Source organism: Sebastes umbrosus, chromosome 10 (assembly GCF_015220745.1).
Source record: "Sebastes umbrosus isolate fSebUmb1 chromosome 10, fSebUmb1.pri, whole genome shotgun sequence".
Classification (NCBI taxonomy): domain Eukaryota; kingdom Metazoa; phylum Chordata; class Actinopteri; order Perciformes; family Sebastidae; genus Sebastes; species Sebastes umbrosus.
Genome location: NC_051278.1, coordinates 1483071 through 1550675, shown reverse-complemented (window position 1 = coordinate 1550675; position 67605 = coordinate 1483071). Strand labels below are relative to the sequence as shown.

Below are 67605 nucleotides of genomic sequence, written 5' to 3'. Positions count from 1 at the left end.
TGTGTGCTGAGGCATGCCCAGAGAACATTTTCACCAAGAGAAATTAAAAATGTCAGTTGGGTGGGTTAAGCGTTAAGAAGAAGAAGGACTAAAAACAACTTGACAGATTTTTCAATTAGCCCAAATCAACTAATTAATTAATCTAAAAAAAATGTAAAACAATAAACACAACAAAACATGTTTATTAGTTGGAATTTAAATTGTTTTGAATGTCTTGAGTCAAATAGCCTGTAATTCATTAAACATCACCAAGCAGCTCAGGGATGCATTCATTTTAACTGATGGACTTTTATATAGTATAGCAGAATTCATGCCAGTGTCCGGCAATTAATCAACAACAACTACTGAATATGTACTGTACATCATCAAATAATAAATATTCACAGCAAATAACGGCCTGGCACAAATAAATAAATAAAAATTAATAAATAATATTCATGTATTTATTTACTAATTTATTTATTTATTCATTCGTTCATATATATATTTGTTCATTTATTTATCTATTTATCTATTTTTTTTTTACTGTAGCCTATTTTAAGCTGTGAATCCTATTTTCGCCACCAGATGTCGCACACATTGTATTATTTCACTTGTGCTTTCTTCAGTGCAGCTTCAATGTGAGCTGATCAGTAGAGCAGAGAAAAACATATGTTTTATTGGGTTGTCACTATAAACTGTGATGATATCACATCTTAAACTAAACAGTTAATGGTAATATTGTAATTATTATGCATGTGACCATGTATTTTTATTAATTTAATAAAATCACCTCCAAAATATCATCAATGTAATAATTTCCTTTCCAGCTAAACACCAACATGAACTATGAAACATGTTATTATTAGGGCTATATTTATTCTTTGAGACCACACACTGCACATATGTTAGGTAGCAGAACCACAGATTTACAGTTACAAAATAAGTAACTCATTTTATAGTTTCCCTTTTAGTAAAAGTGTATGTTACAAAATAAATCTGGGCTGCTGAATGTCACACAACCAAAACATATTATAGTTCCTCACATATGGTGTTCCCTTTGTTATCATCACATTGTAGGAGATGTAGTGAAGACGTGGAGTCTCTCTTTCTCTGATATTCAGCAGCATTTTCTCAGCCAGCTCCCATCTGAGCTGCTTCACATTAGGCTGCAGTGTTCAGAGGTTTGGCCTTCAGCTTTAATGCTCAGCTTCCTCAGGAGGCCCAAGAGTTATGAGCCTAATAAAACTCTCTCTCTCTTTTACCCCCCCCCCCCATCCCTCTTTCTCTTTCTCCTACACACACACACACACACACACACACACACACACGCTGTGTATACTACAACTGATGAGTAATCTTGATGCTGATGTTATTTCCGTTTCATTAACCAGTAATGAATTAAACACTCGATGAAAATGAAAAGAGGGGACTTTTTTATTTGATTTTATTTTTTACAACTCTCAAGGCTAATGCACAAAGTACACACACACACACACACACACACACACACACACACATACACATACACCAAGTGTGTTTTCGTGTAGTGGGACAAATGGATTCTGCAAAGTCACAGAGCACCAAACAATAATCACATCATCTTTTAAATGTTTTTTTTCTTAATGAAAGATGGAAATAGACGGCGTCTGTGTGGCATATATTAATCTTTAAGTGCATGTTTTGAATAACAGATCAGATAAGACTTTACTTTAAAGCATTTGTTAGTGAGCATTCATTAGATTTATTTGTTGATTAAATGAGACCCAGCCTGTTCTGAGCACAGATATGTGTCTATAATACATAAAGGTAATGCAGGTTTTATTCCGCAGTGTGGCAAAATAAAAGGTAAAATTTGACTTGATCCATTAAAGCTAAAATAAATAAACTAAAATAGCATAAGAAATGAAACACACTGAGCTAAATTGGCTATATAAGGCCTCTTATACTGTGGTGATCTATCTGCTTTTTGATCTTAATTAAAAATATCTGACATGCCATGACATTATTATAAGCTGTAGCTTGATAATAGTCTATATTAGTATTGATATTGCCTCCCATTAGTCGCATATGTCTATGATAATAACTGTAATGCAGGTTTTATTCAAAATAGCATATGAAATAAAACACACTGTGTTAAATTGGCTATATAGGCCTCTCTTGCTGTGGTGATCTATCCGCCTAATTAAACATATCTAACATGCTATTATATTATTAGAGCTGTAGTTTGATAATAGCCTATATTAGTATTGATATTGGACTCCCATTAGTCCACCTAAAAGTCTTTCTCCATTTGATCTCATAATTAAAAATATCTAACATGCCTTTGCATTATTAGAGCTGTAGCTGGATAATAGCCAAGTTTCAAGTTTCAAGTTTCAAGTTTCAAGTTTATTTGTCATCTGCATTTAAAAGTGCAGTGAAATGCAATGAAATGCATTTTACCCTGATGGCTCTCTCTCAGCCCTTAAAATCTATAAATAGTACCGTTGATAAATACTATAATAAATTAGACAATACCTGAGAATAAAATTATTAAAAAAAACTAAAACATCCATAAAACAATCCACAGCTCTGCATTCATTTAGTGCTACTGTTCAGTAGTCTATATTAGTATTTATATTGCCTCTCATTAGTCCACCTAACAGTCTCTCTCCAGTGAGGATGAAAGGATCCTGTTGCCACCATTTGCTGTCTGGACGTGTCCAGTGGACACATGGTTCAAAGACACTTCAGTCTGGAGGGTTTTACCGTTTATTGGACTTGGCGGTCAGAAACACGAGACACCTGCTTTAGAGGACAAATGTCCACTCTGGAGACGCACAGCCAGAGAGGTTGGACTAGATCTGCTGCTGCTGCTGCTCGGCCTCGACACGGTAAGACTCCTTTATTCTGCAGGATTATAATATATCTCACTATTAAAAACATGAGATTATTTTAATGTTTCTATCCTTATCTTCCTGTATGTTACTTGTTGACGTTGCATTTTAATGCACTAAATGTTTTAAAGCCTCGAAAAGTTTCACTAGTTTACTTTAAATGGACAAAAGCAAACAAAAATAAAAAACTGTAGACTACAAACTATTATTACTGCTGCAAGCCTGTTAGCTTCTGTTGACTTTTATTAAACCAGATAATGATCTTATTCTGCACTAGAGCTGTAACTCTTGTGTGTTATATTCTATTTTAGCTTCTTTCCTAGCTTTTATTTTTAGCTTGTTTTTATTTTCTAATCTTTAATGTTTTAACTGTTTTAATTATGTCTTAATGTTCTTTTGCACTTTGTCGCAATGTTCTTGAATGTTTATGTAAAGCACTTTGAATTGTTGCTGAAATGTGCTACACAAATAAAACTGCGATGCCTTGCACAGGAGCTATAAACAAGGTTACAGGAGGAACATATATATTTTTCGACTTATTTACATAATTTGAATTATTTTCACATTATAAGATACGATAAGATAAGATGAGATATTCCTTTATTAGTCACACAGTGGGTAACTTCGCAGTGTACAGCAGCAAAGAGGATATTTATATATGTGTTACTTGTTGACGCAAAACGTTGCATTTTAATGCACAAAATGTTTCAGAGCCTAGAAAAGTTTCACTAGTTTACTTTAAATGGACAAAAGCAAAACAAAAAAACTATTATTACTGCAAGCCTGTAATACAGGAGCGAGCTATAAACAAGGTTTGAGGAGGAAAATATAACACTACTAAATAGTTTACATGATTTTTAGTGCAGAAACAACAAGCATCAGCTAACACAGTAAAAAAGAGCCAAACAAAGTGAAACTAAATATGAACAATAAGGAAATGTAAAAATAGGAGCAGTATATACAGTATTAACAATAAAAAGACTATTAAAAAAAATGCACATTATTGTATTATTGTATATTGTATTCTGTATTTATTTACAGAATAGCGCGCAGTGGTAATGGATGAGGATTTAATAATCAATATGTTTTTTGTTTGTTCATCGATTTGGATCCATTATTAAGATTACTTTAGTTCACTATGGCGACCCACGTGATTTTACTGAAATAAATAATAACTATATGAGCTTCATGCATTAATCCCTCCTGGTATAACGTTGTGTAAGCAAACATAAAAGCACAAAGCTAACTGAAAATAATTGCTTTGCTTTTTTTTTTTATTTTGCTGTTGAGCATTAAGTCTTTTAATTAGACATAAATATTTATTATACACCTCTAAAGGTATTTATATTGCTTTAGCCTGTACACCTGAGGGGGTTTCTGCTGCAGCCTGTTCCAGCCTGTGATATGTGATGACCTAAATATAGCCATGATGTATATATTAGAGCAACATCTGGTTTCTTCATTACCTTTTAGTACTAAATGACTTAAATGTTAAACAGAAAGGTTTACATTGCTGTAAGTTATGTTAAGTCATATTATCTAAATTTATGGGATGTAACCAGAAACAAAACCATCAAGCTAAGAATCTGTTGGAGTTTAGTTCTATATGTGCATTAAAGCCCTCTTGGTCAGAGAAGCATGAGAGAAACAACCAGTGAGATGTCTCAAGTACAGCAGACACCTGCTGAGGCTCTAAACACAGAGTACTGTAGGTCATAATGAAAACTAAACGTCAGCAGAACAACACACTGTTTAGCAAATAAGAACTATTGGTATCTTTTACAGCATCATGGTCATGGTATAAAACATTAACGATGGCTCCGTTCTTATAGTCCTAGTAAACTGTGACAGTGTGAAAGTACAAGATCCGGCATGAACAATAGCACAATCATTGTATTATTATTAATTAATTATGAATTTATTACTTTTTACTGCTGTGAAATGTCAAAATGTCTTCTGTATTCAAAAATAAATAAAAAAGACAAACAAACAATCAATGAAAACGAGATGTTTCTGTTGTAATAAGAACAAAACATCTGCAAATAGAACAAGTGCAAATTCACTTTGGTAAGATTTCTTGAAATAAGATGTAATATTTAGGTCTTTCAAAATAAAAAGAGATCTTGAAATTAGCTGACATTCTGAACCATATTTCACTAGTATTAAGAAGTGTTGCTCGTTATAATAATAATAAGCCTGCAGTGCTCAAACTGAAGATATTCAAGATGAATTGTCTAAAAACAAGTCCCTATATCTCACTGAAATGTTAGTGATTGTGTCTTATATTAAGTGTTATGAGATATTTAATTAGACAAATATACTTGGTAAGACATGCAGTGGGGATAAGTAACTAACTACATTTACTAATGTAGTGTACTTTAGTAGAACTACTTAAATTTGTGATTTGTGATATTGGGCGATACAAATAAAATTGACTTGACTCTATCACATCTTAGAGGTAAATATTGTACTTTTTACTTCACTTCATTTATTCGATAACTTCAGCTACTTGCAGATTTTGATTATTAATACAAAATAAAATCAATAAATAAATTATGATGTATTTATTATTATTTATTATTAAACTACCCAGTATAGTATATAAAGTAATTCAAATGAGCTCCACCTTTACCAGCTGCAACATTAAAGTGATGAACACATTAATGCATCAACAGGAATATAATATATAATATATATTATTCTGCATGATGAGTACTTTTACTTCTGGTAGCTACTTTAAATATATTTTGATGCTAATACTTTTGCACTTTTACTCAAGTTAGATTATGAATAGAGAACAGTATTACTGGTACTTTGAAGTCAAAGGTCTGAGGACTTTTTCCCACCACTGTATATACAGCTGACAATTTGCATTATATTTCATGACAGTGGTGTGAACATGAAAAAGCCACTCCAGGCCATGATTAACATCCCCTACATGTACTCAAGGCCTCTTCTGTGGACAGTCACGCTAACAGAGAGGCAGTCAGCCAGTAAAAGCCAGCCCTCACGGCGTTCCCTCGTCCTCTGTCTATTGTCGTCTTCTCTCTCTCCAGAGCCTGATGAATGAAGTAATGAACCTGAACTGAGATACTGAGATGTCCACAGGCTACACAAGATGGAGAGGAGAGGAGAGAGGGAGAGCCCGGCAGCACAAAGCCTTTTGTTATGTTATCGTTAATACTTTGATTTTAGTTGGTAGGCCTGTTTTCAGGTTTTAAGGCCTTAAACTACCTCAGGTTGCTGTGGTAGTTTAAGGCCTCGGCTTCTTGGACCTATATGTTGTTGGTTGGTCTTTTCCCTCCTTCTCTTAAACAACCTCCAACTGCCTTTTCCTGGATGGTTAAATCTTATTTATCAACATATTAGAGCTGTCAAAGTTAAATTGATAATAGCGCATCAACGCAAATTTGTTTTAATGCCACTAATTTAACTAACGCATTAACGCAACTTGTGATTTTTAGGTCGTAGCGGCTCAGTTTTAAAGCTAGAGTGAAACTAGAAAACATAATGAATCCATCGGTACCAACCGTCATACTAGCTTGCCATCTTCAAAGGAGTCCCTTGACCTCTGACCTCCAGATGTGTGAATGTAAATGGGTTCTATGGGTACCCACGAGTCTCCCCTTTACAGACATGCCCATTTTATGATAATCACATGCAGTTTGGGGCAAGTCATAGTCAAGTCAGCACACTGACACACTGACAGCTGTTGTTGTCTGTTGGGCTGCAGTTTGCCATGTTATGATTGGAGCATATTGTTTTTTGCTAAATGCAGTACCTGTGAGGGTTTCTGGACAATATCTGTCATTGTTTTGTGTTGTTAATTGATTTACAATAATAAATATATACATAGATTTGCATAAAGCAGCATATTTGTTCACTCCCATGTTGATAAGAGGATTAAATACTTGAAAATCTCCCTTTAAGGTACATTTTGAACAGATAAATGTGCGATTAATCATGATTAACTATAGACAATCATGCAATTAAATATTTGAATCGATTGACAGCCCTTATACTGACGGTCTTTACTTGAGCCTGCGTGAGTGTACGTGTTAAGAAGCCTTTATCAGCGTCATTGAGACATTATTTTCTGTCACATGCATTTATATTCAGCAGCGCTGTGACATCATCAGCTTTGCCTATAGGGCTGGTCAAAGTGTGTGTGTCACAAGCCAACCTACATTACACGCTCTATATACTGTACAGTAGCCCGAGAACATCTAAAAACATGTAACTCTGGGCGTTAACTTTAAGTGTCAAAGACCTTTCTTCTGCAGAACAACACACTGATGTGTTTCACGGAGACGTCCTCATGATGAGTGAATGCATAAAATAGGAAATGTCCTTTACATAAATTTGTGGAGCAATAACTGGGAAAATCCCCTAAAACAACAACACAAGGGTTTCCTGTTCTTATATTTCACCATGTAACCTCACGACAACTGCTCAGCTAATACTTCTACTGCTCGTCTGCTACCAGTACTGGTTGTGTTACTGCTGGTACTTCTAAAACAACTAGTACTCTTTACTAGTCAGTAATTATGTATGGAAGGTGATGGGAAACTTGCTTCTACAATTAACTACTATACTGCACTGTTGCTATTAATAATATTGATAACTTTGCAAACTTAAAAATGAATCAGATGTGAGAATAAAGTCTGAAGTTGTAAAGTTTTGTCTTCCTAACAGTAATCAGTGAAGCGTTGCATATATTAAAAGGACGATTAACAATTAGTTGGTGATGATCATGATGCCAAAAAATCCACCATCAAAGTAAAAAATAATTAAATTTAAGAAAGAAAAGAGTTGAAGAGATAATTAGTTTGCAAAATATTGAGCTGATAATAGAATTTCATAACATATTAGTAGTTTTATACAAGTTGTTAGAGCAAATTTTAATATTTCTCACAATGTTTTGGCACAAATCTTTCAGATTAATTGAGCCTTATGAGTAAAATGATTATTTTCCCATCAAACACATTATTTGACACCTTGATGTTGCTGTTATAAAGTTTTATAATACCTGACTGTATTCTGTAAATAAAACTGAATATTGTTGCTGACCTAAATTATACTTATCAATCAATAAGCCACAATATACAAAGCTTCTATCATCTCAGCTGGATGTTTTCAGTCTGGACTCATTAGTAAAGGATGGGTGATCACAGATAATAAAAACCATTTAAAGGGCTTTAATGTGCATTTAACCTCAAACTACAAGCCTCAGTTACAGATGTCTAAAATTGGCTTTTGAAGTACAGCTTTTTTTCTGCAGGCCTTGTTTATTCCAAGAGATTTACTCTTGAACATCTGGGTGTGGTTTTAGAGTTGGAAATATCCAAGAGGTCTCATGACAATGTGTGCATGCAAAAGCAGAGCCAGTTTGGGCAGGCTCAAGGTCAAAGACTATCTTCACTTTGCAAAGGGCTTCATTTGGTGTAATGATGAAGAGATGGTGGAGATAAGGCTTTTTATTTATAGGCTATATTATGTTTCTTGTTTGAACTTTCAGGGTTCACGATGCAGAGCTTTATATTAACTTTATTATAATAACAACTGATTTGCTGTGTCCATGTTGGAACAGGGTAGACATCTCACCCTGTTTATAGGTTTTGTTGGATCATTGGTCAAAAACACAAGCTGTTAGAATTTAAAGTATTTTAATTGTCCATGTATTTACCGAGCTGTTCCTATCCGTCACAGTCGGACTTTGGCTCCATCACTTCACCGTTTCCTCCTCTTCCTCCTCCTCTTCCTCCGTGGACATGGACTCTCCACCCGGTCAACCATCCCATCACCTCTGGAGCTCTTTACGCACAGCCGTTCTCCGGAGACGCGCGGAGTTTCCCCGGTGGTTACGCAGCGTTCAGTCCGGACTCACAGCTCCTGATCCCGGCTGCTGCAGAGAGGAGGAGCAGAGTCCTGCCGGAGGGCTTCGACCAGCTCCTCCAGTCTGCAGCAGCAGCAGCAGAAGATGATGGAGATGGAGTGGATGCAAGAGTGCAGATTATTACAGCTGGCTGCAGCCGACAGCAGAGAGAGACGAACCGGAGCTGTGACACCGGGTCAGAGTCTCCTCAGGCTGGGAAAGAGGACGAGGAGGATGCGCCTTCATCCAGGAGCAGTGGAGGAGACTCCAGAAAGGCCCGTGGTGAGTGGAAGACATCCAGTAGACTACTACTGCCACAATATAGCGACCGTTTTATAAATAGAACTTTTTTTGAATCATATTTGCTCCAATCTCGCCTTCAGCTGTAAAGTACCAAAAGTACACATTATGCAGAATAATGTATATTATTGGATTATGCTTATTGATGCATTAATGTGTTCATCACTTTAATGTAGAAGTTCACTGAGAACATGTAGATAAACAGTGCAACTCCTAAATGAGAGCATGTGGAGACATCTGGAAACTCCATTATGCGTCCATGGGTCATGAGATATTTAGGCCTACATCTAATAACTTCATATCCTACGTGTTTCAGTAAATATATTATAGTATACAGAAATATGTATTATCATTTATAGATATTCAAGCAACTCGTAACTCGAAAATGTTGGCATGTGAAATGCTGCTAAAATAGGCCCAAACTGGGCAGCCATAAAAGTAATTTCATTATTTTAGACCTTTCTTCCAGCCAAACAAACGGACTATAATAGTTAACTATTTAATTGATGTATTTGTTTATTTGCTTTACAGGCTTCTACTCTGTGTTTATTCAGTCTAATATCATTTATTAGTTCGCATTTTCAAAATAAAGCTATTGTGATACAGAATCAGAATCAGCTTTATTTGCCAAGTATATGAATTTGACTTCTGTTTTACGCATCTCTCTAAACTAAGCTACTGACACAGAAAAAATAAAAAAAATAAACAACAAAGCTGGACAAATAAAGGTGAAGAATAGACAGAACTGTTATGTACTCAAGTGGTGACAAAATAGATGTATCTATATAAGCATTATATAAATATAATATATATAAAGAGCAGCAATGAACAACAATAAAATTAGAAATAAAATAAAAAATGTATAAGTCAAGTGTAAGTTGTGGACAATGCAAATAGTGCAAATAAATAAACATTGAATGGATATATATATGGGCTGTTATGTAAACATATCTATAATCATTAACAACAACAACACAAACATTACTAGTATCTATACTACTACAGCCAACCTTTCTTCTCTAAATGTCTAAAATCTAAAGAATGTATTTAATATAATCTCTCTCAAGTCAAATATACACAGCGTAGCTACATGATGATGGTTATACGATTTAAATGTACTTTTCATATGAACCATTTTTCTTAGATCTATTGTATATGCACTGACAAATATGGTTAGTTATCAGTTTACACAATAAAGTTAAAAAGATCCAATTGTCTCTCCATTTGTTGGCCATTGTAGCTGCACGTCTAACTGATAGTGTCTAGCTGTTGAAATAGTAAACAGTCACATGGTACTAACCAGATAAGATGTTGTTTGACTCACAGATTTGCAGATCTACAAATGCAAACTTAATAATTAGTCATGAGAGCATTAATTAATTACAGACTGGCTTCACTAAAACAGTCACACAGCATGGAGGTCATGTTAATGTCTGTGAGTCTCTGAGTTTGGACTCTTAGACCTTGACATTCACCATAAATTAAAAGTTTAGAATAATTTAAATTTAATTAAACTCAGACTGATTCACATGAGTTTTATTTCTGTGAGTCAGTTTAAAAGTTGTTGCTCATCTCTTTTGGGTGTTTGGAAGAGTTGGGTCCCCTCCGACCACATTAGACTCACTGGATCTATTCTAATTTTAAAGATGGATTGTAGTTCTGTTGTATTTCATTTATTTAAATTTACTGTTAGGTCATTTTTTTGTAATAACCCTTTTAATTCCCTCTCTCTGTCTCTCTAGCAGAGCCCAGTGTGAGGAGGACGAAGCGCTGTCCTTACTCCAAGCAGCAGATCAGAGAGCTGGAGAGAGAGTTTCTACTCAACATTTACATCAACAAAGACAGACGTATGAAGCTGTCCCGCCTTCTGCGCCTGACAGATCGGTGCGTGCATGTTGCAATATTTCTTTATTTCTTTAATTAAATTTCATCCTGGACCTCAGATCTAACATGTGTGTTAACATCTGTAAAATACCAGCTGCTGCCTGGGACACAATGAACACATCTAACCTTGCACCACCTCATTATCACTGAATAGATTTGGCTTTTGGACTGTTGCTCAGACATCTGAAGGGGTCAACTTGGGCTCTGGGACATTTTTGATGCTTGGTTTTTCACAATTTGTCTCTAGTCCTGGTAAGAAACCATAAGCCCAACCAGGTGCATGCTGCTCCTATACCTGCCTATCTACCTACCTAACTGTGGGTGCCTCACTGTTTTATCCAATTCATATACAAAAGAAAACAAAAAATACCAATTACGCAAAAAACTACAAATAAGAAATAGTTAAACTAAACAAATACCTGGCAGAAGAGAACACAAATCCAAATAAGGTAAACATCAAGAATAATAAATACAACAACAAATACATATCTCCTAGAATGAATATAACTGTGGAGTAACAAATCAGAAAATGTTGGTGATGACCATCATGCAACTACAGAATATTCTGTCTGATATGTTGCTTTTTATTTTAACATAAACTCATATCTATCTCGCTTTATCTCAGAACAGCATAAAGAAATGAAATGGTAAAAACATGTTATCCTTGGCTGATCCAGACAGGTGAAAATCTGGTTCCAGAACAGAAGAATGAAAGAGAAGAAACTGAAAAGCAAGACACTGCTGTTCCACCACAACCACCACCATCACCACGCAGGATATCACCTGTTCTGAAGTAAGAGACAGTCTTTCCTTTAACGTCACAGCACTGTATCGTTCAGACCGTGCATACGCAGGTTAACAGTAAAAACAATGTGTTGTCCTGCCATCGAAGGAGAACTGGAAGGCTCAGCTTTAGGCCTGATTCTCTGTTGAATATTCTGCCTGGCTCCTGATTATTTTATTGACTTTTCATGAAGAAAACCTTCCTGCTGCTCCTCATTTAAACCTGACGTCCCTCTGGAGTAAAGTGGCTTATTGTAAAGAAATGAACTTTCTGTCTGCCTTTATGTCCGATAAATACTGAGGACATAATACAGGGAAACATCTACTACAGATGCTCTTTATATGCTCGTCTGTGGAGCCTCGTGTTTTTGGACTTCACATCTCATTCATGTTTGTTGTGTGTGTTTTGGTGTTGACTTGCACTGTTGACACTCTAATGATATGTCTGTAAATTAGATATGTCCTATCTATCTGTATTGCTGTCCTGATTTTTGATAAATCCTCATGTAAATATGTTTATAATTAGGATGAATCAGAATTTTTTTTGCATTTCAGATTTCATTTAGGATGTGAAAAATGAAAGAATGCAGATATCACACTCATAAAATAAATCGTAGACATATCAGTACTCTCTCATGCCAAGTTTTATCAGAAAAATCTGCATTTCCTAATGTGAGACAGTCGTGGAGGTGGAGCTCATTTTAATTACTTTATATAATATACTGGGTAGTTTAATAATAAATACATCATCATTTATTTATTGATTTTATTTTGTATTAATAATCAAAATCTGCAAGTAGCTAAAGTTATCAAATAAATGTAGTGAAGTAAAAAGTACAATATTTCCCTCTAAGATGTGATAGAGTCAAGTCAATTTTATTTGTATCGCCCCAATATCACACGTTTGGGGCTTTACGATGTGTGCAGGAGTAGAAGTAGCATAATATGGACGTTTTACTAAAGTACACTACTTGAGTAAATGTACTTAGTTACTTATCCCCACTGCATGTATGTTAGTTTTGCATGACTGAAAAAAAAAATGCAAAATCTTACCAAGTATATTTGTTAATAATAAATAAATAAAGAATTATGAATATAATAGTTTTGAAGCATTCAGGCATATTAGAAATACATTAAATATCAATAGTTGTATTGCTTTTTATTTGTTTGAGGAGCTTAGGTGTCCCACTTTACGGCAACTCACCTTAAATGATGATATACTTAAACCTCATAAAGTCATATTTAACCATCTATTTAGCATATAAATACAATCATTTAAGGTAAGTGAAGACAATCTGAATTAAGTATTCTGATATCTGTGACATTTGTTATTAGTATTGTTAATATTGATTCTGTGATTTTAGGTAAAAGACTGTAAAGACTGACTGCATAATAATAATAATGTGACATTATTTAATGCCTATCTTCTACTTTTGTATCTATATGTGTCTTTGCATTTATTGCAACATTACTCAATTTGGATTTCAGTATATTAATGTATTATATTTCCATACACTTGAAGACAATGTATTAAAATGTTTGATAACTTATCTCTATAAGATGAAGTGTTTCTTGTTTCTGTTGAAAGAGCTTTAAAAGTGTGTAATCCTTAATTTGATGTAAAATGCTTGAGTTAAGTTTTATGATGCGATTTACGAGACTTCTTAATTGCATTTCTAATTCACAAAGGATTCAAACCTTCGAAAACAAAAACAAATTCATGTGACATTTAGAGATTAGATTTAGTCTGATTGTGAGATTACAAATGGGAATTTTTAGCCTCTGAGCTGCGGCACAAACCGGTTCAGATGCTTTTTCAAATTAGTTTTTATAAAATAAAATGTCAATAAAAAGACACAAACTATATTACTTATTTTAAATGTGTCGTTTGAGGCCATTCCCAGGATGTTGTGTTGAATGTTTTTACATGGTAATAAAATGAAAGCATCATCTGTGATCACAACAGAAAGTATACCCAGGAGCACAATTAAACAGGCTCATGTTTTTAGTAATCGTAAACACAACAACCACACTAAAGAGCAGATTGTTCTGCAGGTAATTGCTGCCCCAGGTTACACTGATATAAAATATAAGTGTCAAACTATAAAAAAAGAAAAATAAGTAAAAAGTAGTGAAATAGCTGCTTTGTGATGTGATTCTCGACCCAGACTTTGAACAACAGCAGAAACACACAGTGAGTCCAAGGCTGCACCTTGAACCGAAAAACAGCCAACCAGCATCCCCCTTCAGCTTAATGACTTTTATTAAGGCAATACAGACCGTCTGCTGTCTCTCTCTCTCTCTTTCTGTCTTTGTCTCACACATTCACTCGGTCTGAGTGTGTGTGATGTAAAAAGAAAGACAAGGAGATGAAAGGAGAGGTTGTGTTTCTGTTGAAGGAATTCAGCTAATGACCTACAATAAACTCCAACTCTACAGCCTTTTACTTTCACCGACACAGGCATGTTTTAAACTGATTAATGTATGTATATTGTGCTGTTTTTGTCTTAGTTATTTACCTTAAAGAAATGGATAATGTAACGATAACCTTAGGCAAGTAGAAAGTAATAGATCTTGTAGCAGAAGCAGGCATATGTGTAGTTATTGTTGTGCAATTAGTATTAATAGTAGACGTAGTTGAAGAGGCAGTATTAGGGGCAGTAGTAGTAATAGTATTTGTAGCAGTAGCAGTTATATTTTAGCAACATTATTGCTGGGAGAAAGTGGCAGCAGTAGTAGTTGTATATTGAGATTTATAATAATTAAATTAAATTAAATTAAATAGAAGAGCTAACAGCAGTCAATGTAGTAGTTGCAATAATAGCAGTATCTATAATATTAAATAGAAATACAATAAATACAATACATACAATAAACTCCAGCAATAGAGACTTTTATTTTCACCAACACAGGCATGTTTTAAACTGATTCATTTATATATGTTGTGCTGTTTTTATCTTATTTATATACCTTAAAGAAAGATTTTTTACAGCTTTAAAGAAATGGATAATGTAACAATAATCGTAGGCAAGTAGAAAGTAATATAACTTGTAGTAGAAACAGGCATATGTGTAGTTATTGTAGTGCAAATAGTATTAATAGTAGACGTAGTTGAAGAGGCAGTATCAGGAGCAGTAGTGGTAATAGTATTTGCAGCAGTAGCAGTTGTATTTTAGCAGCATAATTGCTGGGAGAAAGTGGCAGCAGTAGTAGTTGTATATTGAGATTTATAGCAGTAGTAATATTAGTACCAGCAGTAGAAATAGAAGAGCTAACAGCAGTTGTTGTAGTAGTTGCAACAATAGCAGTGTCTATAATATTAATAGAAATACAATAAATACAATACAATTAAAATTTAAATTATTTAAAATAATAATATTGTGCTGTTTTTATCTTTTTTATTCTTTTTTTTAACTGAAAGAAATGGATAATGTAATAACAACAATCGTAGGCAAGTAGAAAGTAATAGAACTTGTAGTAGAAACAGGCATATGTGTAGTTATTGTAGTGCTAATAGTATTAATAGTAGAAGTAGTTGAAGAGGCATTATCAGGAGCAATAGTTGCAGTAGCAGTTGTATTTTAGCAGCATTATTGTTGGAAGGAGAAATAGTGGCAGCAGTATAGTTGTATTGAGATTTGTAGCAGTAATTACAGCAGCAGTTGTTGTTGTAGAAGTTGCAATAATAGCAGGATCTATAATATTAATAGAAATAACAGTGAAAGAGCAACGCTTTACTTTAACCTCCCTCTATAGCATTTATATAAACATGTAATAAATGGTTTATAACACACAGCAGGCTGGCGTATAAACAGATAATGAACGACAAAACACAGCTGTAATGATATAAATATGTCTGCAAAGGAGAAATTATAATTGTTGACAAATATTCTACATTATAATAAGCACTTAAAATATCTATATGTCTGCTTACAAATGCATTATATGTTTCAATGTTTGTAAAGTGTTACCAGGTGGAACCTCTGCACCTTTATAGACTTGTTTTACTGTATTCTACAAACGTATAAATGTACAGCTTTATTCTGCACTTTAGTCTATTTTTTTTTTTAGACTCTCTTCCTCAGTTCTTGTCCTGCATTATATTCCATATTTGACATTTATTAATCCCCTGGTCTCTACTGTATATCTCCTATATTTCATTATCCAGCACTATATCACTTTTTGCACTATATTCACATTTTTAATGGTCTCGTATCTCAGTTATAACCCTGCACTATATTAATTTTTAACAGTTTTCTTCATCTCCTGTTATTTTTTTATATCTGGTATATTTGTCTTTTATATATACTGTGTGCCTTTTTACTAATATGTTTGCACTATGGAACTGTGATGCTGGAAACGTGAATTTCCCTCGGGATCAATTAAGGTACTATCTATCTTTCTATTTATCTATCTATTTAGAAGTAACATCAATAACAAAGCCATTGTAACAGTAATAGTAATAGACATAATGTAATAATAAAAGTAAAATAATATCAATAGTAAGAGTAAATGCAGTAGTGTTAATAATACTTCACTAACAGATTTCCATCTCTAATGGAAATGCATTGTGGGCGTGCATACATGCAAACAATGCATGCAAAATCTATATATCTATATATCAATATATGTATATAAGACAAGATATACTTAATTTCCCTGCAGGACAATGAACATGCCAACACAACAAACCAAAGTCACAATGCATAGAGCATAGATTATATATACTCTCATGCATGAACGTGCTTATAAAAAGGTAATAAAAGACAGTAGTTTTAAATACTAAAACCAGGTATAATCATACATATCTATACAGTATATACTGCTGTTATATACAGCAGGTTGAGCTTGACCTCCTCCTCCTGATGATGTTACTGCCATCTAGAGGATTTTACTGCTATAACATCCCTGTGGCCTCCATCCTCTGGGGTGTCCACATAAATTAAATCATAAGAGCTGATTCATGTGTTTCTTCATTTTATTACTGAGACCAGTTGACAGACTTTAATAATAATAATAATAAATAAATAAAAACAGAATGTATTAAAGTGCTCGCCCTGCTGAGATCTCTTATGATATGATATGAAGTTCAGGACTGTTTCCTGCAGAGAGCTGGTGCTCTGGTTTAACTCATCCAGCCAGCAGGTGGAGACAGAGGACACAGCAGACAGAGATCAAGGTCTATGTTACAGAAGAGGAGGCTGCAGTTCAACATCCTGCTGGTCATCCTCTGCTCCAGCCAATAGGCGTTCACTTTCACACTCAAACATGGAGACGAGGAATCTGGAGAAAGTCTTCAAACTAACTGGTATGGAGACAAATATGTGTTTTGAGTTGCATCTTCTGGAGAATAGGCCACAGATTGATCCTCCAATAATGTTAATTATTATTAAGAAAGGAAAAACAGCTCTGTTTTCACCTTTATGACGATGCATTTGTCAGATAATCCAATGAGGTATTACATGTTTTTTTATTATTATTATAATTTGAAGGCACTTAATCCTTCTGTTGTTTTTTATGAAAAATTCAAACTCACCAAAATTGGAGTGGACGACTGGTCTTAACAGGAAAACATCCAAAGACAAATAAATAAATAAAAGGCTAAATAATAGTCAATTAATTAACGAGTAGGCTATGTCAGTGAGTATGTAAATAAATAAATAATAGTCTATACAAAAATTAAATCCATGCAACTTTGAGCAAGCAGACAACATAATTGTAGGCTAAATTATAGTCAATTAATTAACGAGTAGGCTAAGTCAGTGAGTATGCAAATAAATAAATAAATAAATAAATAATAAAAATAATTATAGCTATAAAATAACTTTAATAAATAGCTTAAGAAAATCAGATAATAGGTAGCTGAACATAATTCCAAATAAAGCTCTCCTAGCGACATCCAACATGGACTTCGAGGGACAGTTTCTCCTCAATTTCCCAAGAAATACATTAAATAAAATAAATAAAAGGCTATAATAATCAATTAATCAATGAGAAGGCTATGTCAGTGAGTAACTATGTAAATAAATGAATAAATAAAAGCTTAAGAAAATCAGATAATAGGTAGCTGAAAGGGGACATAAATCTAATTAAAGCTCACTTTGCGCATCATCCAACATGAAGTTCGAGGAAGGAGAGTTTCTCCTCAGTTTTCCAAGAATATAACAGTATTTTCATTGTTAGATGAAGATGAAGGAAAATCACATGTCCAGACAGAAAAACACCAAAACACAACCTTCTCCTCTGAGAACCTCCATCAGTCTCTGAGGCGACAAAGACGTGTTTTTATCATTAATGTAAGCTTTCATTTTCTGCACTGTAAACAACTGCTGTTAATTTCCAGCTGGATTTCAACAGTATGAACCTGTTATTGCTAAAAAACAGTGCTTTACTGTTAATACAAAAGAAAACCTGTTAAATTACGCTCATAGGCTGTTTGTTTTTTAACTGAACTATAATGCATTCTTTAAAAAACATCACTTTACTGCTGATCAACTGTCTAAAGTCTCATCAGTAACAGTTTCATGCAGTATCTTTTTAATTCTGGGACCTGATCTGCTCATGTGAGGCTTGTACATTGAACATGATTGTAGAATCAGTGAATTATCTTTATTGTTCTTCATCACATGTTGTTCTGGTTTCATTCTGTGCTTGTAGCAGCTAGAGACACACAACAAGTCTATCATAGCCTTTTTCCTAACAACCTTTAATTGTATTTAGTGTGACTATTCCCATGTCTGTAACCTGCTAAGTCTATTCATCTATAGGCAAAAAATAATGTTTATTTAAAATGTATGCAAAAAAATAAATAGTGCATTAAAACAAATCAGTAAGATAATGTAAAAGAAAAGTGAAAAACAGTTATATAATGTATCTTTAAACAGTAAATTAACTGTAAAATACTGTGAAATTAAAAAAAAAAAAAGATTTTTCATTAACAGTACAAAGCTGTAAATTTCAGCATTATAGTATAATAATGTTAATTTTACAGTAACATAAAGGCAACCCAGTTCTTTACTGTTATTTTATTGGGAAATTCTTAACAGTGTATAAAGGAAAGTGTGTAATAACCTACTATTACTACTACACGCGCGCGCACACGCACGCACGCACTTCAAACAAGCTTGTAAACGACTCTTGCTACTTTTTATTCTGCTTGTAAAACGCTGTGAAATAAAAAAGCTCCCGGCCTTTAGGCATCATCCAGCAGGCCCATCTGGCAGACAGGCTACAGGCCTATTATCACATATCTGAGCACAAAAGAAGGATTAGATTTATTCCCTATATACCGGGTAAATACAGTGTAAACCATGTGATCCTCGGTGGAACCAATAAGCAGCCGAGGAGAAGGTAAGGAGAGGAAAAAAAAAAAATACTACCATTTTAGTGGGAGGATGTATAAGCCACTATAGCAGCCCCATCTAACGTTTTACAGTCGCACTTTCTTTTTATTGAAATAATAAAATAATAAACATGTCGCTAACGAATTATTATTCCATGATGGGGCTGCAGAGCGAGGAGCCGTTCGGGGCGCATTTCATCCCTGGAGGTCTGCAGGGTTCAGCGGGAGGCTGCGTGAAGCCAGGCCGGAGAGGAGCTGCTGCAGCCAGGGAGGAGGAGGAGGAGGAGGGGACCCCTGGATCCGGAGCACACATTCCTGATTTTTCACATTTTTCCAACAAACAAACGAGCTTAAACGGGTTTTCTCCCTGGGCCAACACCTCCACTAACTCTGCGCCCTCGTCTCCGCAGCTGCAGTCCGCCCAAGGAGCCTCCATCCCGGGCCTTTTCCATCCACATCACCTCCTGAGCCACCACCACCACCACCACCACCACCCCTACTACGGCGCGCAGACGCACAGCCACGCCGAGCACCACGCGTCCTCGGCGGCCTCAGAGAGCAGGTTCGTCCGCTGCTGGGAGGAGAGCGCGTCGACTCCAGCCTCCTCGGACACCTCTCTGGTGCACTTCTCCTCGGCTCAGGGTGACCTGTCCGAGCCGAGCCCGAGGTACGAGCCGGTTAAACCCGAGAGTTCACCTCCACAGTCCCACCACAGCCCCGAGGATTCCAGCTTCTCCAGGCCGACCGAGGTGGTTCTAGAGCGGCTTGGCACCGTGGAGGAGCTCGGTGCCAAGCCGGAGCCCAAAAAAGAGGAGGAGAGGAAAACCAAGCAGCAGATTGACCCAGGTAAACCCACATATAGACTAACTCAGGAATGTCTATTAGCATTTAAGAATGTGCATATATGCAATGCAATATACAGGTGTGTGTGTGTGTGTGTGTGTGTGTGTGTGACTGTGGCCTAAGTAAGTAGGCTAAGTGTGACTTTTATAGCCCAATAAATGTCTTGTAAACGGTAAAATATAAAACTTTATTGTCCATTAAAATAATGAAGGTTAATATATATATATATATATAAATACTATTATTATTATTGTTATTATTATAAAGGTTATTTGTTGCTGTTTGAGGCAGGCTGCATTGTGCAAGCTACAAACATTAAGTAGATGAATCCTGGCTATTTAAAATGCTTTAAACCTCATTTATGACCAGCTAATAGAAGTTTATAGTGTTTTATTTAATTGCACATAACAATAAACCAAAAGTCTATTTACAGAAAGTTATAATGTAATGCCAAGAAATAATAATAGCCAATAAAATGTATTGTTATTATTATTATTATTATTATTAGTGTTATTATTATTATTATTATTATTATTATTATTATTATTATTATTATTATTAGTGTTATTATTATTATTATTATTATTATAAGCCCAGACATATTGTTTTGCTTCATGTCATGCATTTTTTCGTGTTCTTCTGTCATTTTTGTTTGCTGTAATTCAAAGTTTTAAAAAAAAAATACTTTTATGGATCTCAAGTTAAAATACTATTATTATTATTATTGTTATTATTATTATAAAGGTTATTTGTTGCTGTTTGATGCAGGCTGCACTGTGCAAGCTACAAACAGTGAAGGGCCTACAGTATAAATCATTAAGGTCGTTTTGGATTGACATGCTTATAAAAATATATTGGCTATTTTTGTTTTAATTTTTTTTGCACAATAAGCTTGGGACATTAATTACATAACATAGAATAAATCATCAGTCTACTACAGTACAGAGACATGCAGCACACGCTTTATACCTGCGTTTTTCTCCTGAGTGGCAAATTGTTAAATGAAAGAGGACGAGGAGAGAAAAACAAAGCAGCAGATTGACCCAGAAAACCCAGATATAGACTATACTCAGGAATGTCTATTAGCATTTAAGAAGTGGTAATACTCAGGTGTGTGTGTGTGTGTGTGTGTGTGTGTGTGTGTGTGTGTGTGACAGGGAGGGTGACTGTGGCCTAAGTAAGTAGGCTAAGTGTGACTTTTATAGCCCAATAAATGTCTTGTAAACGGTAAAATATAAAACTTTATTGTCCATTAAAATAATGAAGGTGCTATTGCTGTTATTTAACAATTTGCCACTCAGGAGAAAAACGCAGGTATAAAGCTTGTGCTGCATGTCTCTGTACTGTAGTAGACTGATGATTTATTCTATGTTATGTAATTAATGCTCCAAGCTTATTGTGCAAAAAAAATAAATACAAAAAATAGGCAATATATTTTTATAAGCATGTCAATCCAAAACGACCTTAATGATTTATACTGTTGGTCCTTCACTGTGTGTAGCTTTGCACAATGCAGCCTGCTTCAAACAGCAACAAATAACCTTTATAATAATAATAATAATAATAATAGTATTTTAACTTGAGATCCATAAAAGTATTTTCTTTTTTCAAAACTTTGAATTACAGCAAACAAAAATGACAAAAGAACACGAAAAAATACATGACATGAAGCAAAACAATATGTATGGGCTTATAATAATAATAATAATAATAATAATAATAATAATAATAATAATAATAATGATAATCATAATAATAATAATAATAATAATAATAATAGTACTACTACTACTAATAATAATAATAATAATGATAATTATAATAATAATAGTAATACCACTACTATAATAATAATAATAATAATAATAATACATTTTATTGGCTATTACTGTTTTTCTTTTTTCTTGGCATTACATCATAACTTTCTGTAAATAGACTTTTGGTTTATTGTTATGTGCAATTAAATAAAACCCTATAAACTTCTATTAGCTGGTCATAAATTAGGTTTAAAGCATTTTAAATAGCCAGGATTCATCTACTTCATGGTAAATAAAGCCTTTCAGGAGATCTGTGCCCAGCAAAGTGAGCAAAGATGTCTTAATACTTGTTGCTGTCTGTCTGTCTAACTATAATTTCACTCTCTGGCTTTCTGCTTTACTTTTTCTTTTTTTAAGTGGCCAATAAAGCATTTTTAGATCAGTCACAGGTTCATATATCCCTCCACCAACTGCAGTTTAATAATTCTAAAAACGAGTTGGCTTTTCACCAACCTGCTCTGCCTGCAGGCTCTCACACAGAGATTTACACTTTATTGGGTATATTTATTGCTGCTTGCTGTCTTCCCAAAAAAACATTTTCATCTTAGCTACATCACAAACCACAAACATAATTTTACATAATGTTAAATTATTAAAAATGAAAGAAGGGGTAAAATGAGGGCATAATAAACAACTCTTTAACTGTTTGCTAAAAGGACTAATATAAGAAAGAAAAGAAGTGTCTTTATTTATGGAGCTGTGTTCGGAGCATGTGGTATTGTTTCTTTTTCTAATGAGCCAAAAGTTGCAGGCTCATAAAATTTGTTCCTGAGAATATTTGCTCTGATTTTTATGTCAGTCTTTGAACTCCTTGCAGCACACACGCTCACACACACCATGCAGCAGCTGGCTTGCAGTTCAAGTAAAAATCTCTGCAACCCCTGTGTCTTTTTTTCTGCAGACAATCCAGCAGCTAGTTGGATCTACGCCAAGTCCACCAGGAAGAAAAGGTGTCCATACACCAAACACCAGACCCTGGAGCTGGAGAAGGAGTTCCTCTACAACATGTACCTGACCAGGGACCGGCGTCTGGAGGTGGCGGGACTCTTAAATCTGACAGAGAGACAGGTCAAAATCTGGTTCCAGAACAGACGGATGAAGATGAAGAAGCTGATGATCCGGGAGAGGAGGCCCGTGAATGAATGATGGATTTGGAGACGAGGCTGGGGATGTTTTTTTTTTCATTTTACTCTCCAGGATAGGTGAGGATGTGGTGATGTAGCTGATAAAAAAGAAACGCAGTGCACCAAGAAGCCCAAGATCTTTTAACATCAGCTGGCACGAGCAGCTGTTACTAAGCAACGGATTGTGTGTGGAAAACTGCAGTGGTGAAACTCTGTTGGGGGAGACCAGGATGTGTTGTAACACTTTTACATAAAAAACATATTCCTCAGAATAAAAAACATTTACAGAAAGATCCATAAATTGAATAAAAAAAAAAAAAAATAACAGTTGATATCAAAGACTTTGCTCATTTTAAAAACTCATCTGTTTTTTATATCTCACATGTCCAAAAACTGAAACTACTTGACACATACTTGACTTCACATAAATTGTCTGTGCTTTTCTGTCAACATGCGAATAGCGTTTTATGATTTAATGCTGAAACTATTGTCCTCATAAAAGCTGCTCTCAGTGTGCCAGACGTCTGTTATGGCCTCAAATAGTTGCAGAGTGTTTTTTTTTTTTTTTAAATGAAATACTTGTGGAGGTGAAGCCTAAGCAAACAGAAGCCTGACCACTTAATCATGATAACAGACTAAAAGAGAGACAAGAGAGGGACACAAAATCAGAGAGATGATGTACAAAGGAATATGAGAAATTGATGCATTTAATTGATCCCTTTATTATCTTTAATTTAAAGGTACAATCTGTTCTCCTTGGTTTAAAATACTGCAATTTAAAAGTTGAGTGTGTCCATATTGTTGGTTTAAAATACTGTAATTTGAAGTGATTTGCATGGTCCACTGTCAATGTGCTGCTATTCAGTCTCATTGCTTCTGGTTGACGACACCACTACTCCCACAAAAATGTGAGTCTGTGTTGTCAGGCTATTAAATAGGCGTTATCAGTAAGCACCACAGATGTGGGTCAGTAGGGGCCTACTACACCCACGAGTAGGTTTTATCATCTATTCACATAGTAGATCACCGAAAGAAGGAATAAAAGAAGGGTTCACATCCTGTGTGAAACCAACGTCTAGTTGTGTTTGTGTTCAGAAGTTTGACTTTCACTTTTGAAACGTCATTTTAAGCCGGAACATGATGTTTGTCCCTAAACTTAACTAAGAGTTTTTGTTGCCTAAACCTAAAAAATTTAGTTTTGGTAATGTTTATTTCAGTTTTACAGCATGTTAGAATATGTGGCTTTTAAGTTTCGCTCTCATGTATAGTTGGCCCCTAATGATCCACATCTATGGTGCTTATAGCGACTGATATATTACATGTGAAATATATGAAAATAACATGTACTTATTGAAATGTGAAATCTTTACATGTGAAATGTTTTTTTTCCTCATGAAATTAACAAATGAAATGTGTCGAATGTCATAAATTCAGTTTTTTTTTTCAAACCAGACAAAAACACAATAACTTCTTTTTTAACTGAGCTGCAAATAGGTTATAAGATGGATATATTATTTCTGCTAGAGATGGCTGAATATGTGCACAAAAACAACAAAGTGAGATGTTATCAGACTGATTAGCTGTAGATACACTACGGTATTTAAAGTAGTGAGTACATTTACTCAAGTACTGTACTTTTTTGAGGTACTTTTCTGCTACTTTCAACTTCTACTCCACTACAATTCAGAAGGAAATACTGTACTTGTTTACTCCACTACTTATTTTTAAAGCTTTAGTTACTTTGCAAATTTTGATTATCGATAAACTAATAGGTTATACTATATTATTATAGGTTAAGCTACCCAGCAGTATATAAAGTCATTAAATGAGCTCCTTTACCAGCTGCAACATATAACATACTTACCCTGGAATCTGCGTAATGAGTACTTTTACTTTTTCCTTTTAAAGGGGAACACCTCCCAAATTAAGAATTCCTATATGATATTTCCACGGTTTAGTGAAGTTCAATCATTATGTGTGAACATGAACAACTCTCTCTTAAAGCCACAAACCAGAGAAGTAAGACTGAAACTTGTGATGTCATCGGGTATAAAGTCTAGACAATGAATGGGAGACTGATTTTGTGTTTTCTTTTTAAGAGCTTTATTCTATTGTAGAGTTCCCAGTTGTGAAACAGAAAATGTTCCCATATACTCGTTCTATAATGTTCTCCCAGTTGCTCTCAGTGTCATCTAGAACATCTCTCCCACACTTTATACCCTACGACATCACAAGTTTAAGTTTTAGCGCTCTAGTTTTGGGATTTGGGAGAGAGTTGTTCATGTTTTTACTTAAGGTTTTACTCTGTAGTATTGCTACTTTTACTCAAGTAAAAGATCTGAATACTTCTTCCACCATCTCAACACCATCCATGTGAAAAGTTACGGATTTCTGTGTTAAGGAGTATTGTTGTCAGGCTATTAAATAGCCGTTATCAGTTGCTATAAGCCCCATAGATGTGGTTCAGTAGGGGCCTACTACACCTACTAGTAGGTTTTTTTTGCCTAAACCTAAAGAAGTTGTAGTTTTATTGCCCAAACCTAAATAAGTTGTATTTCCTAAACCTAAAGAAGTCGTAGTTTTTGTTGCCTAAACCTGAAGAAGTTGTAGCTTTTGTAGCCTAAACCTAACGAAATTGTAGTTTTATTGCCAAAACCTGACTGTTTTTTGCCTAAACCTAAAGAAGTTGTAGTTTTATTGCCCAAACCTAAATAAGTTGTATTTCCTAAACCTAAAGAAGTCGTAGTTTTATTGCCCAAACCTAAATAAGTTGTATTTCCTAAACCTAAAGAAGTTGTAGTTTTTGTTGCCTAAACCTGACTGTTTTTTTTCTCCTCAATGGGTTGCTTTTAAGTTTCACTTTTACAACGTAGTAGGTGTAGTAGGCCCCTATAACCCACATCTATGGTGTTTATAGCGATTGATAACGCTTATTTAATGGCCTGATAACAGTGGAATCGGGTGCTCTATGGTCCAGGGCTATAAGATATCGAAAAATGTGTAGAGATAATAGTTGGACAACATCAACATGCTGAAACATGTGTTATGTTTATGTCTATCCACAACCTTATAGATGATTACACAGCTTGTAATTGTAATATTGGAACAGAAAAAGACCTCAAGTTTGCATAATTTTAACTCTAAAACAAACAAACTAATTATTAAATATGTATTTCAGGTGTGTCCGAGAGGCCTGTATACACAGATAATCATATCGTTTTTAATCTGGCTCCTGATTGGAGCAATTCTGTGTGTTACAACCAGCCCCAGTCTCCCCTATAATAATAATAATAACCCAGGAGGGTGTTTAACATGAGCTTCCTTGTTTTTGGTTCTTTTTATAAACTGTGCATGTATTACAGCCTTAAAGGGCCTATCTGTTGTTACTGTTGTTGTTGCTGTTGTTGTTGCTACAGTGTGTATATCTGTTGTTAATGTCTATGTTCACACACACACGCAATCACACGCACACACGCGCACACACACACACACACACACACACACACACACACACACATACACACCAGTCATGCTAAGCTATGGTGTGACAGCAGTCTGATGGTTATTTCTTTGTTACTTCTTGTCAGAATAAACAGTTCATGTGAGACGTTTTACACACAGAAACAACGCACAACCTATTTTTCATTTTACAATGTACAATAACATCCAGTTTAAATATTATTATAGGAATATTATGGGGACATTAGTGTTTTGTTTTTTTCACGAGGAGATGAGATGGACTCAGTAACAGCAGATTGTCTCAACAGGCTATGTTAGCCTTCATCTACTGATGTGATGACAGGAGATTAAGAGATCAACGTGCTGCTCGTGAGGATGTTTTTCAATGAAATAAAAGATGGATGACATCATCATTGGTAATAATTATGCACTTTCACTGTTTTTATTCTTCTGTTCGGCTCATCTTCACGGATTTTACGCAGCGGATTGGTTATTATGGCCACATCGGTTTTTAGACTTCTATTTAATATTTACACTAATGCTATAGATGAATAGATGTAGTACGGTTTAATAACATTACCTCGCCATAATTACGGCAATTACAGACATGATAACAGGCTACCAATTTACTACTACTACTAACTATACTACTACCACTACTACTACTACTAATAATAATAATAATAATAATAATAATAATAATAATAATAATATAATACATATTTTTTGTACACAAAAAGTTTGGTTAGATTGTTATTTATTTATTATTATTATTATTATAGCTGTAGTAAAATTACAGGTGTATTGTTATTTAGAATTTTTGTATTAAATGTTTATATTTTGTATGAAATACAAAAACATACAAAATACAACTACTACTACTACTACTAATAATAATAATAATAATACATATTTTTTGTATCCAATAGTTTGGTTAGATAAGAAAATTACAGTTGTATTGTTATTTATAATTTTGTATTAAATGTTTATGTTTTGTTTGAAATAGAGAAACATAAAATACTACTACTACTACTACTAATAATAATAATAATAATACATATTTTTTGTATCCAATAGTTTGGTTAGATAAGAAAATTACAGTTGTATTGTTATTTATAATTTTGTATTAAATGTTTATGTTTTGTTTGAAATAGAGAAACATAAAATACTACTACTACTACTAATAATAATAATAATAATAATACATATTTTTTGTATCCAATAGTTTGGTTAGATTATTATAGCTGTAATAAAATTATAGTTGTATTGTTATTACTATTTTTTGTATTAAATGGTTATATCTATATTTTGAGAGAGATACACAAAATACTACTAGCTTACAATTACTACTACTACTACTACTACTACTACTAGGTAGGCTATACTACATTTTTTGCAGCAAATCGTTAGGATAGAATATTATAGAATAAAACCAAATTACAGTTGTAGACTGCTGTAATTTATTATTTTTTTAAATAAATGTTTATATTATGTTTTTTTTATACTACAGTACATGGTATTTATACTACAGTATTTGTATGATAGAGAAACACACAGAACACTACTGCACTAAAATGAGTACTTGTACTAGTAAAATGAGTCTCGTAGTATTATATTATGTTATTGTGGTATAAAAGCAGTATGTCATGTCTGACGTTTCACCGGATTACAGCCTAATAACATGATTTTATTATGATTGTATTATTCCAACGTCAAGGTGTTTGACTGCTCTCAGGTATGAAGTGTGAGTCTCAGAGTCCACAGAGGGACATTTTGTGCCTCCTTGTTTTGTCAAAGTCACTGCAGCAGCTCGTAGCTTCGCTTCTTTATTGCAGCTCATATAAACTCAGCTCAGCTCTGCAGCTCATCCTCCTGCAGGGTCATAAACCAACAGCATGCATTTGGAGAATAAACGTGACTTTCCGCCCAACTCAAGACACACAGAGACACGCAGAGAGAGACAGAGACATGCAGAGACATGCAGAGAGAAGCACCATAAAGTCATTTAGTCCAGACAGCCAGCAGGACTATATGGTTTTATTGGAGGACTCTTTCCTGCCTGCAGCTCCAACTGTCCTCTAAATGTTAAAGTCATTGTCTGCAGAGGAGACCAGACCAGACAGCCTCAATCACGTCTCCACACACCACAAACACAAACAAAACACAGGAAATTATACTATTATACAACTGGAAACAACCCTCTTTACGCCTGAGAAGCGTCTGAGTCTGCACTGTTAAGAATTTCCCAGTAAAATAACAGTAAAGAAAAAAGGTAGAAAAGGCACAACAATGTAATTACAGTACAAAATAAGTAGCACATTCAACTCAACACAATAAATAAATAAATTATTAAAATAATATTCCCTGGAGCGCAAAATAACATCATTTAGTAAATTAAATTAAAAACAGAGATATCTTTATTTGTATTTTCAAGCTTTATTTTGCTTCAGTATAAAAAGCTGTAATAGCTCACACACTGTCTGTGTGCGTAATGACGCACTGACATTTTATTATAGGAAATGAGACAAGAAGGTTATTTTCTTCTTATTCACTGCAAGAAAACATTACAATTCTGTTCATTATAGCAAATAGTGTTGTTGAGGATTTGTGGCATTAAAGCTGCAGGTCAGTTTCTTATGTTGGTTTACACTGAAGTGTTAAATGATCCTAAAATAATAGATTTTAAAATGATAGAAACCAGATTAGAGATCAACGATACAACCAGTCCGAGGTCAAATCCAGACTCAGACGCTTCTCAGTTGTAAACTGGGTTGTTTTCAGTGTGGATCTGACCTCGGACTGCTTGTATCGGCCATCTCTAATGTGGTTTCTATTATCTATTATCTATTTCTATTATTTAGGATAATTTAACACTTCAGTGTAAAGCCAACATAAGAAACTGACCTGTAGCTTTAATGCCACAAACAACACTATTTTCTATAATGAATATAATTGTAATACAATGTATTTTTCCTTGCAATGAATAAGAAGAAAATAACCTTCTTGTCTCATTTCCTAGATTAAAATGTCAGTGCGTCATCACGCACGCGGACAGTGTGTGAGGTTTATATACAGAAGACAAGAAAGCTTGAAAATACAAATAAAGATATCTCTGTTTTTAATTTAATTTACTAAATCATGTATTTTTTGCGCTTTAATAATGACCTTTAAATGTTTCTGTAAACGAACTCTTCGGATTTCTGTTAACATTTCATAATAATAATAATAATACAAATAAACACACTGAAATACGCAGCAAAAGATTTACAAAGTGGTTTTATCATTTTAAAATCTATTATATTAAGATAATTTAACACTTCAGTGTAAAGGCCAACATAAGAAACTGACCTGCAGCTTTAATGCAACAAATCCTCAACAACACTATTTGCTATAATGAACAGAATTGTAATGTTTTCTTGCAGTGAATAAGAAGAAAATAACCTTCTTGTCTCATTTCCTAAATTAAAATGTCAGTGCGTCATTACGCACATAGACAGTGTGTGAGGTTTATATACAGAAGACAAGAAAGCTTGAAAATACAAATAAAGACATCTCTGTTTTAATTTAATTTACTAAATCATGTTTTTTTTGCTCTTTAATAATGACCTTTAAATGTTTCTGTAAACGAACTCTTCAGATTTCTGTTAACATTTCATAATAATAATAATAATAATAATAATAATAATAAACAAACACTCTGTAATACGCAGCAAAAGATTGAACAATAAAAGGTGAAAAAAGGTAAATAAGAAATTAGATTTAAAAACCGATAATGGAACAAAGAAAAGGTGGATATGAATCCGGATGAATGTGAATATAACGACAGAGCTACATTAGCAGTCAACTAGAACAAAGGGAACACTTATTGTGCTGCAGAAATTAAATAGGACGGAAAGTAATGTTCAGATTATTGCTGCAGATTAAATGTTGTTCCCAACACAGTGTCTGCAATAAAACTGAATCCACAACGGAACAGTAACATCTATTGGACTGGAACAACTACAGAGAGTTACATGCAAAATCATTATTTAAGAAACATTCATGCAGCTGAGTTTTATACCAGATTACCAGCTTCTGCAGTAAACTCAGGAGGGAGTTGTTATTAATGTGAATATTAATATATTAGGCTATTATTAATGTGAATATTAATATATTATGCTACTATTAATGTGAATATTAATATATTAGGCTATTATTAATGTGAATATTAATATATTATGCTACTATTAATGTGAATATTAATATATTATGCTACTATTAATGTGAATATTAATATATTAGGCTGCTATTAATGTGAATATTATTATATATGAATATTAATATATTAGGCTACTATTAATGTGAATATTAATATATTAGGCTATTATTAATTCGAATATTAATATATTAGGCTATTATTAATGTGAATATTAATATATTAGGCTGCTATTAATGTGAATATTATTATATATGAATATTAATATATTAGGCTACTATTAATGTGAATATTAATATATTAGGCTGCTATTAATGTGCATATTAATATATTAGGCTACTATTCATGTGAATATTAATATATTAGGCTACTATTAATGTGAATATTAATATATTAGGCTGCTATTAATGTGCATATTAATATATTAGGCTACTATTCATGTGAATATTAATATATTAGGCTACTATTAATGTGAATATTAATATATTAGGCTACTATTCATGTGAATATTAATATATTAGGCTACTATTCATGTGAATATTAATATATTAGGCTACTATTCATGTGAATATTAATATATTAGGCTACTATTAATGTGCATATTAATATATTAGGCTACTATTCATGTGAATATTAATATATTAGGCTACTATTAATGTGAATATTAATATATTAGGCTGCTATTAATGTGCATATTAATATATTAGGCTACTATTCATGTGAATATTAATATATTAGGCTACTATTAATGTGAATATTAATATATTAGGCTGCTATTAATGTGCATATTAATATATTAGGCTACTATTCATGTGAATATTAATATATATGACTACTATTAATGTGAATATTCTTCAAGGTGATGATTAGAAATCATTTAATTGTCTCCAATAAACTGATTTAGGATTAACACATTTAAACTTCATCCTATACAACATATTAATATATTAACATATCAACATACAACGAGTACCGACTGGAGAATAAACTACTGTAAGAAACAACCATCAGTGCAAAATGTTAACTTATTTATTCTCAAAACACAATTAGTTATGTAATTAATGTCATCTGAGAAAAAAACACATTATTATGATTTTATTGATTATTATTATCATCATCATTATTATTATTAATACTATATTTATTGTTGTATATATTATTATTATTCATATTCATATTATTAATATTATTATTGTCATTATGATTATCTATAATTTTATTATTTTGTATATGTACTTTATTTTTCCCTTTTGTTTTCGTATATGCAATTTACAGTTCGTAATTACAACAGTTTATAAAGCATTTTTTAAGTAGTTGAGTTTAGAGACTAACACAGTAAGTACACTACAGAAAACAACATCAGCATTTCAAATTGAAATAAAATTAAAAAAAAAGAATAGAATAAAATAAATAATAATAATAATAATAATAATAATAATAATAATAATAATAATAATAATAATAATAATAATAATAATAATAATAATAATAAGACAAAGAGGAAAAAAAGTAATAATAATAATAATAAATTAAATAAACAAATAAGTTAAAAGAAAACAAAAAAGGTTACAGTTAATTTGCATACTGTGTAAAATGAAAATAGACAGTGTCTGCTGCATCTGTGTGTGTCTCCTTCACAATGACTGAGCCTAACTAAAAAGCAGTAATTACAACAGAAACAGAAAACAATGATTTGAAGTTATTATAGGAATAAAATTGGTTGACAAAGGCATAAAAAATAGGAATGATAGAATAAAGCATCTATGAGATATGACAGAAAGTAGATACCTCATGATACAAAAACACTCTGCTGCCTGCCTCTGTGTGTGTAATGACTGACTCTGTCTGCTGGGTGGAGCTGTTGTACTTTTATTTCATCACTGTGGATGTAACAGAAACAGTTAACTCTTTGAATCCAGCATCTCAAATCTCAACCTGAACTTTCAGCATCTATTAACAGTATTCCATCCGGTTCACTAATTCAGTGTCATTAAATGGAAAGCTAAAACTTTTCCACTGCATTTACTCTTCATACTCCAGGACAAATTAAGATTATCAACATGAGATACAAATACAGCTGCTAGTGTTAAAAGCTTGAACTTTGATATCTCAACTTTTCAGGAAACAGCTAACAACAATATCCTTTATATGTTTAGACTATTTTAAGAATTTTATAAAATGATTAAAGAGAGAAAAAATCTCTAATCTGGAGATATGGGGTAATACTTATAAAGGGAAAGGGCCATTCAGTAAAATATTAATGATGCTCGTTTTCATCCATCCTGTTTTGATTTAGACACCAAAGTTACATGAATAAGAAACTCATTTTATATCATGAAACCACTGGACATCAGGAGCATTACTGCAGTGATTCTACTTCCACTTTCTGTTTCCTCTTCAAAATAAAACTTTCTCTGCAGTCACTTTAACCTCCTGTTCTCCAGCCTCTAAGATGATAAATCAACACACCTCTGTAAAACTGAATAGAAACAAACTTCAGTTAAGTTAAAAATGAGCCATTTGATTGATTTATTTTAAGCCGAGGAAAAGAAAATGTCAAATATCTCATAACAAAATTAAAAAAGCATGAATTATTGTAAAACAGAAACAGAAAAAAAAGCATCTTGCCATCTCTTCACCGCTGATGACATAAGTCACTGAGTCTTCAAATACATATGTATTAAAATGCTGTCAACACATCTAGTCACACAACTATGAAAAGACAAATCATAAATCACAGACCTAAAACACACACAACCTGAGACACCACAGACCAGAGAGCATCTCCACTCACAGAGCACTACATGCTTTCACTACAGCTTCTTCACAGCTACAATCAGACTGGTGGCAAAGGACGTTAAAGAGGGACACAAACACACCTCCCCTTCAGACCATCACTGACACACAGTACACCTGAACTGAATGGACTGTAATGCTGTGCAATATGCTGCCTTCTACTGTGGAATTGTCTGAAATGTATTCATTATTTATTTTTTAAAATATTTTTTATGATAGCTACAAGTTATTTTAACATGGTCATGGAGCATATATATATATACTGTATATTAGTATTGTGGGGGTATCGTTCCTATGCAGAAGGTAGTTTAGTTTATTTTTTGACTACACTGAGGGCGTTTTATGTTTTAATAATGTATTTATTTATTGTGTTGTAGTTGAATGTGCTACTTATTTTGTTCTGTAATTACCTTGTGGCTTTTCTACCTTTTTTCTTTTTCTTAAAGCTGACTCGGTGTAAACAGTAAAACAGGTTTTGTTTTATATGCAGTAATCCTTGTAAAATCAAATAATCCCCATCCTGAGCTCTGAGCTCTGAGAAGAACCTTCAGCAACATGCAGCTTCTATTATAACTATGTATTCATGTAGTATTGCTAGTTCAGCTTTATTCAAACTGTGAGTTTCCTCAGGACAAGGTGACAAATGTGACAACGTGACAACATGCAGGATTGAGAATAGAAAAGGGAAATGTGGCAGCTTCAGGAGACAGAAAACATGCATCTGAACATCTGATGCTTTCTGACTTCCTCTTCTTGTTCTGTGTTCTGTGTTTTCAAGCCTCCTCTTCTTCTTGGAGTCCCTGACACTAAAATGGTAGAGATGTGCAGGTGGAGTCTGGTAGTTTAAGATGGCTGCCATCGTCGTGAAAATGGAAATGAGAGAGAAGGCCTCTGTTCTGTTTAATGGCAGCAGCTTCTCTCACTGATAGAAGGAGCATAATGTCTAAATGAATGAACATTTATTCAAGCTGATGAATAAAATGATTTTCTGAGCATGCTCTGATATATAAGATGACTTATTGAAGTGTCTGGTGGGCATTGATATGCACTAGATTAATTATTATAATAATCAACAACTATTTTGATAATTGGTTAGTCAATTATTGCAGTTTCTTAAATGTGAATATTTTCTGGTTTCTTTCCTCCTCTGTGACAGTGAACTGAATATCTTTGAGTTGTGGACAAAACAAGACATTTGAGGACGTCATCTTGAGCTTTAGGAAACACTGATCGAAACGTTTCATCATTTTATAGAACAAACAACTGATCGATCAATCTAGAAAATAATCGACAGTGAAAATAATCTTTAGTTGCAGCCTTATTGTTTTTCATTAACAATACCGTGCACATCACCTACATAATCTCCTCGATAGAGGAAGTAAATGGTGTGTATATCGAGAAAATAATCGAAAATGAAAACAATGATTAGTTGCAGCCCTACTCAAGATTTTTAATTAAAAACTGGCAACAAATTCCAGTTAAATGAGGATGGAAATGATTCAGACCTTGAATTAGTGACACACTGCAGCAGGTTTTGTTATGCAGCCATTTCCCATCCTACAGAGAGAATATAAGAAGTGAAGATCTGTGTAAAGCTGGAGAGGTGATAGTAACAGTGTTAATATATATTAGCTATACCAGAGTCATGGTTTTCTGCTTTTCATGCCTTCATATCAGACACAAATTAAATTTATTTTTCTACATTTCATATCTTTTTTTTCCTTCGTCGTTTTCCACAAAATAGTCACCAAATAAAAATCCCAGAACAGACTGGACAGACTGGACAGAATGGATCAGAGGCCTTAAAGCAGGCTGGAGGTGTTTGGATTCCTTGAGGTGTTCCTGCATGTGTTTGTTTCTATGCAGCTTTCTCTCTCTGCAGTGCAGCTGCAACAAATCCCTCTTTTCTGTCTGCACGATTTTTCCATTTAACAGAGAGAATATAAGAAGTGAAGATCTGTGTAAATTAATATATTCTTTCACCCAGTTGAGGAAAAGATTGTGGAATTTCTGACCTCTTTTAAGGCAAAAGATAATGAAGCATAAAGCTGGAGAGGTGAGTAACCATATAGTATATATTAGCTATGACAAAGTCTGCTTTTCATGCCTTCATATCAGACATAAATTACATTTATTTTTCTACATTTAATTATTTTTTCTTCGTCGTTTTCCACAAAATAGTCACCAAATAAAAACCCCAGAGCAGACTGGACAGACTGGACAGACTGGATCAGAGGCCTTAAAGCAGGCTGGAGGTGTTTGGATTCCCAGAGGTGTTCGTGCATGTGTTTGTTTCTTTGCAGCTTTCTCTCTCTGGAGTGCAGCTGCCAGAAATCCCCCTTTTCTGTCTGCACGATTTACACACACACACACACACACACACACACAATGCTAATAAAACCATTTTACGAGCAGACACTGCGCGCCATTGGCCGCTGACTGTCATGTGTGCGCGTGCAGTGCATGCGTAAATCTGGTCGCCTCGAGCTGCTCCTCCACACCCGCGCGCCTCCATACTCGGTTTCTCTCTACAGTATTTCTTTAATCTCTCTGCAGCGTGCATGACTAGATGAGTCTGATTTATTCGTTAAATGTTTCGTTTTAATGTTTAAATCTGCAGAACAAACGTCTCTCAAAATAATGTTTATCACCGACAGTAGAAAGCTGGCTGCTCGAAGGAGGAAAAAGATGCGTAAGTACATTTATTCTGCATGTTTTCTCTCCTTTATTTCTCTCCTTTATTCTGCATGTTTTCTCTCCTTTATTCTGCATGTTTTCTCTCCTTTATTCTGCATGTTTTCTCTCCTTTATTTCTCTCCTTTATTCTGCATGTTTTCTCTCCTTTATTCTGCATGTTTTCTCTCCTTTATTCTGCATGTTTTCTCTCCTTTATTCTGCATGTTTTCTCTCCTTTATTCTGCATGTTTTCTCTCCTTTATTCTGCATGTTTTCTCTCCTTTATTCTGCATGTTTTCTCTCCTTTATTCTGCATGTTTTCTCTCCTTTATTTCTCTCCTTTATTCTGCATGTTTTCTCTCCTTTATTCTGCATGTTTTCTCTCCTTTATTCTGCATGTTTTCTCTCCTTTATTCTGCATGTTTTCTCTCCTGTCTCGACTGTCTATATAACCACTCTTCCAAACGTCTTTGGACAAATGCATGTTCAACTCGTTTCTGATTGTAATTTAACGTAATGTGTGTTCTACTTTGTAGTGTTGGTGTTGCAGGATGCTGCAGCAGAGGAACATGGAGTCCACATCACGTCTCTGCTCACATCAGGTAGAAACACATGAAATACAAACTGTGGTGTGAAAACGAATAGATATCCAATCATTGCTTTATAGGTGCACGTTTGTGAATATTTAAATTGTTCTATTTAATGTTCTGCTGCAGATTGCAATGCTATTAATGTTGCATAATACAGCTTCAACTAATTAAGCAGAATATTACAGAATATCTGAATTTGTAATTGTAATGATACATTAGACTCCATTGTGGATGCAAACATGTCTTTTTTCACCAGCATATCAAACTAAAACTAGTTGCATATGAACATAATTCCGATATTACTATGATTGCACATTTATGGATATAAGAAACAGGACTCATGTTTAACTCTTACCAACACATGAAATATGACTGTGGTGTGAAAACGAATAGATATCCAATCATTGCTTTATAGGTGCATATTTGAATTGTTCTATTTAATGTTCTGCTGCAGATTGCAATGCTATTAATGTTGCATAATACAGCTCTAACTAATTAAGCAGAATATTACAGAATATCTGAATTTGTAATTGTAATGATATATTAGACTCCATTGTGGATGCAAAAATGTCTTTTTTTCACCAGCATATCAAACTAAAACTAGTTGCATATGAACATAATTCCTATATTACTATGAATGTACATTTAGGGATATAAGAAACAGGACTCCTGTTTAACTGTTCCTGTATTTCTAAATGCTCCAACCAAGTCATCTACTGGAGAGGGTTACAGGAGAAAACAAGAGGGATCAGTACCGTCCTTTATGATTCATTTAGTATAATGACACAATTTGCATTTAGTTACAATCACCAGGCCTGATGCAGAAACTTTATATTAAGGGTATATACTGTATATCTGTGTACAAACTAACAGATGCTCCAGCGGTGAATGCATTCAAGAAGAATAAAACTAGAATATACATTGATGCTGATATGAAGACTGTTTCTCAAAGTGCAGCCCTCAATGTGGTCTTAAGACACACTTTAGCAATATTTGTATAAATACACATGCACAGGAATTTGTCTATCTTCATAGATATGCATGTGTTTAATCCACCAGCATATTGTTTATCACACAAAGTGGCTTCATGTGTGTCGTTAAGCTGAAAAACAAAGAATACAACTAGTGTTTCTTTCCATTTTAAACAAAAAAAGCTTTAAAAAATAGGCTTTTATATGCCATGAAAGAAAGAAATATATTCCTTTCATATTTTAGCTTTAACTTTATCTTTCTTAATACTTCTTTTACATTAAATGGTTTGAGGCCTCTGTGAAAGGAACTGGATTTCTCGTTCCTCCATAAAACAGACAGATGGACAGAAGAAGACAGAAGGAACCCTTTCCTCCATGTTTTTGTTTTCATTGACGTTCTTGTTTTTACGAGGGCAGCCTGAGTGTCAGAGACACAAAGAGACACTATATCCTCCCTTTTTTAAATTTTACATTTCTTCTTTTTTCTCTCTCTCTCCTGAGGGCAGCAGGCGGGGTGTGAGAGATAGAGAGAAACAAAGACAGTATTTCACTGGTGCTGCTCAGTCAAGCTCAGCTGGCACTCAGTATTTACAACCTACTGCAATGCAGCAGGGAGAGGGAGAGTGTGAGTGTGTGTGTGTGTGTGTGTGTGAGGGTGTGAGAGTGTGTGTGAGAGAGGGAGAGAAACAAAGAGACAAAAGGAGACAGTGATGCAGAGAATGAGACAAACATTAAATTACAGCCTGAGACAGACAGAAAGACAGACAGAAAGACAGAGCCTGAGAGAGAGAAGGAAGATTTTTGTGTCCACCGTCAGTAAATTACACAACATGTCCCTCTCTCTGTCCCTGCAGGACGGTGCAGAGATTTCAGATGCAGCTGCACATTTACAACGAAGAAAAACAACCTGCAGGTTTGTCCTGAGAGCCGATTTCATTGCTTTTACTGAACCAACTTGAGAATTAATAATGAGCATTAGTTTTTAATAAAAGAGACGTTCTCTTATGGCTTGTCTTTGACATTTATCCACAGACTTTTCACATTTTAAGAAGCTCTTTCTCATGCATTTAACTGTTCTTTTCTTCCAGAACTCAATCAGCTTGAGCAGTTTATCTAAAGTGAAGCAGATGGCCATCATCATCATCATCATCTGATACAGGTAACAAAAAAAAGGATATAAGCAAACAAAAGAAAAGCTATTTAATTATGTATCATATTGTACCATTTAGACAGACTGTTTTATAGTAAACACATTTTCTATTGGATTAAACACAAAGATTATAACAAATGTAGGCTAACTGTGTGAGATATAATAAGTATCTTAATACCATTTTGGTTAAACAGTTGATGTTCAGGTGATTGCATCTTATTTTAAAATGTTATGTAGGATGTTGTTGTTATTATGAGCCACCAGGTGGTGCTAAAAGAGAGGGAATAGGTGATACACAGTGCAGTATGCACAAGGGAAAGGACTCAAAAAGCAAAAATCCCCATCAAAGCTACACTCTTCTCTAAATTTGTCATTTGTTCTTAAATAATTAGACATTTTTTTTAACCTGCATCATGAACACAGATCTGCATGAAACAAATTAATTTCAATAGTATGGATCAATACAGAAAAATAGCTCATACTGCTGCTACATCCTCCTTGTCCAAACATCAAACTCTTAAAGGGCCCATATTACAAAAAAGTGAGATTTTCATCTTTTTTTATTATAAAGCAGGCTTAAGTCCTATATAAATACTGTGAAAGTATCGAAACGCTCAATCCACAGGGAAATACACACAGCCAGTATTCAGAAACTCTGCATTTGAAACAAGCTGTCAGGATTTCTGTCCATTTGTGATGTCACAAATGGAAACATTTTAGACCGTTTACACAGATTTAAACATAAACATTGTAAATGTGTCCCAGTTTATTCCTGGTTGCAGTGTATGTGAATAACATCAGCTGACAGGAAGTACACATGGACCCCAGCTGTTACCTAGCAACGCAATTCTGTTGCAATTTCGTCCAAAAGGCGCCAAAACGGAGCGTTTCAGACAGAGGGTAAATACAGGTATATTGAGACAGACAGTATGAGGAAAATAAAGGTTTTTTTGATCATTACAGCATGTAAACATGTTCTAGTAGAAACACAAAATAGTAGTAGTAAAAAGTATGATCCTGAAAATGAGAACGATATGGGACCTTTAATAAGAAGCTAAGACATCTTGAGATGAGATTACTACTACAGAGTAGATCTGCTGCAGCATCCTTCATTGTCTCCTCACAGACTACAGAGCTGCAGCTGTTGTGTATCTTTTTAAACACTAGATGGCGATACAGACTCAGCTCTGATATTTTGGGTAACGTCACCATCTCCTCCTCCTCACCATCTCCAGTTCGTGAGAGTTCTCTTCTCCCAGTTACCTTGAATGCACCTCGAACAGGGCGACCTCAAGTACTGCTGGACATTTGTGTTTTGGTCTGGATGGGATGTTTTATTCTACAGCTGCTAGGGGGCGTTTTATTTAGGCAGGACGCCAAACCAAGGCGCCATAAATCACCGATCCAAAGTGGGTTAAAACCGGCGGTGACACTTTGTTGATTAAAGAAATTAAACGGATTCTTTTAAAGCTGCACTCCTGGAACATTGAGCATCTTGTGCATACTGGTGACATTCTGCTAAACCTGCTCATTATCAGAATCAGAATGGTGTTTATTGCCAGGTGTGAGAGGTATACACAAGGAATTTGCTTTGGTTTTGTTGGTGCACTAAACAGTATAATAAAAAAAGAACAGATAAAAACGTTAGAATAAAATAAGAATAAAAAAATGAAATATTACCAATATACAATATACAAATAATCTATAAACAAAATGAATATAAACAGATTGCCGGTGTGCAAAAAATAATAATTATTAATAATTTAATTAACTATTATACTGTTGCTTAACATTTTAGGGATATTTTGGAACATTTCTGAAAAAAGGACACGAATAAATCTAAACTAAAAAACAGATTGCAAAAAGATGCACATGATTAAAAATACATTAGAACTGTGCGTAAATGTCATTTTCCTGAAGACAGATGGATAAATTAATGTGCCTCAAACGTTTTTTTGTGCTTTTTTATTATCAACTTATCACTATTTCAAGCAGGCCTTTTTTTTAAATAAGATGTTTTATACGTAGGCCAAACTTTTGGTTTGTTTTGACACTTGAGCTGCTTCAGAGGTGCTGCCACACAGACTGTGTCTGTTTTCACAGAGACACTTTATGGTTTTATTGCTCCCCATTTACGGAAATCAAAGCAGGAAACAAATGCTCCAAACAGCATTCCAGAAACATCCGGAAAAGTGCGTTTAGTCTCTCTGCTTGTTTTGGAGGAAAAGGACTGCAGTGCAACAACCACAAACAAGCTGCAGCATGCATACTCTCTGTTTTACGAACAACAAATACAATATTTACGCACGGATGTTTTACACCATCCACAAACGTCCAACACGATTTCTTCAAGGAAATTGTGTTGCCCTCAATTATTATATGTTTAACTCTTACTGTGTTTTGTAAATGCTCCAACCAAGTCATACAGCTACTGGAGAGGGTTACAGGAGAAAACAAAAAGGATCAGTAACATCCTTTATGATTCATTTAGTATAATGGCACAATTTGCATTTGGTTACAATCACCAGGCCTGATGCAGAAACTTTATATTAAGGGTATACTGTATATCTGTGTACAAACTAATAGATGCTCCAGCGGTGAATGCATTCAAGGAGAATAAAACTAGAATATAAACTGATGCTGATATGAGGACTGTTTCTCAAAGTGCAGCCCTCAATGTGGTCTTAAGACACACTTTAGCAATATTTTTATAAATGCACATGAATTTGTCCATCTTCATAGATATGCATGTGTTTAATCCACCGACATATTGTTTATCACACAAAGTGGCTTTATGTGTGTCCTTAAACTGAAAAACAAAGAATACAACTAGTGTTTCTTTTCATTTTAAACAAAAAAAAAAGGTTTAAAAAAAAAAAAGCATTTATATGCCATGAAAGAAAGACATTTTTTTTTATATTTTAGCTTTAACTGGATCTTTCTTGATACTTATTTTACAATCTGCAGTATGCACACTCTCTGTTTTACGCACAAGAAATACAACATTTACGCACGGATGTTTTACACCATCCACAAATGTTCAACACGATTTCTTCAAGGAAAATGTGTTGCCCTCAATTATTAGAATAGAATATAATAGAATAGAAAGCTTTATTGTCATTGTATTAAATACAACGAGATTCACAGTTGCCACTTCTGGTCAGTGCTTTAAAACAAATACTTGACAAGGCTAAACGAAACATATAACAGGTATAACACACACAGTTATAAAGCAAATAAAACAGGTAAAGTAGATGTAATAAATAAATACAAACAGAAGTGTTACACTAGCATAGCAACCAAAAGCCACAATTATATCAAAGAAGAGCAAATAATTAAATAAAACACCAAAAACACCAAGAAAAAAAAACATTTTCTTTGTTTCTCTTCAAAAAAAAAAAGAAAAGAAAAGAAAGACATATTTAAAAACAGACTTATAGAATTGAAAAGAGGAATAAAATATGCAACTATTCTTTGAGAGTTTATTATTATATTTAATCTGCAGCAGCACAGAACCTCGGAGATTAAAGCGTTTCTTTCTTTGGCGCCTTTCTTGTGTAAAGCTGCTCTTGGTGCATGGTCTAATAATTTATGAACCCTCGTGGGAGCAAAGAAAAAAAAAAAAGCAGCAGAGCACGTGACGGTAATAAAGTGCGTTTTATTGCGGCGGTTTGACAAGACCCGAAATATAACAGAGAGAGAAGAGCCGACAGGCGGCCAGATGGACTGTAGCTGATATTAGTCCCAAATCAACAGAAAGCTCTTTGTGTCGCTGAGAGGAGGAGAACACCGGAGACGGTTCCGATCCGGTTCCGATAATCAGCTTCTATCAGCTTCGATCCAACGGGACTTTACAGTAACAGAGCTTCCACGTGTTAACGCGAGATTAGAACAGAACAAGTAAGTGCGTCTTGATTTCATATTTGGCTCAGAGATGGAGTTATGACTGTAAAGGTGGAGGGAGGGCAGGTTACACCTCCTCCACTTCCACCTGGTGGAGGAGGAGGTGGAGGAGGTGGAGGACGAGGTGGAGGAGGTGGAGGTGGAGGAGGTGGGGGTGGAGGAGGAGGTGGAGGAGGTGGAGGAGGAGGTGGAGGTGGAGGAGGTAGAGCAGGAGGAGGTAGAGGAGGAGGTGGAGGTTGGTTAGGGTTAGGGTTAGGAGGAGGTGGAGGAGGATGTTCTGTGGTCCCCAAAGGCCCTGAGATCCACCTGTAGTGGATCAACATGTAATCTAATCATTATTAGAGGTTGTAGTTGGGTTGAAGATGGTTTCCTCTCATTCTGTTGGATATCCGGACATAACATAGTTTTTGGGGAATTTCAACACGTGTTTCAGTGGTAAGACGTGACTTTGATTCACATTATATAGTTGTTTGTTGTTTTGTTTAATCTTCAGCTTTTTAAAGTCAAATGATATTTTCAAAAAATTGCTGCTACATCAAAACAAAAATGCAATATAAAATAAAACTATTAAATAATTTCAGTGCTATTTAAAGATCCTAAAAATGTCCACACTTAATATCTTTTTTTTTTTTTTAAATCAAAAATGATTTCAAATGAGGAGGTCTGTTTCTGATCATAATATTGTTGTCTGTCTTCACCTCACAGTCACACAACATCAGATTGTTTATTGTATTTTTTTTAAAGTTATAACAGAGGTCTGTGTGTTTGAACATATTTCGTAGGAAGCTGACCTTATAGCATCAAACAGCGTGTGTGTGTGTGTGTGCGTGTGTGTGTGTTTGTGTGTGTGCAGCATGTGTGTTCTTACAGTAAATTTAAAAAAAAACCTTATTCCATATGTTGGGGATTATCTGGTTTAGTGGTTTGACATCATAATCTCCTTTTTAAGAATACTATTTTACAATGGTTAATAATGACATTGAAATGAAGCTTTAATGATATTCAGAAAGCAGCTTTTAGATCGTGTTCGCGTCTGCAGGCTGCAGGATTTGCTTCACTTTAGAAACTTTATCAATATAACCTTACAGACTGAAGATGATTTCATATTCCACTGGTGTGTTTGTGTGTTTATGTGTAAACACAGCTCGAGTTATGAGGAGTTATGGCATCTTCTAAAGATGTTAAAAGGTGAGACTATCTCTGCTCTGCAGGCCATAAACAGCAGCCAGGGGACAATCTACTAGAGCTACAGCAGTTTATGACATTCAGATTAAAGTCACAGCTGCAGATTCTGATCCAAATACACGACAACAGCGACATTAATCTGTTTAACAACCTTTCACCACATCATGTTCAGGGCTGCAGGACACTGTTGGTGCAGACAGTGGCTCTCTAAGTTACTGGTCAATATTGCAGTATTATGTATCTTATTCTTATCTTATTGGATTGTGCACAAATGTTCTGCTAACTGACGTTTACCACTTCAGCCTTTCATTTATCTAAATTGTATTACTATCAGAAAACAGCGATCTATTGTGTTTAAATAATACTCCACGAAATATGAGGAATAACTTTTCGTATAAGATAATAAATAATAGGAACCGTTGTAGTATATCTAACTTTAGTGCAACAATTACATGCACTATGATCTACATACAGACATGCAAAGGTTTTTAAATCCAGAATAATTCACGATAACATAGGCAGCTATGTTCGTTAAGACTGCAGGATTTGTGCCGTTCACAGTGCAATTTTCTAATCTATTTTAATTATTATATTATGGTCTACAATATTCTGGAAACTATGCATAAATAAATAAATAAATGATGAAATAAAAATTACAGATTTTTTATTATTATTATTTTTACACAGCGCGCATTCATCATTTAATTGGTCTATTTATAAGCATTATAGGCGATTTGTGGTTACAATTTAATCTGATCGATTGAATGGCTCTGAAGTTAAAAGGAATTAGCCAAATAATATAACCAAAAATCATAAGAAAAAACATTTCAGTTTCATACACTAAACGAATAATAATGATAATAATAAAATTAAAATCAACTTGGGCTATGATTATTTATTTATTTATTTAATTCCTTTTAATTTCAGAGCCATTACATTGATCAGATTAAATTGTAACCACAAATATCCTATAATGCCTATAAATAGACCAATTAAATGATGAATGCTCTCTGCGTAAAAATAACAATTAAAAAAATATCTGTAATTTGTATTTCATTTTTGTATTTTATTTTACCTTTATTTAAGCAGGTAAAATCAATTGAGAACCAATTCTCATTTACAATGATGACCTGGCCAAGAGGCAGCAGCAAGAGTATAAAAACACAAGACATGAGAACATGGCTAAAATCAGCATATATAGGTAAATAAATAGGTCAGAAATTAATAAACACTATGCACAAAAAAAGATGGATTACTGGATGTTCTTTGTGAAATTGCAATGGAAGAGAGAGAGAGAAGCAAGTCCAGCAGTCAACTCTGACTTGTTGCAGCTTTAGTTTGAACATGTTGAGAGATGTGAGTTTGAGCGAGTTTTCCAGTGAGTTCCAGTCATTTGCAGAAGCAAAATGAAAGCAAGTATGGCCAAAGACAGTACGCACTTTTGGAATGATGAGCTTAATGAAGTCACTGGATCTTTAAACGGCGATTGCTGTTGGAAATGTGCAGAAGATTTTTATTTCACCATCATCATCATCTGCTTATTTTACAGTCGCTATGTGTTGGCCCTGGTCAGTCCGAGACGGTGCATGCATCATGTGTTCCTGGAGGTCGCAGTTAATGTCTAAACCGGGTTAAAGCTGCAGCTCTCAGCTCGGCTTTGACCCGGCAGCCGGCAGCCTGCAGCCTGCAGCGGGCAGCGGGCTGCAGGGTGCAGGCTGGGGGTGGAGAGGTGATCCGGCGGTCAGCCTGTCTAAGATGAAAAAGTGAAACGACCCCAAGAAAGAAAAGCCACATCTGAATGGCTTTATATCACCCAGAGAGAGCTGGGAGCCCAGAGTCTGTTAGAAAAGGGCGGTTTAATATGAAAAGATGCTTTTACTGAGCTGTTATATGACCTGTTACAACCAGAACTGGAAGGTCTGTACGCAACATTATATTATACAAATATTAAGTAAAACGTAGGTCTAGCATAAGCTGATAAAAGTAGATGTAATAAATAAATATAAACAGAAGTGTTACACTAAGTATAAAATATAAAAATAGATGTAATGTAAACAGGTAATTGTAAAATAGGTAGATGTAATAAATAAAATGTAAACAAAGTTGCACTTACTATATATACTTATTATATACTCGTGTATATTGCATCAAGGATATATAAATGTATTCACATTCAGTTTATTAATATTGCATTGATCCTTAGCATTCATCCTATAAACTGATAGTTTACAGCCTGAGCTGACGTTAATCAATACTTTACCAATAATTAAAATGGATGATTAACAATTAGAGAGGGATGTAGAAAATCTATTATATTCCTGATAATCTCATTTATTCGAATCAAATTATATTTGGATATAAAAATGTGAATTTCTCCCACTTTAACCCTTTAATTCCAAACTGCCTTTACACAATAATAATCGATCCAGAGAGAGAGACCAGGGGAAACAATGGGCTCGTGAACTCTGGATGGTCCCCCCACCCCTGGCCGTGCTGTCCAGCTCCAGGAGGACTAATGAAACGGTGAAGCTGCGGTCAACGCTTCTGATTGACCCTCCTGCGACCTGATGGCAGCTAGGCTACATTCTTAAAAGAAGAATGCTCTTTTCTTTCTGCTCTGTTGTTGTTGTTGCCTCTCAAAGTTCAGAGCTGCAGAGCCCCCATTCAGAAGGTGTAAGCTAATGATTCCTGTATTCAAACCGACCCCATTCAGCAGCACAGATTAGGCTGGATTCAATGTGAAAAATGAAAGTTTTTAGGTCAAAGTCCTTTTTTTAAGTCAAGGCATGGATTAATAGTCCTCGACTGAATAGATTCTTGACCAATAGGAGCTTTAAACTCTGTCATCATTCAAAATAGTTAAGAATCAATGTTTTCTTTTGTGTTCGTGAAACCAATCTAAAGTTTAGATGTTCCTCCAACTCTATAGCAACAAATGGTTCGGACTAGTTTTCAACAGCTCTTCATCCAAACTGGTTCATGGGAATTTAGTGAGTGTAAACAGCAAAAATGAGTCCATGCCAGAGCACAGAAAATTGCCCCAAAGGCAATAACTGGAAACAGACAATCCCTGCTATGGCACCGAGCCCATCAAGTAAATACACATGCACAGCGCCGCCTTATTATTTGTACAAGTAAATCAGAATCAGAATGATCTTAATTGTGATTATACTCGCGGTATATGACATTTCACAGGCTTCTCTCGGTGTTAGGAATAAAAACAAATGAATAAAAGCAGTGATAGCAGCAAAAAGAAAGTTAACTTCAACTTGAATTTACACATTTATAGAGGTAAATGTCAGCGATATTCCTAATAATATATTGCAGTGCGTGAATAAAGATATGTGTGGGAATGGAAAAAGATGATAATGTTGCCTCCACTGGAGCATGAGCATTGATGAATAGAGAGAGATATAAATCAATACCATTTATTTAATATGTACGAGAGTAAAAGCAGTGTCCAAAGAGACAAGAACACGATATCAGTCATATTGGTAAAATTGGCCTTTCATTGCCTGATTATAATGTAAAGTTTGGAGCCTTCCAGCGGCCAGCAGACGACAGATGTTGAATAATAAACATCTGTAAGGGGATGGATGGGGACCGTCATAAATGTATTGCAGCAGGATCTAAATGAGAAATCCAGACTTGCCCTCAAGCATTGTAATCGTAAACGTTTCAGTCCAATCCATGGTCCATGCAGGCCAAGTTCGGAAACATTGCCACCATCCATCCCCATGCTGGTCACGTTGGCACTGCGGCTGGTGGCTCGTTGACCAACTTTGGCAGGTGACCAACAGTCATTATTCTGTCCTCAATAAACCCTGGGTGGCTGGTGAAGTAGTGGAATAAGGTGGCTTGAACAACTGTTATGGCCTTGGTTGTTTCCTGGTTGTTATCAGAAGTTTAAAATAACAAAATATATAAGGCATGTTCAACCAAAATGAGGCTGTCGGTAACAAACTGAATAACATAATTCAAGTTTCTCCTCTATGGTAGGGCTGGGCCATATGGAGAAAATCTATTACCTCGATATCAATATTGCGACGATATTGTAGGGTTGACTTTTGGTGCTTCTACAAAATATTTACACAATGAGACTTTGTAAATACAATGACTAAGTGTAAAAGACAAATAATAGAACAGCTAGAACAGTTTGGTAAATTCAGAAAATGATGTAAGGGATGAAGTACTGAAGGGCTTTATTTTACAACGACCCGCTAACTGCACATTATCCCACTTATTACACGGCTACTTACTTAAAGGTACTATATGTAACTTTCAGAAAATCCTCGTTATTAATGACACTGGTGGCCGCTAAGTGAACTGCAGTCAACATCCCGTTGCACGCACTCCGTAGGCATGAGTAATCACTGGGCATTGGCCAAAACAGTGAAGTGACATTACATTACAATCATATTATATCACTGTTACTATCTGTAACGTCCAGTCTCCATGATACTAACTAGCTCGCCATTTGCAAATTACTTCATCAGCTAACGTTTAGAAGCAAAAAACTGGGTCCTGAGTCCTTTCCATAGAAACTCCTGCCATATTTCATTCTGTTAATCTGTAAATCTCTCTCCCACTGAGCTACAAGACAGATTTCCTGCAGATATCTCAACACAATATCATCACTGTTGAGGCTGCCAGTCCTCTTTATAGATAACCGTCTTGCTTGCTTACAGTAATTACACTATATATCAGAATCAATGCGGTGTGTCTTAATGAGTTATTGATGTCAAAAAAAAGCTACATGCTACAAGCACCATTAATGGCTTCAATAAATTATATCGTGACACCGACACAGCGCAGTGCATGTTGAACAATGAATGGAAACATGTTCAAAAAAATGAAGGGATGGGTTGAATCATGTGCAAATACACGGAAAGAAAAGAGAAACATGTGATGTGTAAATCTCTGTCAGCAACCTAAAAGAAGTCATCAGCAGCAGCCGGCCGGCCGTGAAGTGAACCTTCGCCTATATATACCCTGTAGAACCGAATGTGTGTGGAGCTGCCTCAGTCACAGATTGGGTTCTAGGGGAGTCTATGGGTGATGACTAACCATCTATCAACATCAGAGGGAGAGGAATGAGAAACTGAGGACTGTTAACAGTGTTGTGGTCCTGCTCTCTTTCACACTCTGCAGTTCACACTTTCCTATAGAGGCTACCAGTTGTCTAAAGCAACGGTTCCCAACCTGGGCTCCGGGGTGCTAAAAATCACAGGGGCTGCGCCAGGATTTGTCTGCTCTGATGTTGTCAAAATTAGATTTGCACATAACTAAAATCATAATAACACACTTACTGGAGAGTTTATACAAAAGAATGTATATAAAACTATATAAAAATATGTGTTTTTTACTACTTAGTAGCAAAATCGAAAGAAATATTCAACTTCAATCCATATTTGTTGGCGTTTAGCCTTTAAAAAACAACATTTTCACTGCGGTCAAAATCCTATTTGCTCTCCCGCTGGACGCACGCAAAGGGAGGCCTGCATCTGTATTAACAGGGTGGTCTAACAGCAATTTAAGAACACCATAAATTACATTTATTATTATTTATTTCAGCTTTTGTTAGAAGTAGGGGGGCTTGAAGGAAACTAGGTTGGGAACCACTTGTCTAAAGCATCAAGCAGCTCCTGTGAGGTGATGTGAGGTTGTCAAAATTAGATTTGCACATAACAAAAATCATAATAACACACTTACTGGATAATTTATACAAAAGACTGTATATAAAACTATATAAAATATGTGTCTTTTACTACTTAGAAGAAAAATCTAAAGAAACATTCAGCTTCAATACGTATTTGTTGGCATTTAGCCTATCAAAAACAATATTTTCACTGCGGTCAAAAACCTATTTCCGCTCCCACTTGATGCACACAAAGAGAGGCCTGCACCTGTGTTAACACGGCGGTCTAACAGCAATCTAACGACACTGTAAATTACATTTACTTAACCACAATAACAGAAAACTAACACTATTTTAGTAAATTAATGAAGTTGTTACAAAAAAAAGGAAACTAGGTTTGGAACCACTGGTCTAAAAGCATCAAGCAGCTCCAGTGAGGTGATGGGAAGTTAAGTTGTTATGTCACCGTTCGCTATTTTGCATCCAAACTGATGTCTTTTGCACTTGCCGAGTTACACAGATGTGATTACACCACTGGATCTAATTCCCTGGTAGCATTTAAGTCCTGCTCAGTTGAGTCTTGATTAAGAAATCCATTTGGTTGCAGCACAAAGCTTAAACACACAACGTGGCTCGCTGCCTCAATGATGTAACTCCTGCAGCACCTCTCTATTCACAAAGGGCTGTAGCTATAATGTGGCTGTGATATTTCAAAGTATTTTGTCACTCTTCTACTGATGCCACTGACTCAAATCCAAATTTATCTTTCAGTTTATTTAAATTTTGACGAACAATCAGTAAAACTTCTCTGATTGCAGCTTCTTAAATGTGAATATTTTCTGGTTTTCTGGAAAATAATCGTTAGTTGCAGCCCTAGTATGATTTTTTCAGAGCTTTCTGTCAATGATTTTTAATAAGGAGCAATAGGTTCATTATTTTAAAGTTAAAGCACTTACTGAGAGTCACATTTAAATGTCTGGATATATTATATTATGCCGGTCTTGCTATACCGTTCATTTTCTGAAAGCTTTTCACGATCAATTACTTGAAATGTATAAATGCTGTGAAGTTGAGTCCAAAATACAATTTGGATAAAAATGATGCTCTGTTTAAAAACATATAAGTGGTTTTAACATGATTCAACATGAATTGTGTTTCTACTATGAAACATGTCTCAAGTATTTATGTTAAAACCTTTGACAATATAAGTAGTTCCAATGGCATCTAAGAGTCTAAATGGCAGTAAGCATCTGATAAGAGTTACTAAGCTACGATTTATTGTTCCGATTATGAGGGGGTCCTGGGATCCCCTGCAATAAATAACTTAAAGTTGTTGGCATTTGTGTATGTTCTATTAGTAATGGTGTACACTAACACTTCCTATCTCAAACTATGGTGTATACATGCTTTGCTCAATGGCATCTCAGTGGAAGTCACTGAGGAGGAGTAGGGACTCATTCACCACCCAGATGTTGTTTTCATGGTAAAAGTATTTGCCTGTGTGCTTAGATGACACTAGTCCACCACTGCCTGTGAAACAAACTGTTCAAAGTGACATAAAAGGTGACTTTTATCCACTTTATCACCTATCTGGTAGCTTAGCAGTCCTTTTCTGTCATCCATTATGAGCTATACTGAACAAATGACTCATTAGATCAGATTGATTAAGACCATAATAATCTTTAGTTCACTTGCTCTGTCAGCCGAAGTCTTCAAACCCATTTACACCCTCCGCATGAGCTCCTTTAATGCCTCAGCCGGGCCAAAAACATTTTCTCTCCCTCCTGTCTTTATTAGAGTATTACAGGGTATATTAGGCAGAAGTAATAGTGCATCAGGACTTATTAAGAGCTTTTGGCTGCAGCATCAGACCTCCATCCTTAGAGAGCAGCAGCTGCAGCCAAAGAAGAGATCCTCATGAGATCCTGAACACGGATTTATGGTCTCCTCCTGCAGCGCAAAGATTATTTTTTTTAGACCCTGGCAGTTGTGATTCAGCATTCTGGATAAAAATTAGTTTATTTTACGCATGAGTTGCACACGGAATATAAGCTCCCTCATTATGAGACGTGTTCTCCGTGTGAGGGCTCATATTTAGCATATTCTCACTTATCTCTTTCACGTTTTTCGATTTTGGATTCCGCTTAATTCGCTGTCATTTCTCAGAGCCTGTCGCATTTTTTCTCGTTCATCTGGCTTCAGCATCATTTTTTAAAGCCGAGCAATGCATTTAGAAAGCCGAGGTGGTGGCTGGTGAACGGGGTGAACGGGGACACCTCGGGCTGACCCCCGGCCCGAACAAAGCCAACTACTAGTCACTGTCTGGGAACCTTTTATCTCTTTCTTTTTATAGGAGGCCTTTTCTGACCGGCCATGTTTTGTTGTCCACCCCCTTTTGACTCGCCACAAGGCCAAATATGGCCCCAGCAGTCCCTCAATATGGGCCGGATTAATTTTTCAGCTCCGGCCATCTGTGTGGGGGAAAAGTCATAAATCTACAGTCCTCTGCGTTTTCAATAGGTGTCTAAGTGTGTGTGGGGGGGGGGGGGGGGGGGGGGGGGGGTCAGATAAAGACGCACAAATAGATAGATAGATGAATGGATGGAGGGATAGATAGATAGATAGATATATAGATAGAATTCATTCATTTGATTATTAATTAGCCTCCATATGCCAGATGTCTGTAGGATTCTTAACGTATAGATGGATGGATAGATGGAAGGATAGATAGATGGAAAGATAGATGGATAGATGGATGGATAGATGGATAGATGGATGGATAGATGGATAGATGGATGGATAGAAGGATAGATAGATAGACAGACAGACAGACAGACAGACAGACAGACAGACAGACAGACAGACAGACAGACAGACAGACAGACAGACAGATAGATAGATAGATAGATAGATAGATAGATAGATAGATAGATAGATAGATAGATAGATAGATAGATAGATAGATAGATAGATAGGTGGATGGATGGATGGATGGATGGAAAGATAGATGGATAGATAGATGGATGGATGGATAGATAGATAGATGGATAGATAGAAGGATAGCTGGATAGATGGATAGATGGATGGATGGATGGATGGATGGATGTAAAGATAGATGGATGGATGGATGGATAGATGGATGGATGGATAGATAGATGGATAGATAGAAGGATAGATAGAAGGATAGATGGATAGATGGATAGATGGATGGATAGATGGATAGATAGATGGATGGATGGATGGAAAGATGGATGGATAGATAGAAGGATGGATAGATGGATGGATGGAAAGATGGATAGATGGATGGATGGATGGATGGATGGAAAGATGGATGGATGGATGGATGGATGGAAAGATGGATGGATAGATGGATAGATAGATGGATGGATGGATGGATGGAAAGATGGATGGATAGATGGATAGATTGATGGATGGATAGATGGATGGAAAGATGGATGGATGGATAGATAGATAGATAGATAGATAGATAGATAGATGGATAGATGGATGGATGGATGGATGGATGGATGGATGGATGGATGGATGCACAAATAGATGGATAGATAGATAGATGATAGACAGACTAAAAACCTACTTAATTGGAGTAATAATTAGCCTCCTCATGCCAGATGTCTGTAGGATTCTTTAAGTTATTTCTCAAAGTCCACAAACATCTATTCTTAACCATTTCTCCTCCGACAGCGAAACTTCATTAGTCCCATAATGAGCATTTTTTTCCCCCTTTTCAAATTATCCCATTACGTCTGCACAAGACATAAACAACCCTCTCAGGGCCTCCTCTGATTGGCTGGCCGCAGGGTCACGTGTTCCAGCGGCCGTCCGTCTATTTGACAGCCGCAGGATGGCTGCATGCCAGAGGGGGATGAAGAGACACAGAGAGGGGAGAGAAAGAAAAATTAGTATTCTCCTACACAGCCTCGCTATAAATCAATCATGGAGTCCTACGTGGTGAGCTGTAAATATGCTGAGCCGCAGTTCCCGCCTTGTGAAGAAGATTACAGTAATTTTAGTGACCAACGGGGGTTTTACAACAACCCCCAGGACAGTGGTGGTTATGGAGGAGGCTATCAGGCCATGCATCCTCCTCAGCCTCCTGCATACACACCACAACACACCAACTATCTCTCCTCAGGGCGCCGGGAGGATGGAGATGGAGATGGAGATGGAGATGGAGATGGAGAGCACCAAGGTGCGTCGTTCCGCGGCTGCAGAGAGGCAGATGGACCCGGCAAGGAGTCGAGGTTCTCGGTCTCGGTGGGTGACCTGCAGGGCCAGGCCTGGATGACCTGCACCAAGCCCGCTCAGGTGCAGAGGAAAACGGCCTGCCAGGGCAGAGACAAGCCGCCTATTGTTGTCTACCCGTGGATGAAGAAAGTGCACATCGCTCACGGTGAGATAGCTGCAGGATTTACTGCTTTCTATCTCTAATTATATCTCTCTCTCTATTCCATTTCTGTTTGCCTGAGTGCAATGTTTTCTTTTTGTCTGCCAGATGCACTCTCTCTCTCTCTGTCTCTCTCTTTCTCTCTCTTTCTTTCTTTCTTTCTTTCTTTTCTTTCTTTTCTTTCTAGTGTTTTGTCCATTTGTGAGCACCGTTTTTTTTTTGTTGTCGAGTTATTTATGATCTCAGTGAGAGTCAGAGAGAATTACAACCCCTATAAAGTTTTATGGCCCTGCCACAGTGCACGTACGTACGTGTATATGTGTGTGTGTGTGTGTGTGTGTGTGTGTGTGTGTGTTCGCGTGTGTGTTCGCGTGTGTGTGTGTGCTGAACAAAAAGCTGCAAGTTAAAAGTAAAGTAAAAGTCGTTTGTTGGACCTCTTCCCGGTCAACTGACCACATGATAATAAATGCAATAATGTTTAATTACAGTTCTAAAATGCTTATTCTGCAGGGTAATCATTTTATTTAGGATTAATTTCCTGTGCAGGCTGGAGTTATAGCCTATACCGTTATACAAAATAATACTGATATTGATAATTGAAAATAAAATAAAATGTAGATAATATCTTTGCTTATTTGTATTATTATTATTTTTTTTTTTACCGCTATAAAGTTTTATGGCCCTGCCACAGTGCACGTACGTGTGTGTGTGTGTGTGTGTGTGTGTGTGTGTGTGTGTGTGTGTTTGTGTGCTGAACAAAAAGCAGCAAGTTAAAAGTAAAGTAAAAGTCTATAGTTGGACCTCTTCCAGGTCAACCACAGATGAAGATCAGCACTAAAACTGACCACATGATAATAAATGCAATAATGTTTAATTACATTTTTATAATGCTTATTCTGCAGGGTAATTACATTTTATTTTATTTAGGCTTAATTTCCTGTGCAGGCTATAGTTATAGCCTATACCCTTACAGAAATAATACTGATATTGATAATTGAAAATAAAATAAAATTTAGATAATATCTTTGCTTATTTGTATTATTATTATTATTATTTTTTTTTTTTTACAGTTAATCCGAATGTTTAATTACATTTTTAAAATGCTTATTCTGCAGGGTAATTAAATTTTATTTTACTTAGGATTAATTTCCAGTGCAGGCTATAGTTATAGCCTATACCCTTATAAAAAATAATACTGATATTGATAATTGAAAATAAAATAAAATGAGTGAAACAAAATAAAATAAAATGTAGATAATATCTTTGCTTATTTGTATCATTATTATTTTGTTACAGTTAATCCGAACCATACGGGTCCGGAGCCAAAGCGCCTGCGGACGGCCTACACGCGCCATCAGGTCCTGGAGCTCGAGAAGGAGTTCCACTTCAGCAGGTATCTCACGCGCCGCCGCCGCGTCGAGGTGAGCCACGTGCTTCACCTGTCCGAGCGGCAGGTAAAGGTGTGGTTCCAGAACCGGCGCATGCGCTGGAAGAAGGACAACAAGCTGCCCAACACCAAAGGAAGGAGCAAAAACAAGAAGGACAACAACAACAACAACAACAACAACAACAACAACAACAACAACAACAACAACAACAGCAGCAGCAGCAGCAGCAGCGACAGTAACGTCTGAGAACTGAAGCTGCAGTCTGAAGCTGCAGTCAGAAGCTGCAGTCAGAAGCATGTTGGCACCTTCACTCTCCAAAAACTGATGATGCTAAATGATCCAGGGTGACTGAAACTATTCTGCTTTAAAAAAAAAATACAGGCTATCCATCTAAATAAGGCTTTATAAAATTCACTTGTGTATTTTTGCCTTATATATCTTTTACTTTTTAAATATTCGCAATTTTAGTCTGATATTTAATTAATGAATGAATGTTTTGAGTCTTAACTTTAGATAAAAGTCAAGGTAGATGGTCTGACATCTCTCACATTTAGACATCCAATAATTAATATTGGTTTGGAGAGATGCGTCTTTTTTGGAGAAAACAGGGTTTTTTATTTCTACAGGGTAAAACATAATACAGGGTTTTATAATAGCTACCTAAAAATAATAAAATAGCCTAACTTATGAATATGCACATTACCAAAATTTCCACAAACTGGCGCTTAAAGGGTTAAAAATAATAAATAGCAGAGCAGACACGCCACTTTGCTTGGCGGCTGATTTAGCTGGACAAATAATGTTTTTATTTTGTACATAGAAGAGGCTCCAAAAAGAATGCATATGTAGAAGGAGAAGTAGCCATATCGTGCAGAATTTCTTTTAAATCTCCAAAAGTGAATCAACTTTTCAATAGTTTAGAGGAAAAGTTATACATTTGTACGCACGGGGATATAAATAAATAAAAAACAGCCAAATTGGTGGTAGAGGTTTTAAATGCACGACTGTAAATCCACCGTGTTTTCTCAGGTTACAGGGTTTTAACGAAATGTTCTGATGTTGTTTGATTTAGAGGTTTAAAATATAAACTCTCTGAAACAACAGTGGGTTGCATTTTCAAAGAATATGTTCTCTTGTTTTTTTATTCCAGTTTAATATGCTATATTGATTTCTATTATAGCCTACGCCAGTACTTATTTTATTTGTATTATTTAGATGCATATTTTATACTTTGTAGCAATGTTCTTTTTATATATATATATATATATATATATATATATATATATATATATATATATGTGCTCATCTTTGGAAAAAAAGAAGAAAAAATCTCTTCCTGTATGATTTTTATATGTGGAAATGTTTTGATAAAAATACTTAGATGATAAAAAATAAAAAAAGTGTTTCGAACTGCGAATATATTTCTCATCTTTCTCTTTAAATAAAACACACACACACACACACACACACACACACGCACACACACGACCGACCGTATTTATGGGGGAGGACAGATGATCAACGGAAGTGACGTAGAAGTTACACTGAGTATGTTTTATGAATGAAAGAGAAATTCACAATTTTCATCTTCGGCTCAAACAAAGACTCAAACATCTCTGGAAACAAAAAATCTCATTTTACTGTGAATAAATCACAGGCATATATGTGGGTAAAGTAAAGACATTTTAATAGTCTACAGAGGCGACACTTTAATAGAGAGTTCCTCTATAGACGCTCTTTGTTAACCTCATAATTTAACTCACTTGAGCTGAGCCAAGACAAATATCTGCTCTGATGTCTCAACTGAGAAGCTTTTTAAAAAGTGGGGATTTTCTCTCTCGAGGGAGGATTTAAAATGTGCTGCGAATTACTCCAAAGGATAAACGTTGATCCTTAACTGCTGTCTTAAGCCAAGACAGAGATGTAGTAGCATTAAAGGATCAGCTTTATACATGGTATACATATACTGTACACTGTAAAAAAAAACAACAGCTTTTTACATTTTTTGTCTGTATTTCAAAATGACAGAAATTTTTTTAAAAATTACATGTTTCAATTGTGATTTATATGTAAATGTCTTAGATTTACAGTATTTGTTGTAATCACAATCGTAATTATCTGTATTTAAGGGTTTCTTGATCATTTTTAAAGATAATTATTCTGTTTTTTAGAGGTTTATGACTCTATTTTAACAATTAATTTATGTTAGCAGAAAAGGATTTCATGGAATTCTAAAAATATCTCTTGTAAAAAATACAGAATTTCTTTGCAAAAAATGTGGGCTTTTGCAACGTAAAATGACATGTTTCATTTGTGATTTATATGTAAATGGTCTTAGATTTACGGTGTATGACTATTCTAACAATAAATATATGTTAAAAGTAAAATATTTATTGTAAAATTAAAGTAATAAATGGTAATTATATAAAGATAATTACTGGGTTGTTTTTTTTTAACAGTTTATTTATGTTAATTAACGGACAGTATTTTCCCGTTTTTTAACAGACATTTTCTGGCGCCCCTGCTGCCGGAAAATTACCGTTATTTTACACTTCTTTTTTTTTTTTTTACAGTGTAGCATATACACATAGGAGATCAGCGTCTCTAAATTATCCTGGCTAGGACAGAGTCTTAAAGGTCCCATATTATAAAAAAAAGTGAGATTTTCATGTTTTTTTTATTATAAAGCAGGCTTAAGTTCTATATAAATTCTGTGAAAGTATCGAAACACTCAATCCACAGGGAAATACACACAACAGCCCGTATTCAGAAACTCTGCGTTTGAAACAAGCCTTCAGGATTTCTGTCCATTTGTGATGTCACAAATATACAATATTTAGACCCTTGACACAGATTTAAACGTAAAAACATTCTAAGTGTGTCCCAGTTTATTTCCTGGTTGCAGTGTATGTAAATAACTTCAGCTGACAGGAAGTACACATGGACCCGAAACTGTTGCATAGAGACGCAATTATGTTGCAATTCCGTCAAAATGCGCTAAAACGGAGCGTTTCAGACAACAGGGTGAATACAGGTATATTCAGGCTCGACAATATGAGGAAAATAAAGTTTTTTTTTAACATTACAGCATGTAAACATGTTCTAGTAGGAACACAAAATACAAGTATGAACCTGAAAATGAGCACGATATGTCTCCTTTAATACTTATATGCGCCTTTTACGCATTGTTTACGCACAACAGCAACAGGACCACTTGAGGTGAAAGAAATCCCGTGTGTGTGTGTGTGTGTGTGTGTGTGTGTGTGTGTGTGTGTGTGTGCGTGTAGTGGGAGTGTGTGTGTGTGTATGTGTGTGTGTGTTTGTGTGTGTGTTTGTGTCTCTGTGTGTGTGTAGTGGGATGTGAGGGAAATGAGTGCAGAGAGCCATTAATTGGTGTCATCCGGTCGAGACGCGGTTAAACGTGCAGGAAAGACACAACGTTGGTCTGAAACAGAGCAACATGGAATATCCATCACATGCTGGAGAGACACCACATACTGCTGAGCAGTCAATGGTCAATCACTAAACGAAAAGCTTCTTAAAGGTCTACAACTGGAGACATGCAGCCACAGAGAACTGATGGATACTTTACTTGCTGTAGGAAATTCAGTTAACAATAATTAATCAGATCTCGTGTGCATATACTTGGTTGATTATATATTTTATAATAGCCTTAAAATAAGTTTCCTATTAACTTATTTGTTGATTTAATTTATTATTACTCTCGTATTTTTGTATTATTATTTTCTGTTTTTTTTTAAACTCTATCCTTTCTTTTTGTAATTATTATTATTATTATTATTGTTATTTCTTTTCTTGGTTTTGTTTCGGTTTTGAATGTTGAGGTTATTTTCTCTATATCTACTTGATGGGTTTGTCTGTAAGATCATCTACTTAAAAGTTGGTTTATAGACTGCTGTAATTACAAACAGTGGATTGCATATATATGAAAACAACCTTGAAAAAAGGGAAAAAATAAAGTATAAAAAAATAAATAAAAATAAAATAAGTTTCCAGAAACCGTAAAAACTCTATATGCTGATAAACAACACGGACATTTTATTAAAATAAATAAATAAATAAATAATAATAAAAAAACACAAATAATGTATAATAAACTTAACAGGATGGAGGCTGTGTGCAAAATAGGCCATATTTCGTCTGAATATTACTGAAACAAAAAAGTTCATATTTTTGCATTAATTATGCATTGTAGTCTTTGTATTGTAATCATATTTTTTAATGCCCGAGGTGCATGTGTTTGCGCTTGGTGCACGTTATTCTGCATGTAGGCTGCTGTGCATCACACCAACCTTTCTGAAGTCTGACTGTGATGAAGCAGGATCGACCTCTGCTGGATGAACTCAGTACTGCAGCGTGGAAGAGAATTACACAAAGAGCATGTAAGAAAATGATCCAGACTCGAGTTTGATGAGGTAAAACAACCTACAAGGTAATATCTGTGATTAGTTATACAATCCCTTTGATTAGGAACACGTGGGATATAAATCAGATTTGATTACAATTAAATGAATGTCATAATAAAATAAACACATATGCAGAGTTATGCAAACAAACCAGCAGTACACATTACAGTTTGCAAAGCTGACAATGTTCATTTCAGACTGTGTCAAACTGGTTTAAAAATATGACAATTTTAAGGTTGTATTGGACTATATTATGGGGTGTTTCTGTTATTTTGTCCACCCCTATACATTATCACCACACCACAGACTGTAGAGAAATATTATCATGAGAGAAACGGATATTATTATGGGAGATAAATCCACACACAGTGTGTAATGGAAAATGACATTGTATGTAGCGATGTCTCTTTATGCAACAGTGGAAAGTTACTGTCTGTGTGCTCTTTGTCTCATGTAGTGGGAAAAGTACTGTGTTGACTTTTACTGGGACACTGTCTGAGTAAAACAACTCCTTATCTGAGTAAAATAACTCCCTATCTGAGTAAAACAACTCTTTTTCTCACAGTCCCTGTTGTAGATTTCTATATAATCACATTGTAATAATATCCTGCAGTGCACTCTTCTGCTTTAAAGATATCACAATTTTAAGGCTAAAATTCGCGTTGTATTGGACTATAAGAGAAGATAAGATCTGAAATAAAGTTTGAAAAAAAGAAGTCTGATGAAAAAAAAAGTCTGAAAAATGTCTGGAAAAAAAACTTTGAAAAAAGTCTGAAAAAAATGTCTGAAAAGAAAGTCAGAAAAATGTCTGAAATAAATCTGAAAAAATGTCTGAAGAAAAAAGTCAGAAAAATGTCCGAAGAAATAAAGTTTGAAAAATGTAAAAACATTTTTCAGAATTTTTTTCATCAGCCTTTTTTTTCCAAGGACATTTGTCAGACTTTTTTTTTATTTTTTATTTTTTTTTACATTTTTCGAACTTTATTTCTTCAGACATTTTTCTGACTTTTTTTTTTCAGACATTTTTTTCTGACTTTTTTTCAGACATTTTTCAGACTTTTTTTCATCCGATTTTTTCTTCACAGACATTTGTCAGACTTTTTTTTTAGACATTTTTTTCAGATTTTTTTTTCAGACATTTTTTCCAGACTTTTTTCAGACTTTTTTTTTTTCATCAGACTTTTTTTCACAGACATTTGTCAGACTTTTTTTTTTTTTTTTTTTTTTTTTTTTTTTTTACATACACACAAACTTTATTTCTTCGGACATTTTTCTGACTTTTTTTTCAGACATTTTTTTCAGATTTTTTTTCAGACATTTTTTCCAGACTTTTTTCAGACTTTTTTTTCATCAGACTTTTTTTATTTTTTATTTTTTTTTACATTTTTAAAACTTTATTTCTTCAGACATTTTTCTGACTTTTTTTTCAGTCATTTTTTTCTGACTTTTTTTCAGACATTTTTCGTAAAAAAAAAAAGTCTGAAAAATGTCTGGAAAAAAAAGTTTGAAAAAAGTCTGAAAAAAAAGTCAGAAAAATGTCCAAAGAAATAAAGTTTGAAAAATGTAAAAAAAAAATAAAAAAAAGTCTGACAAATGTCTGTGAAGAAAAAGTCTGATGAAAAAAAAATCTGAAAGATGTCTGAAAAAAGTCTGGAAACAATGATGAAAAAAAGTCAGAAAAATGTCCGAAGAAATAAAGTTTGAAAAATGTAAAAAAAAAAATAAAATAAAAAACAAGTCTGATAAAAAATTTTCAGACATTTTTTTCTGACTTTCTTTCAGACATTTTTTAGACTTTTTTTTTATTTTTTATTTTTTTTTACATTTTTCAAACTTTATTTCTTCGGACATTTTTCTGACTTTTTTTTCAGACATTTTTCAGACTTTTTTTTCATCAGACTTCTTTTTCACAGACATTTGTCAGACTTTTTTTATTTTTTATTTTTTTTTTACATTTTTCAAACTTTATTTCTTCGGACATTTTTCTGACTTTTTTTTCAGATTTTTCTGACTTTTTTTTCAGACATTGTTTTCAGATTTTATTTTCTGACTTTTTTCAAACTTTTCCAGACATTTTTTTCAGATTTTTTTTCATCAGACATTTTTTCACAGACATTTGTCAGACTTTTTTTTATTTTTTATTTTTTTTACATTTTTCAAACTTTATTTCTTCGGACATTTTTCTGACTTTTTTTTCAGACATTTTTTTCAGAATATTTTCAAACTTTTTTTTCCAGACATTTTTCATCAGACATTTGTTAGACTTTTTTTTTATTTTTTATTTTTTTTTACATTTTTCAAATTTTATTTCTTCGGACATTTTTTTCAGATTCTTTTCATCAGACTTGTTTTTCACAGACATTTGTCAAATTTGTTTTTATTTTTAATTTTTTTTACATTTTTCAAACTTTATGTCTTCGGACATTTTTCTGACTTTTTTTTTCAGACATTTTTTTCAGATTTTTTTTCAGACATTTTTTCCAGACATTTTTCAGACTTTTTTTTTCATCAGAAATTTTCTTCACAGACATTTATTAGACTTTTTTCTTTTTTTTTTTTACATTTTTCAAACTTTATTTCTTCGGACATTTTTCTGACTTTTTTTTCAGATTTTGTTTTTTCATCAGACTTCTTTTTCACAGACATTTGTCAGACTTTTTTTAATTTTTTTTTTACATTTTTCAAACTTTATTTCTTCGGACATTTTTCAGACTTTTTTTCAGATTTTTTTTTCAGACTTTTTTTTCACAGACATTTGTCAAATTTTTTTTTTTATTTTTAATTTTTTTTACATTTTTCAAAATTTATGTCTTCGGACATTTTTCTGACTTTTTTTTCAGAAATTTTTTTCAGACTTTTTTTTTCATCAGACTTCTTTTTCACAGACATTTGTCAGACTTTTTTTAATTTTTTTTTTACATTTTTCAAACTTTATTTCTTCGGACATTTTTCAGACTTTTTTTCAGATTTTTTTTCAGACTTTTTTTTCACAGACATTTGTCAAATTTTTTTTTATTTTTAATTTTTTTTACATTTTTCAAACTTTATGTCTTCGGACATTTTTCTGACTTTTTTTTCAGACATTTTTTTCAGACTTTTTTTTTTCATCAGACTTCTTTTTCACAGACATTTGTCAGACTTTTTTTAATTTTTTTTTTACATTTTTCAAACTTTATTTCTTCAGACATTTTTCAGACTTTTTTTCAGACTTTTTTTTCAGACATTTTTTTCTGACTTTTTTTTCAGACTTTTTTCAAACTTTTTTTTCCAGACATTTTTCAGACTTTTTTTTTCCATCAGACATTTTTTTCACAGACATTTGTTAGAATTTTTTTTATTTTTTATTTTTTTTTTACATTTTTCAAACTTTATTTCTTCGGACATTTTTTTCAGATTTTTTTCAGACTTTTTTTTTCATCAGACTTCTTTTTCACAGACATTTGTCAGACTTTTTTTTTTTTTTTTTTTTTTTACATTTTTCAAACTTTATTTCTTCGGACATTTTTCTGACTTTTTTTTTCAGACATTTTTTTCAGATTTTTTTTCAGACATTTTTTCCAGACTTTTTTCAGAATTTTTTTTCATCAGACATTTGTCAGACTTTTTTTATTTTTTATTTTTTTTTACATTTTTCAAACTTTATTTCTTCGGACATTTTTCTGACTTTTTTTTTCAGACTTTTTTCAAACTTTTTTTTTCCAGACATTTTTCAGACTTTTTTTTTTACGAAAAATGTCTGAAAAAAAGTCAGAAAAAAATTACTGAAAAAAAAGTCAGAAAAATGTCTGAAGAAATAAAGTTTTAAAAATGTAAAAAAAAATAAAAAATAAAAAAAGTCTGATGAAAAAAAAGTCTGAAAAAAAATGTCTGAAAAAAAAGTCAGAAAAATGTCCGAAGAAATAAAGTTTGAAAAATGTAAAAAAATAAATAAATTAAAAAAGTCTGAAAAAAGTCTGGAAAAAATGTCTGAAAAAAAAGTCAGAAAAATGTCCGAAGAAATAAAGTTTGAAAAATGTAAAAAAAAAAAAAAAAAAAAAAAAAAAAAAAAGTCTGACAAATGTCTGTGAAAAAAAGTCTGATGAAAAAAAAGTCTGAAAAAAGTCTGGAAAAAATGTCTGAAAAAAAATCTGAAAAAAATGTCTGAAAAAAAAGTCTGACAAATGTCTGTGAAGAAAAAATCGGATGAAAAAAAAAGTCTGAAAAATGTCTGAAAAAAAGTCAGAAAAAAATGTCTGAAAAAAAAAAGTCAGAAAAATGTCTGAAGAAATAAAGTTCGAAAAATGTAAAAAAAAATAAAAAATAAAAAAAAAGTCTGACAAATGTCCTTGGAAAAAAAAGGCTGATGAAAAAAATTCTGAAAAATGTCTGAATAAGTTCCGAAAAAAAGTCAAAAAAATGTAAAAAAAAAAAAGTCTGAAAAACTTTATAGCACCAGTGCCTAATAGAATAACAATTAAGTAAGATACATTTAGTGAAATGAGTAAATAAGTTAAGATAAGTAAAATAAAAAAGATAAAGTAAGCTAAAAAACAGAAAAATAAATAACCTTGCATATGATGATAAATGTATATTATTATGAGATAAATGTATATTATTATGATGAGAAATGTATATTATTATGAGAGAAATGTATATTATTATGAGATAAATGTATATTATTATGATGAGAAATGTATATTATTATGAGAGAAATGTATATTATTATGAGATAAATGTATATTATTATGATGAGAAATGTATATTATTATGGGAGATAACCCTAAACACAGTGACTGCAGCAGACAGTTATCTCCACTCTGCGTAAAGCGGAACTAAAAAACAATCGGAGTTCCAGTTTCTCGTCGGGACATGAATCTCGGGCGGACCAGTGGGTGACTGCTGCAACACAACAGTTTGTCCTCAAACCTCCTGCAGAGGAATCCACCTGATCTCTCTCTATTACTCATTATCTAACCATCAGGACTCTACAGCAGCAGCATGTCTCTGGCTGCGGAGGCCTTCGTGTCTCAGATGGCAGGTAAACACTCACTTAGTGCTCATATTAGAGTCTGGTAGAGAGCTAACAGCCTTGGAGCAGCTAACAGCAGCTAACAGCAGCTAACAGCAGCTAACAGCTTCACAGCTTTAGTTCATCACACAGAAGAGACTGTTGTCGTTAAACGTAGCAGGACTGTTCAGTTATATAACTGTAGTGATGTCTGTCCGCCGTGTTTCTGTAGCTAACATGAGTGTAGGATTAGCATCAGGACAGTCACAGTAGCTTGGTGTCCTACATGTCTAACAGAGCAGCTCGTCTTTAACGGTTTGTTGTTGTTTATGTGATTAATGTTAAAAATACAAACCAAAGAGGAGGACAGCGGATACAAGCAGGAACAGTTCAGGTGGAGTCAGGTCGATGACAGCATGAAGTGGAGTTACAGAAACACTTCACTGTGATGAGGTGTGACTGGCAGCTGCCTCTGGGTGCATCCCAAAGCTCTGATTTGTCTTTCCTCGATCCTCGCTTGAACCGGAAGTAGTTCTGGTGCGCCATCTTGAAGATTCATCCTAACACACATGCTGCCTTCCCAATCACATACTTTATCTATCTACTTGTAGTATGTACTGCAGCTGCAGTCTCTTTTATAGAATAGAGGGCTCGCCTATTTTGACGCGAGCCGCGATATCTGAAATATGAGCAGTCAGTGATGTGGAACTAGCCGTCACTTTGAGAGCTCCATGAATTTGATAAAGTTTGGGGTTGAAATCAACACTTCCTGCTTTCATTTAGAAATAAAGCCTTCAAGCGTTTTTTTCTGTGGACAGAATTCCTTCATTTGTTAACACGAGGCTTTTATTCTGAAATATGTGCAGGACAGTGTTGTAGAACATGCAGTGACTTGGAGAGCTCCATGAATGAATATAGTACGAAGTTTTAATTGTGGATTATTACTATTATTTATTTCTTAACCTTTCTCTGTTGTTACGTTATACACGCCCGTTATCGATGTGAAACCGTCTGAACTGTTCCTGAGAAGTTCACCTATCTTTTGAAATATTTACATTTTCAATATTCATCCGATTAACTCGTTTACTAACGTTGAATGACTGCTGACATGGACTGGTATCTAAGCTGAGCTAAACATGACCATAATACAGTATAATGTATGTGCCTGTATGGGGGGCATGTCTGTTAGTGTACAGTTAGATTTTAATTAACTTAACGTTGATTTCATTTAGAATGCATTGCACAATTAAATACAAGAATATTATCTGTTTAACTCACCAACAATATAACAGTTTTATAAGCCAATTTATTACAATAACACATTACATTGATGTGTGTCTGTTGTTGACATTGCCAGCTGCTGAGCCTTGGCCTGAATCTGCCACCTTGTACCAGCAGCTGAAGGGTGAGTCAGTGTTTGTCTTTAAATGGAGAAACAATATGACTTTTAGTGTAGTTGTTTACGTTACTTTGGTGTTGTTTATTACAGAGGATCAGATTCTGCTGTCAGACTGCGCCTCATCTCTCGCTGTTCAGGTGAAATCATGTTTGTGTTTGCTCTCAATCAGCATAATATGGATGTTATTATTGCTTCAGCACTAATCAACCCTGTCCTGTGTCTCTCCTGTACAGGCCTACCTCAGGATGTGTGGTCTACCGGTGCAGGTGGTCTGCAGAGCAAATGCTGAATACATGTCACCTTCTGGTTAGTACACATGCTGCTGCTGCAGAGGTGCATTTACTGTCGCCTTGCTGTGAACCCCAGCATGAGGTCTATCTCAGTGATCATCAAAGCGGGGGTTGCCAAGGGGGCCTCAGCAAACTGGAGAAAAGATGAGGGAAAATACAAAAAAATATAATATATTTAAAATAAATTTAATTATTTTAAATGTATTATTATTATGATTATTATTATTATTATTATTATTATTATAGCATCTTATTTATAATAATAACAGATCAGAATCTTATTTGCCATGCATGCCTAGTTTTTATTTTATTTTATTTATCTATTTATTTATTTATTTATTTATTTATTTATTAACATGAAGACATCTTGAAAAGGGGGCCCCCCCGGCCATAACCCAATGCTATTTGGGGGCGTTGGCATGGAAATGTTTGGGAATCCCTGGTCTATCTCACTTAAAAATTAACAATATTAACTTTGTACTGTACAATTCAAATCCTTTATCGTGTATCTACCTTCTATAACCAACAGTTGAAACAGATGTTATCCTTTTTTTAATGTTTATTTTGTACTTATTGGCTGTGCTTTGTGACCGACATTACACTTAAACTAATATATCAATATCTCTATACTGTAGCTGGTTCAAAATGGTCAGTTCAGTATCAAACTGTTATGTTTGTATCCAGATTGTGTCTAGATTCCAGATTCAGATGAAACCGACTCTAGGACCTTCTCACTGCTGAGCTCTTGACCTGTTGAGTTCTGTGGTTATAGACACTGCGGTTGCTTCTTCAAAAGGGACTTGTAATGATCTTTAACGGTCTTCCTTTCTCTCCCTCTCTCTGTGTTTGTTTTGTAATGTGTCTCTCTGTAGGTAAGATTCCTTTTATCCACGTAGGGAACCAGGTGGTGTCAGAACTGGGTCCGATAGTGCAGTTCACCAAAGCCAAGGTTTGTAACACAGATATCAAAGTTATTGATTTTGTATCACAGCTTGTGTAACTCTGAGACATGTTGAGACATTTTATCACCTGGAGTTGTCATTAATGTAGTTTTCTAGGAATATATGATAATATGATTTTTTGGACATTATTTCAGACATTTTTCAGATCTTTTTTTTAGGACATTTTTTTCCGATCTTTTTTTTCGGACATTTTTTGCAGATATTTTTTTTTCAGACTTTTTTTGTCCGACATTTTTCAGATATTTTTTTTCAGACTTTTTTTTTCAGACATTTTTCAGATATTTTTCAGATATTTTTTTTCAGACATTTTTTGCAGATATTTTTTTCAGACTTTTTTTGTCCGACATTTTTCAGATAT

The 67605-nt window shown here is 34.4% G+C and overlaps 4 protein-coding genes and 1 long non-coding RNA gene across 6 annotated transcripts in view; all 5 read left to right on the top strand.

Annotated features, from left to right (window-relative positions):
- The first annotated feature begins 8534 nt into the window (after positions 1-8534).
- Positions 8535-12380, top strand: LOC119496085 (homeobox protein Hox-D11a-like). Its single transcript, XM_037783148.1, has 3 exons — positions 8535-9015; positions 10776-10917; positions 11595-12380. The coding sequence occupies exons 1-3, from the start codon at positions 8535-8537 to the stop codon at positions 11707-11709; spliced, it is 738 nt and encodes a 245-aa protein (XP_037639076.1). The 3' UTR covers positions 11710-12380.
- A 6722-nt stretch (positions 12381-19102) lies between these two features.
- LOC119495890 (homeobox protein Hox-D9b-like) lies at positions 19103-23798 on the top strand. Its single transcript, XM_037782801.1, has 2 exons — positions 19103-19888; positions 22604-23798. Exons 1-2 carry the CDS (start codon positions 19174-19176, stop codon positions 22846-22848), a joined length of 960 nt encoding a protein of 319 aa, XP_037638729.1. The 5' UTR covers positions 19103-19173; the 3' UTR covers positions 22849-23798.
- A 12690-nt stretch (positions 23799-36488) lies between these two features.
- Positions 36489-38713, top strand: LOC119495285. The gene is made up of 3 exons (XR_005208423.1): positions 36489-36554; positions 38368-38426; positions 38602-38713. It is a non-coding gene; the product is annotated as an uncharacterized LOC119495285 (long non-coding RNA).
- A 14480-nt stretch (positions 38714-53193) lies between these two features.
- On the top strand, positions 53194-56442 carry LOC119495979 (homeobox protein Hox-D4b-like). The gene is made up of 2 exons (XM_037782936.1): positions 53194-53800; positions 55091-56442. Exons 1-2 carry the CDS (start codon positions 53344-53346, stop codon positions 55426-55428), a joined length of 795 nt encoding a protein of 264 aa, XP_037638864.1. The 5' UTR covers positions 53194-53343; the 3' UTR covers positions 55429-56442.
- Positions 56443-60133: 3691 nt separating this feature from the next.
- Positions 60134-67605, top strand: part of mtx2 (metaxin 2) — an 11167-nt gene continuing 3695 nt past the window's right edge. The window contains exons 1-6 of one of the 2 annotated variants that reach the window (XM_037782937.1): positions 60134-60150; positions 64517-64626; positions 65954-66001; positions 66086-66132; positions 66229-66301; positions 67158-67234. In XM_037782937.1, the coding sequence (XP_037638865.1) occupies positions 64587-64626; positions 65954-66001; positions 66086-66132; positions 66229-66301; positions 67158-67234 (285 nt within the window). In that variant the 5' untranslated portion in view covers positions 60134-60150; positions 64517-64586. Of the gene's footprint in view, positions 60151-64448; positions 64627-65953; positions 66002-66085; positions 66133-66228; positions 66302-67157; positions 67235-67605 lie in introns of those variants that run through there. The other variant, XM_037782938.1, reaches the window with a different exon arrangement.

Bases quoted from the DNA above. Each gene is read 5' to 3' on its own strand.
- LOC119496085 (XM_037783148.1), top strand. From the start codon at position 8,535: ATGTATTTACCGAGCTGTTCCTATCCGTCACAGTCGGACTTTGGCTCC. The intron at 9,016-10,775 runs GTGAGTGGAAGA...CTGTCTCTCTAG, and splicing joins AGACTCCAGAAAGGCCCGTG to CAGAGCCCAGTGTGAGGAGG. The intron at 10,918-11,594 runs GTGCGTGCATGT...TGGCTGATCCAG, and splicing joins CTTCTGCGCCTGACAGATCG to ACAGGTGAAAATCTGGTTCC.
- LOC119495890 (XM_037782801.1), top strand. From the start codon at position 19,174: ATGTCGCTAACGAATTATTATTCCATGATGGGGCTGCAGAGCGAGGAG. The intron at 19,889-22,603 runs GTAAACCCACAT...TTTTTTCTGCAG, and splicing joins CAAGCAGCAGATTGACCCAG to ACAATCCAGCAGCTAGTTGG.
- LOC119495979 (XM_037782936.1), top strand. From the start codon at position 53,344: ATGGAGTCCTACGTGGTGAGCTGTAAATATGCTGAGCCGCAGTTCCCG. The intron at 53,801-55,090 runs GTGAGATAGCTG...ATTTTGTTACAG, and splicing joins GAAAGTGCACATCGCTCACG to TTAATCCGAACCATACGGGT.